Source organism: Phaenicophaeus curvirostris, chromosome 8 (genome assembly GCF_032191515.1).
Source record: "Phaenicophaeus curvirostris isolate KB17595 chromosome 8, BPBGC_Pcur_1.0, whole genome shotgun sequence".
NCBI classification, from domain to species: Eukaryota; Metazoa; Chordata; class Aves; order Cuculiformes; family Cuculidae; genus Phaenicophaeus; species Phaenicophaeus curvirostris.
Window position 1 is genome coordinate 20,771,686 of NC_091399.1, and position 70,862 is coordinate 20,842,547.

Below are 70,862 nucleotides of genomic sequence, written 5' to 3' on the forward strand. Positions count from 1 at the left end.
AGGGAGGCTGAAACACAGCCTCCAGGTCAACCTTAGAGGTAGGAGCTGCTTTCATTATGCTCAAAAACAGATGTGTCATTTTTATTTTTAAAGAATGTGCTAACTGCATTCATTTAGAAGCACTGTTGATGGGGTAAAATGTGTAAACCTCATTTAGGATGCTAGAACAGTTATATTAATTCAATTCCTTAAAAATGTGCAGAGTAAAATAAAATAGACCTCTTTTTTTTCTGGCTTGCTTCTCCTTGGAGAAGTTCCTGAAAAGCTCTTCCTTGGATCGGTGATCACACACCTTCTTACAGCCAAAAAAAGCTCTTGGCAGAAAGGTAACGCAAATGTGACCTCAAACATCAGAAGGCAACAAAGTACTTGAATGCCGATGTGCTTTTCCCAGTTGCTTCTGACAAATTAATTTCCAGGACAGACACAATAGCCGATCTGTCTTGAACAAAGGTTTTCCTTTCCACAGCCACGTGCAGTAGTGAAACCAGCAATTTGCAGTGATATTTTCTGCCCAAGAGTAGATCTGTTGCAGACTTCACATCCCTTCACTTATGGTATCTCAGACTCCAAACTGGACAGCTTGATTCCCTCTAAAATCATGCCCTAAAATCATGCGTTCGTGCCGTAAGTATCTTAGGCTGGAATTTCTCACCGTCAGCCATAGAGGGAGCCTTGAATAGTGACTCACATTTCTAAGGGACTTCAGCACAATTGGAATTGCCCAGTTTATAGAGAAGTTGAGTAGCCAGAGCTGCAGAGAGAGCTGTACTGATCTACTCCTTAGGGTTTCTGGCCAGCCATGTCCTGGGGTGAATGATTGCGACCTGAGTGAATAAAGGATGCTTTGTACTGTGGTCAAATTCAGATACCTCGGGGAAGGGACCCGGGAATGAAGTAAGTCTGTTTGCTTTGAAATAGACAGTCCTTAAAAAGGGAAAAAAAGATAAAATAAAACAGAAATATTGAGTCAACCTAGGACATGGTGTTTGATCTGAAACACAATGTTCCATTTTGCAGTTTAATTTCATTTTTTTTCTAAAGTGAAGTTTTTCAATAAAACCTCCAAAAGGCTCATTTCAGAAACACCTACATGAAGTCAACCTCTTTGCTTTGAAAACACTTTGGAATGAAATGTTTTGAAGTTTCAAAAAGAGCCTCCTGTATTAGGCTTGTTGGTTTTGTTTGTTTTTTTGGCAAAAGATTCTTGTCAAATTCAGCCCAACTTTGTGAATGGTTTACGTCCCTCCAAAATTAAACTCTGGTCAAAATTACTGTTCACTGCACAAACTCGCCCGCTGTATCTGTGAATCCGCCGAGGGCAAAATGGTGTCTGTGATTCAACCCGGAGCTGCTCCACCTCTTTGGGATCAGTGAGGAGAACCCTGGGTGTTTTCATAAATGAAGCAATTCAGCTCTTGGTAACCAAAACCCAGGTCCTGCTTCCTTTCCAAGGGCGTCTGGAGTCCCCTTGTTGCATGTAGCCAAAATTCCCATTGTCTCCATAAGGAGTTCAAGCACATCCTGCCACCAAATGAGGAAAATAGAAGAACATGGGAAGAAATGGCCCAAACCCCCTTATTTGTCTGCTTCCAAGAAAAAAATATGAGCACGAGACATGAGGTTTCTTTTCAGGCACTTTCTAATGACTCAGACGATCCCATGAAACAAATGAGAACAGCCAGGAGAGCACTCTGCTCCAAAAGGGCAGCGAAATATTTGCCAATGCAGCAGCTCTGCAAATGTGTGAGGCTGTTAAGCTCCTAATCCCATGTCTTATTTTTATGAATTTTCACACTAGTGGGATATAATGAATGCTGAGCCCAAAGACATTAATTACTCAGGTCCTTTTTTTGAGAGGAATTTCGATGGAGTGTAACGTTTTAAATTACAAGGTGTGAAATAAACTCTACAAAACTTACAGCTTTAGTGGAGGAACTCCAAAATCAAATAAAAAAGCAAAACCGCTGATGAAGTCCAATTTACTGTAAAATGCCCTGGATCATGGTGTTCCAGTAATTTTTTTTTCCCTACATACTTTGGTTAAAATAATTTATATCCGCTGCAGTGTTTATGTACCTTAAGCTTTATTTATTAAAGGATATGTATATTTCAAGCCTGGTTTTAATGAGACATGTTGAAATCTGTAAGGTACAGTGCAACTTTTGTTCTAATCAGCACTAAATCTCTTCTCTTTACTTTTTCTGTGTTGAAAACATTCATGTTGGGCGGAAAGAGCCGTGTGTGTATGTGTGTGTATATAAATTTCAGATATGCATAAATATATATGTAAAGTAATAAGCAAAATTTACTTCTCTTTTTCTGTCATCAGGGCAAATACTCCTTCATTGTTCTGTCTTAAAATCATGTATGGATTTTATCCTTATTCTTAGAATGGGACAATTACTTCTTTTTTTAGGCAAATTATTTGCCAAAGATTGTGCTTTAGGTTGGCTGAAAAAGTGAATTCACATCAGCTTGACGAACTGTTCTGGCAATGGAAGAAAAAGAAATCCAAGCATTTTGGCTTTGTTCTCAATGAAACGTTTTGAGATTTCATTTTGAAACTATACCCTTAAACTAAAGTTAAAATCAACTAAAAAATACATTGTACACTTAGAAACTTCTTAAAATTGTGACTTAAATGGAGCTTTAGGGATGTTCTTTGGGGAAGTTGCTTTGACACTTTCTTCCTGTGTTTTCATTCTTGCAAAGAAATAGAAAATATTTTTGCTTAAGTAGATGAATACGACAGCTATAATGTTTATGGCCATTGCACTGTAGCATTAGGAGTAAGTTCTAAAAATTCTATTAGATTTTAGGAACTTAACCAAGCGTAAGCAGTATTTTCAAGGCATTGTAGAAAGCCTGGCTTTCATTGACTCCTCAGGACAAGATAAAAATGTATTTATAACTGCGTAACTTTTACTGATAGTGCAGGAACATAGATATGAAGCTGGTCATGCAAATATCCCTTGCAGTGCCTAAACCACTACTGAAAATGGTACGGAGGTTCCTAAATCCCGTTAAATGTAGGACATAGCACAGATATCATAGGCGGGAGAGTGACTCTTTCCCTACAAAGCAGTTTTTGATAAAAATGAAAAAGTCCACTTCTGCCAATTTTTGTTTCAACCTAATGAAAGAAGGAAATAAAAAAATCTTTAGTTCGAACATGTCTGTCACAAAGAGGGCAAAACAAAATCCCTTCTGGCTTTAGAGAAGTGGAAAATGGGAAATTTCTGGTAAAAAAACAGCTTTGCTAGGCTTTGCCCATATATCTGTATTTCAGAGGCTATCTTTGAAGTAGAGAGAGTTTTGGATCTGGTTGGCTTGATTTCCTCCCTGTGCTTTACTCTGCATATAAAGCCACTTATTTTTCTGATGAAGTTAAAGACACAGGTTGCCAACAGAGTGAAGTGAAGTTTAGGGGCAGAGGGAGGGGGCTTTTCTCTGTTTCATGGAAAATGTTTGCTTTAGAAGTGAATGCATTTCTCGAAAGTCAACCCTGAAGCCCAGAAATGGCCGACCAAGGAATTTAAAGGGAGAAACATGCGGAGTCAGGGAGCAGAGTAATAAAGTACAGGTTTGTCCTGTAACAAATTCCAGTGCTTGCAAGACTTTTTTAGACATATGGAAGTCTATTTAGGAGGAAAATTGGTTGCAGCCGCTGATTCAGAACCTATTGGAATCAGTGGAAACATTTCCATTGTCTTCTGTCCTGAAGAAATGCTGTTTCAGTCCTTCCTTCCATCCCCAGCCTGCGCTCACTCTCTGGGCCATATGGATTTCATCTCCCTCAAAGACATGTAAGAGAAGAGGGTTGGGCTGTTTAACGGCATGATGTAGCTATGTGGACAGGAATGGTCGATTTCTACTTGACTGGCTGCAAGTCAGGTAACCAATGCCTCGGTTTCAAGCAGTTGGTTTTGGAGGAGTTATCTGGGTGCATCTGGCTTTCCTATCACAGAGCTGAACATGGCTTTAATCACATCAGCGCACTAATTGTGCCCCTCAAGAAGAGCTGGGAGGAATGAGGGTCTGTGTTTTGACAACCGTCAGATTTCTTTATTGCTGACCATAATTGCTGGGCTGTCCTTGGGAAAGCGCACTGGGTAATTACTTATCCGGATAGTACCCCCCTTCAGCTATTTCAGCTCAGAGACTTTTCTAGCATTAAACCTGGAGCCAGGCTGCCTGCAGAGAGTGGGCAAACCAAACCCACCAAGAACTGATTTTAAAGGATTGACCCCTTTTTCTCCCAAAAATGGGGGCATAGAAGGGGATGGATGTTCTCAGAGTGGATCACCTCCACATGCACTTGTGGTCCCCACCACTAAGGCCAGGACAAGTCCCCACAGAAGGGCTGACAGCCTGCAGAGCAAGAAACTTAGAAGCATTTCAGCCTCTAGAAGAAAACATTGATATTTTCGGACTGGACCTAGGTTTGAGAGAGAGCATGAGATCAGATGTGAGATGCAGGACAGAAATGGTTTTCTGCCTTCAAACGACACCCATTTTACTGGAACTGATCCGAATGAGGCTTCTACCAGGCATGCAGAACGTGTCAGCGAGCAGCTGAGCAGGGCTCCTGGAGTGGGGCTGACACATGGACGCGACAGACTCCTTGCTGGCAGCAGAGGCGAAAATCTGGGGTTTGCATTTTCTGGAGGAAATCATGACAAATCCGTAAGCGCACACAGCAGGCTGAGAACAGAGAGCTGGAGCTCAGCTCCCTCTGCCACCTCAGACCTGCTGCACAACCCAGACAAGTCCTTTCCTTCCACTGTCCCTTTCTCCTTTTTGTTCTTGTCTGCCTTCTCCCTCAGATGCTTCATGTTCTCTGGTGTAAGAACTGCCTTACGCAGAGGTGCCCATCTCCACCTCCTGTTTGTAATGACAACACCCAGTGCTACTGTCTTCATCATCTCTAGTGTAAGCAGTGTAAGCAGATGCACCAACACGGAACTCTTCCCTGAAGCTGAGATTCTGGCTATCAGCTGGCTCTGTTCCCCTCCTCTCTCCACTGAACTGCAAGTTTCGTGGCAATCTCCTCTGGGTATTCTGGACAATGAATGTGTTTCTTGCCATGTAATCAAATTATCCACTTTAGAAAGAAAAAGATGTGGTTTTGTTCCCATTACAAAAACAAACAAACAAGGACTGATATTTGTTACAGGCCAAGGCTACTCAACAAGTGTTTTCTGGAACTCTAATAAATTGCTGAAGAAAGTTTACAGCTGAGCCCTAAAGATGGTTTAGTTTTCCAAGTGACTGGGATGTATTTATTTCCCATTTTCTTAACCCACAGCATGGTGAACAGCTTAGCGTGCTCTTTCCAGGGTTCAGATGGTGTCAACTCCTACCCATGCTCTTCACCCCGAAACAGTTAACCACCTTTTAATTAAAACCATGCCAATTATTCATTTTCAAGTTTTGCATTTATTTTTCCCCATTTGTGCAGCTTGATTTTGCTTCCACTTCACTGAAATTACTTCTGGAAAAAAAACCAATAAAAACAACTCTAAAGTAGACTTTCCAGTAAACGGTGTTTTGGGTGTCAAGGGCACATCTGTGAAGCTAAGGGCCAGGCAGGTTAGTGATGATCATTCTTCGTGGCATCTGCAGAAGGCCTTGTCCTTTGTATAGTGGTCAAGAAGAAGAGGTGGGCTTGACTGGTAGAAAGAAAGAAGCAATGCAGGATGCCCTGAGGGCATCAGTCTTAAGACCGAAGACGGAGAAGGACGACCGGTGACCATCAGCAAGCAGGTGAGGGCACCCCCGTGCAGCCGCTGTGGGGTCTCCACCGTGTTGTGTTGCCCATGCGAGGAGCGCATAGTTCAACAGCTCCGCAGCCTGGCCCAGCGACTCTCATTCTGCAACAGTTTAAACATGCCCCTCACTTTGAGCACATCATTTGTGCATGAAGATGAGCATGGACTAATGTCCCCATGGGAGCAAGGCACTTAAATACAAGTTGGTTGTTACGTACACACTTAAGTGTTTGGCTGGATTAGCAAGCTGGTATTGAAATGTTTGCTTTTTGAGAAAGCCCCTAAAACATTAGAAAGTTGACTATTTTTCAGTTCATTACTGGGCCTGCCAATGACATCATTCGTTTGCAAGATGAGAAAAAGTGTTTAAATGAGATTAAAAAAAAAATTAAACAAGACGCAGTTTTAATGACCACTTACAAAGGAGATTTATGGACGTGCATAAAGCTGCTTTCCAATGGGAGAGGGACTGAGCTTTTAACAGTTACCTTCCTTTGGATTTTTTTCCCTCTTGCAATATAATACCCACAAATATTTGTGAGTTGTGACTGTGTTCCAAAGGGTTAGTCCTCTTCCAGAAAGGGGGGGGGTGGAGGGAGAAAAGACGAAAACAGTGGTGCCAATTTGTCTGCCCAGACTCTGATTATGGGAGGGTTTTTTTTTTCCTTTCCTGCAGGGGAGAGAAGCTGGTGGGACGCTTTCTCTCTCCGGGGTTAGGGATATCTGATATCCAGCCCAAGAGCAGTCCAGCAGACTGAACTTTCATCTCCAGCAGTGAGGGATTTAGAAAAATAAAAAAACAACCAACCCTTGTGGATAAACTTCTCTACTAAATCTGCAGACGATCTTGGAGTTTCTGCTGGAGAAATTAGGGTCATTTGAACATCTGATTGTAAAGAGCAGAATCTTTATAATGTGCATGGAGAAGGGGAAAGAGAGGGGAGGTGACTTGGAGGAGCGGAGGTGGTTCCAGTGAGTCTATTTATTTATTTGTGCGCCCTGGGTCCTGCCCTCCTCCTGCCCAGCCTGCTATCCAGTGACCCTCGGTGCTGATTAAAGTTCCCAGGTGACCTCTGAGTGCTTTTGTTACCCCGCCTGGTAATAAAACCCTGGTTAAATGGTTGGCTTATCCAAACCCGCGTCTCCTTATGCAGCCAGCTTTGGAGCCAGCTCAAGCCTGAGCCCTTGGGAACAGGCGGCTTATCCCTGGTTTAGCTTGGCTAGCTCTGTTAGGCTAGGGACATTCCTTGCGGCCATCTCAGTGTCCCCCAGGTAGCCATCGTAGGTGAGTTGGCAACCTGAAAGGGTGACAGCGTGGTCCTGGATCCTGAGGCAGGTAACCCCATTGAAATCTTTGAAGTGAATGGAGCGGGCTTAGTGCGATGGAGACAAGCACTATCCACCTGCAGGACTGTGCCCAGGCACCCCGTGCTCACACAGCTCCAGGCCACTGGAGCAAAGCCGTGGTGGGCAGATGTTTATGCTGATAGTGCTGTGGTTTCCTGGTGAGAGCTATGAACCCCTGTCTACTGTTGTCTTGAGAGGCCGCACTGTTTGTCAGCTTCTTCCTCCACCTCAGACAGGGTGATGATCTTTGGGACCATCTCAGGGCAGTGCTGACACACACCTCCTGCAGAGGCAGCCGCTGGGGCCACAGGCATTGCTAGCAAGAGCACATCCATGGAAGTGAAGAGCTAAACTCCAGATCTGCAGACCATCATAGCCCCTCTCCCACTCTACAGAAAGCTGTTAGAAAAAGAGAATAGGAAACTAGTTCTTGCCATTGACAGCTGGTGGATGTGCTTGTCATCTCTGTTGAAAGCTAGGTGGCAACTATTGAAATTCAGTTTGTCTTGAATTCTAAAAAATTCTTGAATTCTTGGGACTCGTACAGACAAACTGATGAACAAATTTCCACTCTCTCAGCCCGTTCCTCCACTTGTGTTTTACAAATGACGAGGCAAAGGAAGGTCTCCAGCCCCACATGGATGGTGGCAGGTCTGGCAGGGCAGATTTGGAACAGTAAGAGCCTTGCTAGTGAAAACGCCAACCCATACAGCTCGCAGCCCCTACCCTGAAAATCAAACCTCCGAGACTTGAGGATACTTCCAAGGGCCAGACGGTTATGACCTGGCACAAATACCATTCAGGAGGAGATTTTCCTGATGGCGTTTGGACCAGGAGCCCTTCCCCGACCCTTAGCTGAGCACACCACTGAGCCTGCTACATGGTGCCAGTTGCCGTGATGGTTCTGTTGCTGTGAGGTGGCTTCTCCGGCATTGGGTACTTTCCCATCCTTCATCACCTCCACCCACACGTGGCCAGAGGAGACAGCAAAGAGAGGTCACCTTAGCTGGTATCCTGGGGCCACCCCCCTTATTACAAGTGGTACCCAGAATAAAAACTGTAAGTGGATGGCCTTGCCCCACCACCCATGCAGGGCTGGAGCCCCGTGCACTGTGCATGCGTGCAAGTGCTCTCCTGCCTCAGGTTCTAAATCTTTTCCAGTGTCAATGCTGCAATATTCCTAAATAAGTTCCCAAAGCCTAGTATTTATCACCCCTGTGAACCAGTAACAAGCCACCTCACTGACTGCAGATGTGATAGCACTTCCAGGAATGATTGTGTGTGATGTGAACTCAGCCCCTGGTTCAAAATATTGTGCAGAGGAATAATAAATCTCAGTTTTAAATTGCTGCCCCATTTAAGCTTTGATTAGACTCTGATGGTCTGTTCACCCTGGAGCTGCTGGTATTAATCTGCATGCTAAAACCTAATTATAAACTGCTCGTGGCATTTCCAGATGATGTCAAGATGTTTGGGATTAAAAGAAACCCTGATGTTGAGTTTACAGCTTGAAATGACCGTAGACTACCTGATCCCCACGGATCTAATAACACACTTCTGTGCGGGGAACAAAGGGAGAAAAAAGAGAGATTTGGCCCAAGCGTGTAGCAGGAGTTTGTGGGGGAGAGGTCTGGCTCTAGGCTGAGTGTGTGCCTCCGTACCCCAGTGCTCGCACGCGGGGGTAAGGTGATACTCCTAGACGCACACACGTGTTCCCGCACGTGCTCTCTGTCTCCAGCTCAGGGCAGTTCTCACGCAGCCCTGGGCGAGGCAAGTGCAAACGGGCTTGAGACCAGACATTTCAGTGAACCAGCATGACAGGGGGTTGGGAGGAACATGTCTTGGGGCAAAAGAAGTTCTAGTTTGTCTGCCCAGTGCCTGGGCATCAGCAACAGAGTCCAGCAACGGGGATATCGCTGGGCAAGGGCCGGGACAGTGTAGATGGAGCCGAAGAAGTGGCCAGCAGCAGAGCGATGCTCTGGTTTGATGCCTCCTGGCAGCTTGCCCTGAAGGAGCTGTGGCTAATGTCTCGGGGTGCAAAGGGGTGGAGCGCTCTATCTCAGAGCACTCCCTCCTCGAAGCAGCTGCCACTATGGGCCTGGGAGAGGAACCAGCATCACCTGTGCCCTCCCATCCTCTGAACCAGCTGTCTGACTGCTCGCACCGAGTCGAGGTCCTCAGGAGAGCAGTGCAGGAGGGTTCTCTGTCTTAGAACAGCTGAGCAGCTTGCACAGTTAAGGCCAAGGAGTACAGAGCAGTAATAAACTGTGTGTGCATTTTGGTCGGATTTCCTGAAAGCACACGCTTGTGTACTGGCTCTTAGCTCCTCCTTTGCCCTCCTGCAATATTATTTTTAAACTGCTAGGATGAAACAAACTTGGCAGATCGAAAAAGACCTCTAAGACGTTGCATGCTGCTAAGTTTCAGGAAAATAAGGTAAAGGGGAGAGATACAGACTGCTTTCCTTCACTGAGCAAAATGCTTCACCTGAGCAAAATGCTTCACCTGAGCGTAATAGTATTTTTAGCTTTTGGCTTCTTCAGTGCTCTGGGCCTTCCCAGATCCCACTGATGCCAGCTACAAGGCGTGTGAGCTGCCCTGGGGATGTTACTGGTGCCCAGCTGCTCCGAGTATTTCTTGTTGGCTGCAAGACCCTTGGGAAGGCTGACAGCTCCTGTTTGTTGTACCCGAAAACTGCCACCAAGACTGTGATCGTATGTGCTAGGAAGCTCCCTGTTTGGAAGGATGAGAAGGTGAGGGGAATATTTCTGAGGGCCTACAGCATTCTTTGGTAGCACACGTACTGGAGCTGGGAACTGCAGAAACTTCCAAGTGCGGAATTTCCTGGAGAATTGCAAGAACTGGGACAAATACTCAAGTTGGAGATTTTCTGACTGACACTGCAGATGGAGCCTGTAAATTTCTGTGAGAGGAGAAAGCAGAAGCAAATGTGCTGGTTGTCTTCCCATCTTGACGTGTAACTGGGGGAGGGAGAATGGCAAAGTCTGTGGTTTCTGCCTCACCTTCTCTGAGCATCAGATGTGGTCACAGCGTAGGAGATTGATAGGTTTTGAGGCAGGGCTCCAGCTGGTGAGTCTCATTGATGTCCTTCAAAATGATAACCACTTTTGGTAGCAGAAAGGGCCAAACTGGTGTCTAGCTGCTGTCTAGCAGAGGCTCAGAGGTCCCTGTCTTGCTTGAAGTGTGAGCAGGAGGCAGTCACTCTGTGGACAGCCTGGGAAGGCAGAGGAATGGGACTGTGAGCAGCTGCCAGGCAGACACACATTGGAGATGAAAGATGGGATGGGACAACGCTGGGGAATGGGAGCTATCTGTTCGACTTGACACCAAGATAGCAATGCGGTGGGAATAGATGTCTAACTAACTACGTGATGACCTGTGGGATGTAGAAATTGTATGTGCATTTGCTGTCATGGGCTGTCTGTCGTATGGGAGTCCTTTCCAGTGTCAGGATCATGAGAACTGGGGTTTCCTGTCACCTCTGCTTTGGGGTTGATGCTGAGGACAAGCTGCCTTTGCATCAGTTTCCCAGCATGAGACAGGGTTAAGCGTGTTGAGACCTTTGCAGCAGACCATGGTGTGGCTCATACCACAGTCCTATGACTATTTATCCTGCAGAAACTCCTGGGGACCGTGGAGTGAGTGTGTGGGGTAGTTATTGGACACTCACACAGGAAGCAACTGATGCATCTGTGATGGGTGGCAAATGCCCCACCCTCTTCTACCTTCACTGCTGGGGACTGGCAGGAGAGAATATGAACACTCGGAGGCGATAATACCCCTGGCATTCAGGCAAGGGGATAATATCTGCCTGTACTCTAACCTGATGTTTTCTAAGACTTTGAATCACGTTAAAGGAAACAGCTAATGAAGGCAATTTTCATGGTTGCCCTGTAAGATGGTGCTCCTTCTCCTTCAGCGGCAGACTGAGGTCTGCAGCTATGTATGGCCCTGGGACCCCTTGGCTTGCTCACCCAGGAGCTCTGAGAGCATGACCTTCCACCCCTCCTTCTTCTCAGCTTTCTGATTGTTTCTCTTCTGTCTTTCTTTTCCTCATGATCTATGTGGGCCACTTTGGTCCATCGCTTACTTCTCATGTGACTTATTTCCTGCATGTCACAAGGTCCTTCTGCCCATCCCACCCACTCCCTCAAGCTTGGGCTGATCCCCAGTACAATAGGAAATCCTGCTACAAAGAGCACATTCCCCTGCTTTCTCATGGTGGGATTTTTCCCTGCCACAGTAGCTGGGTCTTGGAGATGGACCTCTTAATTGCCTTGCAGGAGAGACTCTTTCTTTGTAGCAGATGCACACCTGTTGATGTGGTCACTAACATGCTTTCACCCTCCATCTTTCCAGGGCATCTGCTGGTATTGGGCTGCATTTCCACACCTCAGAGCTGGGAAGAAGCTGAAGGAAGTCCTTAGACACGAGGAGATCAAAGAAGAAATATGTACCAGGGACATCAGTGAGGATATTGGTGAAGGTGGCGCAGAGAGCTCTTGCTCTGGTTTCTGTGGCTTCTGCTGTCACCACCATGGGAGAGGTTGCTTGGGGCTGAGAGCGGACCCTACAGCCAGGGGAATGGGATGTTTCTGGCTGGGACTCTGCAGCACCCACTCAGAAAAGCCAGGTCAGTTATAACACCCATTTGAAGGAGAACAAGGAGAAAGAGGGCAAAACCCAGCTCACCAAGAAAGAAGGCAGTCAGGTTTCTGGGAAAAGCAGAAGCAGAGAAAAGAGGTTTCGATGCACTGGATAGCCCGCAGGGGTGCATACTAATAACTCTTCTCCAGAGCATGGAAATGCGCACGCCCACCCACCCTGCTGTGCCTAATCGTGGAGACCCTGGGAGCCAGGGTACAAGACGCCAGCGTTCAAAAGCCAGCGAGATGCAGCCCCACGCACCCGTGTGAAGACACAGCTCCTTCTGCATCCGACACGTGAGCACGTACCACAGGGCATCACACTCCAACACTCCCTCACGTGCGGAAAAAGTGCTGCACCAGTATGCAATGAGGCACAGACTGCAGGGTACACGGATGCACGCACAGCGTTTTGGATGTATATACACCCACGCATCTCTGTGTCTACATGCGACCTTGCCCCAGCGCTTGTCCTGGCTTTTCCAGCCTGCACCCACCGGCTTTGCCTGCCTGCAGGCTGAGGACAGCAGAGCCCACAGCCCTGCCACACTCCTTTGGGTCTTTGAGACTGCAAAGGGTAAACTGGGACCAGAGGGAAGGGGCCTGAAAGCAAACTAATGATGAAAATGTCTCCTCCATGCCTGTGCCTTAATTAAATGCATGGAGAGGCTCGGGGAAGCACATCTGTTTTCAATCTGGAGCCCTTTGATGGCATCAAATGTTCTTTCCCCAGATCAGGGGGGATGGAAATTCTGGGCTGGCTGTGGCAGCTCCAGCCCAGGCTCCAGCCACCGGGACACAGCGGCTTTTCCTGGGGATCCCGGCCCTTCTGCGGAGAGCGGGGGGCTCAGGGGTCCCTGCCCTTCTACCTGTCCTTGGCCACGGGGACCAGGTGTGACCTGCAGGCGCCTCTTTGCTCGCTGGCCTGGGAGCTCCAAGGGTGCCCTCGTGGCTCTTTTTCTTTGCCGTTTCTCTTTTTGTCTCTCCACACACACACACACACACACAAACACTTTCTCTTCTGCTCTTTTGCTTTCGCTCTATTTCTGGTCCGTTTGAGAACTTTGTAGCTCTTCTTTGCGCTTTTTTTTTTTCTTTTTCTCCCTCTTTCACTATTTTTCCTCTTCCTTCCCACTCTGCCCGTTCACGCTTTCCTCCTCCACCTCTCTCTGTCACCTTGGCAGCTGCATTTCTCACTCCCGCTGCCTCTCCCCGGGGCCGCGCCCGCCCTCCCCTCCAGGTGACGAGCAGCGCGGGGCGGGGGGGCTCGAACCGGGGTCCCCCTAAGCGGGACCCGAGGGGCGCGGGGCCCGGGGCCGCCCCCGCCGTTTGAAGCGCGGGGCGGGGGGAGGAGCGGAGGGCGGGGGGGGCCGCGCCGGCGGAGGAGGCGGAGGGACGGGGCGCACCCGCCCCGGCGGCCCCACAGCCACCCAGCGCCTCCCGGCCGGCGGCAGCTCCCGGCGCCCCGAGCCGGCCCCGTTCTCCCCTCCGGCATGTTTTAAGCCCCGTTCCCCTTCGGGCGTCCTGTCCCGTCCCGCCGCCGGGTCCCGTTTTTTTTTCCCCCCCGCTCCCCGTTTCCCGGTCCTCGAAGCGGCTGGGGGGGGGGGGGAGCGGGGCCGGTGGGCGCCCGCGGGGGGCGAGGCCAGGAGAGCCCCCGGCCGCCGCCATGGCCTCCGGCTATGCCCACGCCATGGAGAGGCAGGCGCTGCTGCCCGCCCGCCTCGACGGCCCCGCCGGGCTGGACAATTTACAAGCCAAGAAGAACTTCTCGGTGAGTCACCTGCTGGACCTGGAGGAGGCGGGCGACATGGTGGCGGCGCAGGCGGAGGAGGCCGGCGGGGAGCCCGGCCGCAGCCTGCTCGAGTCCCCCGGGCTGACCAGCGGCAGCGACACCCCGCAGCAGGACAGTAAGTGCTCCCCGTGCCCTCGGCGCCACTAACCCGCTCCTCTTCCCCCTTAACGCCTTGGCCGTCGGGTCCCGGCGCCGCGCTGCTCCCGGTCCCTGCAGGAGAACCGGGGCGGGATCGGGCCGAGCCCCCTCGTGCATCGCGGCCGCTCTGTCCGTCCGTCCAACCGTCCATCCAACGATCCTGATGGTCTTGGAGGACTTTCCCACCCCTGGCGATGCTGAGCTGTGATCCTAGCTATGATCTGCCCGTCCATCCATCCCTCCAACGATCTTGATGATCTTCGGGGTCTTCTCTAACCCTCACGATGCTCTGCTATGATTCTATGATCTGCCCATCCCTCTGTCCGTCCGTCCATCTCTCTACCCGCCTGATCTTGATGATCTTAGGGTACTTCTCCAAACCTAATGATGCTATGCTGCAATTCTACGATTTGTCCGTCTGTCCATCCATCCATCTGATGGTCTTGATGATCTTAGAGGTCTTTTCCAAACCTAACGGTGCTGTGCTGTGATTCTACGATTTGTCCGTCTGTCCATCCATCCATCCGATGATCTTAGAGGTCTTTTCCAAACCTAACGGTGCTGTGATTCTACGATATGCCCGTCCGTCCGTCCGTCCATCCATCCATCCATCCATCCATCCATCTGATGATCTTGATGATCTTATGATCTGTCTGTCCCTCCATCTCTCCATTTGATGATCTTAGAGGACTTTTCCAAACCTAATGGTGCTGTGCTGTGATTCTACGATCTGCCTGTCCCTCCATCCATCCCTCCATCCATCCCTCCATCCATCCATATGATTATCTTGATGATCTTATGATCTGTCCGTCCCTCTGTCCGTCCCTCCGTCTCTCCATCTGATGCTCTTAGGGGTCTTTTCCGAGTCTACAGATGCGATGCTGGGAGCGCCGCCGCGGGGTCTGGCTGGGGAGCGGAGCCGCCGGTCCCCGAGCGCCGCTTCTCCTGGGGGTCCCGGCTCGGAGGGGAGGGCAGGGTGCAGACCTGCCCCCCGGCTCCCCGTCCCTGACGGCTTCGGGCTGGGAGCAGCCCCGGCGGGTGCAGCGGGAGGCGTTTTCCAAAGCGAGAAGGAGTTTCGGGCGGGGGGGGCTGCCCGGCGGCGAGAAAAAGCGAAAAGCGAGCGGCAATTGCAATGGAAAAAGCGAAAAGCGAACGAAAATTGCAATTGCAATTTTCGTTCGCTTTTCGCTTTTTCTTGCCGCCTCCGACCCTCTTTTCCCCGCGGATTCGACGTGGCTTTCTCGGTTTCCCGAAGGAAACCGGGCTGGGGAAGGGAACAGCCTCCCAAAAAGCAGCTTCTCCTTCCAGCACCGAGCTGGGAGGTTCCTTTAAAAATATCCCTTCCCAGGACCCGCAAAAAACTCAATTTCTGACCCGACGGGTGGATATTTCAGCGGGGAAGACAAGGATCGTTGATCCCCCTTTTTCATCCCCGTGTTCTGCTCCCCAAGATGCTAGCCGATAAATTACATAGACAACTCTTTATTTCCCTTCTGTTTCTCCTCGATTTCGTTAATCGTATTTTGTTTGGACCCGGTTTATTCCTGATGCTGCCCCTTTCCAGCTGCTGAGCTCTCCGGAGCCTCCTCCGTCAGCCTGGAAAAAAAAGGGGCTGCGTTTCCCCGATGCCCACCCTGCTCTTGGAGCATGAGACAGACCAAAAATCCCACTCCGAGGGTGTATTTCCCAGCCAGCGTTGCCTAGTGGGGACCAGACTACAGCTCCGTGTAATTTAGAAGTTCTCTGAATGATGTAAATTTTTTAAAGCCGTTGCGGCGAGTTAGGAAGTTTTAAAAGTATTCCAAAGTAAGCAAAAAAAAAATTAATAATAATACCAGAGATGCGTTCTGCCTGGTTTATTGAGCAGAGCTGTCACCTGGGCTTTCTGGCTCTTCACATGAGGCTTTTAGCAGATTCCATGAAGTGTCCGTGCCTCAGTTTCCCCACCTATTGCGTGTGTTTTGTGAAGCGTTTTGCTATCCACGCGGGGAAGGGGCTGTGCTGGAGCTGGGCAGCGCGACAGGGGTAGGAGCATTGCTCGGTGAAAACTGAGAGCTGGTTCAGTGGAACAGCTAACACGGGGCTCAGTTATTCTCCATGTAACTAAGGGAAAGAAGATAAAAGCTGTTTGGAGAAATTATGGAATATCTTAAGAATACTAAAAATGTCCTTCCAACCTGGGGGAAATTCAGCTCGGCTGTCACTGAGTTCTGTCCCAAACTGAAGTGAGAAGTCCGGTCATCGGGGCTCTCGCTGTAACACAAAATTAAGGGGAAAAGTTTCACATAGAAATGACAAGAGGTTATATTTGGACATTTGAGATTGAAGGAGCGATTTTACCACTAGTTCATTTGAAACGGGTTCAGGTGAAAAAGTTTCTCCTATGAAAAAGACAAAACCCAGCATCCCTGGGGGTAATTGTGATTGTAACATGTACGGGAAGAACTGTCAGGGTATTAAGGAGCTGATTTTTCAGTGGTGCTGCAAAGCTGTCGCTCTGATTGACTTTGGTTCAGCTTGTAGCTCTGAAAACCGTACCCTGAAAGCTGATAGCGTTCACAGCAAACCTCTCTGCCGCTGCCGCGCAGCCAGGAAGAGTTTGCAGTTGTTCCGTTGCAAAACCACCTGTTGAGATAAAACTGACTCTTGCTTTGGTAGCAGGGCTTTTGCTAATTCCAGCTAAAACTGGGATGAAAATGTGGATCCCAGCTCAGGGACCCCTTGAGCTTCCCGGCAAAGGCAAGTGGCTTCTATTGCTCCCGTGCCCGTTGGAGACGGCAGAAAAACCTGATGGTGGCCTGTGGGTTCCCAGAGCTCGTGGTGCTGAGCAAGGTTAATTCTCCAAATCCAGAGCTGGTAAGCTGTTAGTTTGAGGGGTCTGGGGATTTTTTTTTTAGGATGCATTTTTGACCTCTGCTTTTTCTTGGTTGGTTTGTTTGAGTCTCGCTGTTGATGGCTCGTAAAATGATGCAGGGAAAGAATAAGCAGCAAAAGAAAAATTGTTATGCTCATATTTCTTTTGTGAGGAATGAATAAGCCCTGCTTTCGTCCAGTATGCACATGAGTTCTGCTTATTAGAGTTATTATTGTCCTTTAATTACTCTTCCGTATAGAAGCGATGGCAGTTTTGAAGCTGCACTTCTCTCCCGGGCTGGCAGGTTACATCGGGCTGTCGGGGCTGGTTTGTGATTAAAGCTGGGGCAGCTCCTCACAGCTTCTTCTGTCTCGGCGGGCATTGTGACCCCTTGGCACTGCTGCTCCTTCCCAAGGAAGCAGAAACTGCACTGGGGAGGCTGGGAGGAGGTGAGTTTCTTTGCTGGGTCAAGCAGAGCGTCTGTCCTGGCTTCAGCCCCCCCTTCAGCGGGCTGAGAGCACAAGGAAGGGCTTTTTCAGCTGGCACCTTTTTTTTTGGTGATGGATCTTATTGCTGCAGGATTTTACAGAGGTCAGAAATAGAAAAGACTTCAAGAAAGGACAAGACAAATTCCAGGAGGACTGAGGATGGCTCTTCACTGCAGCAGGGTTTGAAGGCAGAGACCAGAGCTGCGAGTCTCGGAGACTGGGAGGGTGAGCTGGGGAGAGACTGCTCCTTTGCAGCCTAGGCTCATACCCTCTGCCTCTGCTCTTACGGGAAGTCTGAGACAGGATCCTGAGCTGGAGGACCTTTGGTCTGCTCTGGCATGGCTGTTCTTTATACTCTAATTGCCTCTTTTCAGTCGGAACAAGTGAAGTTGCTGCAAGAGTCAAAGAGTTTGTGTAAATATTGAATTGTTTTTTGGTTTTTTTTTCCTTGGTCCTGAGGTTGTCTGCGGTCCTCACCCGTCACCAAAAAAAAAACCAACCAAAAAAAAACCACATATGCCTTCATAAAGAGAGATGGGAAGGCTCTGCCACTGCTTTGAAATGTGAAAAGTGTTTCTGGGCTGCCGAGGCCCATGGAGAGGAAGCGCCAGGGACAACTGCAGGGTTTACTTTGCAAACCTCTGCTTTATCTTGAGGTACCAAGTGGCACTTTTGTGAGTAAAACACAGCCCTTGTGCCCAGAAGACGCTGAGACTGTCGACCAGGGATGTACAAAAGACTAGAAAGGAGGAGGGGGGTGGGAATGCAAGGCACATTGATTAAACCTAGCAGCTATTTTCTTCCTCTCTTGTCCTACAAAGGTGCTGGGCAAAGGGGGAGTCTGCTGCTGATGCCCCCAGTGAGACAGGGTGAGCGAGGGGACCCTCCGCCGCCTTCAGCCCGCAGGCTGCACTGAGCATCCTTGCAAGGTGCTGCCCAGAAAGACGTTCCAGAACCGGTCCTCCTCTTCCTGGTGTGGAAAAATAGAAGATCAGATCAATATTATTTTTAAGGCACTTGGTGTTTGTGTTATCTGCATGAAAGCTATAACAGCTTGCTTTTTCTTGTGGGAGTGACCTTCACACATGCCTGTCGTACTGTGCGTATCCTAGAGGCTTCTTGCAGGAAGAGTAAACGGAGTTCACCGGAGTAACAGCTGAATAACAAAATCAGAGCAGTTGTTGGAAGGTTAATTTCTTTCTATTTATGTTCTTTGGGCATATCTATTTAATTTCACTCTCAGACTGGCTGGTGCGTGGTTATTCTGTCAAGTATCTCGCAGTGCTGACTCTTTTTCTTACATCCCCGAATTCTGCAGTTTTGAGTAGAAAATATTTTGTGTTTTTCACATAAATTTCTAGAGCTTCTGGGTGCAGACAAAAGATGGAAACGTAACTCCGTCATAAACCTGAAGGCTTAAAAAAATACAAATAAAGGCATCAAAAACCAAACAAAAATGGACAGCATACTGTTATTAGCAAAGGAAAAAGAACCATACTAATTTGAAGGGGGGAGCTGATTCGGTTCGTGAACGTGGGCCATGCCACCCGCCTTTTGACAGGTGAAGCCAGACTTTTATTTGTTTGTGAATTTCACTTTTTTTTGATCATAATCAGTTTTGCTTCCTGGTTCTCATGGTCTCATAATTTGCTGATGGTGTTTGTGTTTTCAATCCATCCACACAAGCTTCCAACTTTTTAATTTGAAAAAGATTTTGCTGAAAGTTTTTGCTTTTTTTTTTTCCCTCCTCTCTTAATGCAGTGAAAATGTTTCCATGAAAATTAGATTTTGAAATCTCTTGTAAAAAATCGAAGGTTTGATCTAAACTGCTAGAACTCTTCTAATGAACATCAGCTTTCTGTCATCTGCACCGAGTTTCCACTACTAGCCAGTCTATTTTCCATCTTTTTGATGATGTAGAAAGCAGTGATTGCATGGGAAAATATTATCTCAGGGTTAATTTGTGCAATCCTTACTCGCTCGAGTCATTGCATGCAATTCAATGGACCGCTTATATTTATGCCAGTCAATGAAAATTAGTGTTTAAAAACCTGACCAGCAGTCTTGAGTCACGCAAACCCCAATTTTTTGGGGCCGTTGGAATATTTCTGCACGGGCATGGAACACTTTTGCTGTCTGCATTCAGGGACACGATCCTTTTGCCTTTTGGCAGAGGTAGAACGTGCATTAAAATATGTGACATTAGAAAGCCTGGGAAGAAGAGCAAGAACACAGACAGAGCACAAGCAGCTGGGGCTGTGAGAGTCAAGCGCTTGACAAGGCAGACACAGAATTACAGGGTCATAATTCCTTTGAGGTTGTCTTCTTTTTTTTCCCCTGGTAAATGAATTTGCTTCTATGGTTTTTGGCATCACCGGAATGGCTTGATGGGATTATAGGTGTTTATTCCTGGTTGCAAGTTGTTTATGATATATTTAATCATTTTTGAAATCCATATTAAGTAGCCCTGAGGGAGCTGTGCTCCTGCTGGGCCTCCGTTGCATAATGAAGTACATCACGAGTATTTACTAAGTGTCACAATATTCCAGACTTGAGCCTCTGTTTCTGGGGAGGATGAATCACTGCGTTGCTGGTTCCCCACCCTACTCGCCTTTCCTAAAGGAGGCTTGGATTTCGGGGTGGATTACAGAAATGTGAAGTGAGACTCATCACAGCCTTGGCTGGAAGAGCTGTTGTCCAGGGCTCTGATCTGTCTTTCCATTTGAACTGTCCTCGCGGCTTTACGCACAGGGCACAGAAAGGTTTCAACTTGTGCACAGGCGGTGCAGGACAGAGCATACGCTTTCAGTCCGGTTCCCACAAGAAAGAACAGTTGTGTGCTTGGGTGTGGGAAATATCTGCTGAACCCACTGGCTGCTCTGGTCGGAGAGCAGACAGCTCGAAGCAGTGTGAAATCCCAGCGGGTTTCCTGGCAGTCCCATGGGGTGTGCAGAAGGATGCTAGCAGTGCCTCTCCCTGAGGTGGAGATGCAGCATAAATGCAACTTCTTTCTGGCCACTGAAGAGTCTCTACGGGGGACTCTACTTTATAGACCACGTCAGTGGAAGCTCACACGTGCATAGATGCAGATGCCACCAGCCCCACAGAATGGGCGTGTAGGGAGTTGTGATTTGTCACCCTGTGTTGCGATTGCAGCGCTCTTACAGCGAGGGACCCCAGGGGCCCTGCTCACGTTTATCATTCCTGCGTTGATTTGTAAACGTGTGGTATGTACCAAACTTGCACTTTCTTTTTCCTTTCCTGCACTTTTTCCCCTGGACCCGGCTGGTCTCTATCGTGCAGCCCTGGAAGATGCCGTGAGGGTGGGAGCTTGGCAGATAGAGGCATAGTTTTGAGAGAAATTTCTTTCAAGTGAGAACATCTGGAGGGTGCTGGTTGGGAAAGGAAGGGAGCAGTGGTGCCAAAGCTGTGGGCCGCCTCCTGCGATGGAAAGCCTGGCATCTGCGAGGATGAATCTATGGAGGCCAAAGCTGGAAAGAGAGGCCTGATGACCAAGACAGTGAGCATCTATTTCAGCTCACATAGCTTTCTGGGCTCCTCTCTCACTTCCAGAGGCCGAGAAAAGGTTATGCCAGTGTTTAAAGCACTGTCTCAGACAGTCCGGATTTGTTGTACCTGCATAAAATGAACGTTTGCCTTGGAGTGGCAGTCCAGGACCTCCTAGTGCCTTGTGTTCCTGGAAGGGGAGAGTAGAAGAGAGGTGAAGGGGGCCAGCTGTGCTGTTAACGAGTCACTACATCCTATTGCAGCATCCAGTTCATATTCCACCCAATTTTTTCCCCCCATTTCTGGCTAGAGAAATTTTCCTACAGGAGAAACTCCAACCAGTCCGCGAGACTGCTGGGCAGGGCAAACATCCAAGGGGCCGCTCAGTATCTGGCTAGGACCATCTCCACGTCTTGATGAGCTGCTCAGGCAGCAAAACTGCTTTTGCATCAAGAGCTGGAATTCGTCAGGAGCTTGGGGATGTTGCTTCCTGCTCTAAGCCCACCAGCAGATGTGGCCTCCTCGTCCAAAGTAAAACCAAAGTTATCTGTGGCCCTGTGCATCTGGGGACAAGAAAAAATTGCTGCTGCTGGCAAAACAGCTGCCAAGCGGGCAAAACCGGAGAAGGAAAATGGCATCCAGCTCTGAAGGGGACCAGCAGTCCCAGGAACTCTGGGAAGAAAGCAGGGTACCTGAGGGTGATCGAGCACGGTCGGTGGCTACAGAAGGCAGCATCCAAGTACCTTCCGGCCTTTTCTTGTAGCCAACATAGATGCTGGACCAGTCAAGGTTGGGTAGATTTTGAACCCATGGGCACCTCTAGTAGACTGCTGCTTGCTGTTGGGTTTGTGGTGTCTGTGGCTGCTAAATGAGTGCCAGGTGAGTTGGGCTGAGCCGCAACCATTGAAGCCATGAAGACCTGCTCAGTGCTGTAGATATTGTCATCTGGTTTGGAAGTGTCACTAGTATGATCCATATTTGGAAAAAAGATCATGCTGGCAGCTTTCAACAAGCCGTCGTTTTTCTGTGTCAGCTCAGTGAAGCTGGGGCTCTGTGGGGGTGGATTGGACTTTACTTAATAGGGAAAAGTGCCTGAGCTGTAACAGTGAAAACAGAGTGTTAATGCTCTGGGTCTGGTGCTGCAGAAAGGGCTGCCCTTGCCGGTGGCTCTGCAGGCAGCTCCTGTTCCCATGAAGTCTGGGCTGGTTTCCTGTAAAGCTTTACTGCGTTTTCCCTACCCCATGGCTGGAAATGCTGGTAACGCTGGTAACGCTTCAAACCTTTCTGCATCCTGCGCAGCATCGCATTTTCCCCTAGACGGAAGGTGTGGAGTAGGGGTTCGTGAACTGAGCACCAAGGTGTTCCTTAGGATGGACGAGTCTGATGATGAATCTGTGTCTCTTTCCTGCTCCCATTTGACACTGGGAAGTCTGTCTCTAGTCACGAGCTGGTAGCACAGCTTTGATCGATCTTGAGTACTTGAGGTTGCCAGACCAAATGTGTTGTTGATTTTGCAGTTTTCGAGATGAGTCCAGAGCAAATTTCTGCATCCCGTTGCCTTCACTCTGAATGTTGATAGGAGTCTGTACCTCTGTGTGGATCAGGGATGGGGAGCCAAGGTGGTGGTGGAAACATAGGTCTAGATTTCATGCACACACACAAGGCAGCCTGCTGGGGAGGGCGTTTGCTCCCTGTATTTCCCAGGCAGTGTAGGGGCACTCCGCTTGCAGGTACCGCAAAGCAGTGGGTTTGGGGCATGGCATTTGCTGGTGATGGGAGCAGCCTACCCAGAAAAGGCCTGCACCAGAAATCTGAATTGAAACAGTGGGTCTTTTCTTCCAAATGTCAGTCAAGATGGCCCAGTAGGATGACCCAGCATCTCTTTTATTGTTCCAAAATTCTTCAGTGCCTTGGTCGCAGAGTCCTGAAGTCTTTTTTTCGGTATGCTTGCTGCCATAACTCAGCCAAGTTCTCTTCACCGTGCCTTAGTTTTACCACCCATATAACTTGGTACAGTCCTGGCCCTTAATTAGGGGCTTTGGAATCTGCTGGATGTGTTTTATATAACAATTTGTCTTTAAGAGCGCCTTCCTCTTCATTGCCCCCAACAAATTGCTATTTCATCTACCTCTGTCTGTGGAATCGACCACCTTCTGTGTTAATTAACTGAGTAGCATTGAGGAGATCTCCTTCCATGAACTGGAGCAACTTCCAGCAAGTTTGTTCCTGCAAGGAACCCCCCTTCTGCTCAGGTGCACCTGAGTGCACCTCCTGCCCTTGGGGCAAGTTGCGTTTGCTGTGTGAATCCATCCGTGGGGTGAAGCGGCTTTCAGTGGCAGATCTTTGCATATGGTCTACGATCTCCTGAACTTCTTGAGATTCTTGGGCTTTCCACAAACCCGAAGGATGCAGAGAGCAGCACGTGCTGGTCAGCTGGAAGGTCCCTTGAGCATTTGGCGGCAGGCATTGAAATTCCCAGCAGTTGGTTGTGATAGTCACGCTCTTTTTCTTGGCTGTTGCCTGGTCGTGAAGGTTTGGCCAAAAAGATCTTTACTTACAGTTTGTTTCATTTGGACAACTGCTGATATGTCTCATGGAAACTAGGGGAACTGCTCAGGAATAAGTGCTCCAGACACATTGCTTGTTTGTGATTTGTTTTTCATTGTTTCTCCTTTAAAAAAAAATCAGCTAATCAGTAAAAAGAAACAATCACCTGTGATTTAGGAGAGGGCTCTCTCATTGTAAATAATAAATTAGTGTCAGGAGACCAGGCAGACAGAATGGTTGATGAATATCCTGCAGGCTGAAAGTTGTTTATCAAGCCTGTTTGAAGACTTATGACTAACAAGCTCATTTACAGAGTTTGGAGTCTGTTCATGAACCATTCTCCAGCTGGGAGGATGTGGGAATCATCAGAAAATGTATTCACAAGTTACTCGATCATTTAAAAACATGATCAAACAAACAAAGACTGGTTTTTGGAAGGGAGCTGTAAATTCTTCCTCCCCCCACTGAGTTTTCTGAGGCATTCCCCTTAGGAAAATGAGGGGACTGGAGAAGAATGAAGAGCCCCATGTTGCCTGGTAATAACCTATTTTGGTGCTAACCCTTCCTCTGAATGCCCCACCACCAGCCAAGCCCTCCAGCTGCGTGAGGGCTGGTCCTCCACGGGGTGTGCTCTGCAAGGTCCTGTCACGAGCGCCCGATGGGACGGATCCGTCTTGTCTCCACCAGTGATTCCCAGTGGCGAAATTGGGCTTGCTGTCACTCCTCTGATGAGCTTGCAGAGCTGATCTCTCCCACATCAAAGCCCAGAGTGTTTCTGCATGGTGTCCTGTAAAGGGTGGCAGCATGGGAGCCACTGGTGTCAACCTGCTATCAAACAGGGATGAGTTTGGTGTAAGAAGCCTGTGCTGGAGCACTGTGGCTCCATGCCTGTTGCAAATCTGCTTGCCTGGCCTTGAACCAACTCTCCTGCTTGATGCAAAATTCTGCATCTTTATGAGCAGAGACAGATGTTTCCCACCCCCAGCGTCTCCTGTAGTTTTGCCTCGTTTGTGGAGCATCCTCTCATTGTGCTCAGCCATGCAGAGGGCTCCAGGTGGGCTCTGCTTGGGCATGTTGCATGTCAAGGAAGATGTGAACCAGGTCAAAAAAAGCCCAGAGAAGACTAGCAGTAAGGAGAGCTCCAACATCCAGTTTAGGAGGAAAGAAGAGGTGCTTAAGCTTAAGAAGAGGAGGGTATAAACTGATCTCCCAGCCCACAGACTTGTGTTGCAACAAGACGGTTGGACTCGATGATCCGGTGGGTCTCTTCCAACCTGGTTATTCTGTGATTCTGTGAAGAGAGATGTAAGTGGGGCAGCAGGGAAACCCTGGAAGAGGTGATATGAGAATACTGTGGAGACCCCAAGCACAGATGGAGACAAACATGTGAAGGAATAAACAGTGTAGAGCTGGTAATGCCTTGGGAAGGGAGTAAGAGTGGTCTCATAGACATCCTTTACCCAAGTTTCAGTGACTGTGTGAGTTCAGCGGGAATGCACTTGTGTGCTTAACCCCGTGTTGCATCTGTCCTGGCCAGCAGAGTGATGCTGTCTTAAATTTTCCCTGAATTTACAAGCAGGCTGCTGTGCTTTGCTCAACTGGGGTGCCTGTGAGGCAAGAGGGACCCAGCCAGCTGAGGGAGAGCATGTGGATGGGGAAAGGACACGGTCACTGGGAGTGACCCACTGCTGGGAAACCAGGCAACAGATTTCCTAGATGTGCCTGGACATTGTGGGTTGGAAGTAGCTGGTGTGATTGAAAAGACAAACTACCCTGTGATTAGCAAGAAAACCACCCCAAAAAGTTGTCCTTCATCAATCAGGGCAGGCTCTTGTCTGCCTTTGTGAATGCTGCATGCTCCTCCAACCAGAGATAGTCTGTGTCTGCAGGAGGTTCCAGCACACAGGCAAAGAGGGTTCTCAGAGGGTTGGAGCACTCTGCACAAAGCCGGGTGCCACGTCCTGATTTTCTCTTTAGCGGTGGTGCTGGGCTCCCCATTCTCCCAGCCCCTCTTGCTACACCCAGGCTTCCTCAGAAGGGCTTTGCTCGCTGTTGTGCTTCCCTGGTCTTTGCTCCGAGTGGGAGCTGTTTTGCTGACGTATTGCTATCCCTCACGGGGCATGCAAAACCGTGAGTCATTCCAGACGCTTGTGTTGATAGATTTGAGTCCCTGTTTCTGTGACTCTCTAGGAAGAGGTCTTATTTTTTTTCTTCCTTTTTAATCTATCAGACAAAGGTAGAGCAAGAGCCAGTGGCTGAGAGCAAAAGCCAGATGTGAATCCAAAGGAGGTAGAAAACGCATTATTTAACTGTGAAATGCTATGTAATCATGAGAAACAACTCTGAAGGAGAGCATTGGCAGAGTTCTTCATCCATGGATGTCTAGAAGCCCATTTGGAAGAGCTGCTTTTGTCACTCATGAATTATTGGTCTCGCTAGCTGAGATAACTGGGTGAAATGCAATGGCTGGGTCTCACACAGAAACCGGCAAACTGAAGAGCTGGGCTTTGGCCACGGGACGGATGGACACACTGCAGCATTCCTGCGCAATTTGATGTCAGGGATAGTCCTGCCAGGAAATTGGATCACACGACCAGATGGAGAATGCAGACCTACTCGGTGCGAGTCTGTTTACAGGTTTTAACCAAAACATAATGAGAAATAAAAAAGAAAAGTGATGGCCTCATCTCTGATCACAATTCAGACCCTTATGTGAACCAGCTGCCACACTCATTCATAGGACAATCTCCTCTCTGAAATCCCACTGTTAAGAATAACAGACATAGGAAAACCTCTGCCCTGCTACGAAGGGTGAACATCAGGGAGAGAAGTAGCCCAACTTGCTCTAGTATTTTGGGACCTCTTCTGGGTTTACGGCGGCTCTGAAGAAAACAGGCTATTGCATGATATTTCTGGTATTTCTAGCCAGGTTGGAGAGTCTGTGTGAATGGAGTCTCTTGTAATCACAGTACTGTTGGCTTCGGGTAAGATGAGGAAAACAGGGAGAGCTGCAAATCTAATCATTGGTGGGAGGGGGTTAACATGCTTAGCATCCTCGTGAGACAGAGGGCCTCCAAATCGATAGGTTGGCCATGATGGTCAAAGCCATCTTTTGCCTCCAGTGTCTGCAATCCATTTTGTGCTCACTTCTTGCCAGCTGGGCAGGAGCTGCTGTAACCAGGCACGGCCAAAAAGCCACAGAAAGGTCGCTCCCCCAGGAGCATTCATAGCACAAAGCCCTCGTGGCTGGCTCTCTGCTCCACTGCTGAGCCCATGGGGACAGAAGCCTTCCTCCACCCCACCAGGGTAGGCATCTCCCAGCACCAGTGCTCAATGCTCCTGGCCTTGTACTCATGCGCACACTGTTGGCCAAGGAGGATGGAGATGCAGAGGTTTCCAAGTGTACTCCAGTCCTAGAAGGGCTGTTCAGTACAAAAACATGCAGAGAAATTGTTTGGCAAATGGTTTGATTTGGAGGAATTATCTTTTGCTTTGCTATGGTTAATAATGGGGAATGGGGGGAAAGACCAAAATAGTCAAACTCCTCTTAAAACTTCGCTGGGCTGACCCACGTTCAAAACTCAGTCCAGGTGCGAAAAGTCAGAAGGTCTCTGAATTTGTCCCAGATTGACTCCAGAGAGCGTTCAAGCTTCTGAAAAAAATCCCGGTGCCACAGTGAACGCGTTGAACCTCCCCCGGGCAGAGATGTGGCCGTGGCTCTGGGGTGTTTGGCATCCCTGCACAGTGCTGGGGTACACCCCGTCACACTTCGCAGACAAGCCGGCGAGTCACAGAGTCCTGTCTGCACTGCAGAGAGTGTCCCTGGAGACCAGCATCGTCTTCACCCAGGTCCTTCTTCGGAAAACTAGTGCCGCGAGCAGGAGGTACCACAAGGCGCGAGTGTGAGTAGGGTCATCTGAAACTGGCTGAGGTGTGGCTGGATTTTGCTCCAGCTGTGTCCTGGCTGTTAATTCTGCTTTAGGGCAGCTTCTCTGTGGAGAAAAAAAATCTTGCATGCCCAGTATGCAAGAGAGAGGCAGGTACCTCCGGGGGGAAGTGTCCACCCTGACCCAAGCTCATCCCGTTGCTTGTTTTGAGAGAGTTAAGAGGGCGTTCAGCCCACTAGGGTCAAGGATGCTGTCATTAGCTGATAGCAGAAGCTGCTTGGGAAAAAGTACTAGACTTCCTTCTAAGAATGTTGACAGTCACAATGTCCAAAGAGAAGGGCTCCTTCCTACCTAAAACTGTAGCCAGGCGCTTCGTGGGTGAACTGCGCCTGCACCGAGAAATGTGCGTTCTGTTCAGCTACAGCAGGAAGGTTTCTGTTGGTTCCAGCTGGACGGGGTGAAACCTCCTGCAAATTAAAGCAATTATGGGGAATGCATATGCTCTGAGTAAATATGTTGATTCTGTTTTTTATTTTAAAGCAGCGTCTATATTGCAGAGGAACAAAATATTTAAGAAGCAAAATGGAAAGTTAACCACCCTGGCATTTTTTTCCCCCCCTCTAATGAATTTGTTTGCTAAAACTGTCACGAGTCCTGTTACAGGTCACCTCGAAACAGGCGTTTAAAGCAGAGAGCCCGAAGCCGCGGGCTGCCCCCGGTGCCCCCGGGGAGGTGCGGGGGGCAGAACTGGAGGGGCTTTTCTGTTATTGTGGTGCCATCTACTGGTCCGAGCCCAGGGAAACGGCAGAGACACCTGCTGTAATGGTTGGCAAAGTCATACTGGGGACCCGTCCCGCCCAGTCTGAGCACTGGGCTTCTCCAGCTCTAGGAAAAGAGGTCATCCAGGCTGGGATGTCCACGGAGCAATCAAGGCTGAGCTCCGAAGGGCTCCCCTTCGCCGTATCAGAGCAGTGGTGAGCTCTGGTCTGGATTCTCGAGGGTCTTCTGAGAACTTGGGCTCACCCATCTGCTTGGTCTCTCGCTGCCAGCATTCATAATGCCTCTTTTCTTTTACCGAGCCACTGGGATTTCAAGAAAATGGGAGCAGCTGAGTTATCTTCGCAGTTCCCCTCGAATTTGTTAAATTGTGTTCAAAATCGGCCAATGACTTTAAAACCGCTGGGGGGTCAGAGGCAAAGAACGTGTCATGTTGTAAGCAATTATTCCAGAAACACAGTTGAAAGCAGCTGGGGAAGCTGGGCTGCCCTTTTGGAAGGCACTTCTGAGAGATTCAGTGCCCAAAGGAGCTCATCTGTGGAAACTCTCCTCGGCGGGTGCCCAGCTCCCACAGGAGACTGGTGCAAGCTCTGCCCTGCAGCTTCTCCTCCGTCACTGCCTCTTCCCTGCCATATGTTGGATGGTGGCTTTGCTGTCGTGGTGGCTGGGCCAGCCCTGCACAGGTCCCTGGGGAGAGGATGTCCTCTCTGCCGTGGCCACTTCTAAGTGCCAAGGCTCATCTTCGGCTCGCTTTGCTCCAACGTGGCATGCTACCGCTCTGAGACACAGCCTGGCAAAGGAAGCACGGAGGAGGGAAAGCAAAGAGAGGAGAAAAGATTTTCAATAGGGTTTTCTGAAAACCTTTTCAACTTTTTTTTATTTTACAGTTTTATTTTACAGTTTTACAGCAGGAGACCTGATAGCTCCGGAGCAGCATGCAAAGGTACTCTCTGCTCTAGCAAACACGGGAGCTGTTATGTTACCCCTTTGGTTACTATCGGTAGCAACGTTTTTAAGTGCTTGGATTTCAACCCCTGAACTTTCCCGGGCTCGTTTTCACGGGCATGAGAGAAGTTAAAGCCCTTTCTGTGTGTCTTTGGCAACAGGCTGTACCGGAAAGCTGGAAAGGCTGACACTCAGGTACCAGGGACTGCCAGGTGGGAGAGGATACACCAGAGCTGGTGAGGCAGTTACAGGGTCCAGCACTGTTTTGGAGCAGCCTGATGTTTTTCAGCCGGTGCTGGTGGAGCTAATGGTGGAGCTACAGGACAGACGTGTGTCTGGGGTGGATGTGGGCTTCTGTCTCTCTGGACGTGGCTCCAAGGAAGTGCAGCAGAAAGTCTCCCAAGGCAGAGAGTAAGGATGGGACTCTTTGGCCATAGACTGGCAGGTGACCAGAGAAAGATGTAGCCTGTGCCTAGGGGTGAGGAGTATTTTATTGCCCCTGTGCTCGGGTGATGGATCCAATAAAACTAACAGAGCAACTGCAAAACCAGTGCCTGAGCAACAGAAGAGGTTTGTGGGAGAAACCTGCATGTTGCATCACAGCCCAGGCCCACTAAGCAAGAGGACTCGAAGTCACCTGTGTGTAAATGATAATCATTGGAAGCATTTTCATCTCCCTTGTTCATGTAAGGCAAGGTCAGAGTGCTGTTAGGCAGAAAGAAATAATTGGTTTAGGAACCCATCAGCAATGAGGGGTTGAATTCTCCAGCTTAAAAGGAGCTTTTTTGTCTCCAGCTCTTGCAAACCTTCTAACGCTGGGAACAGATTTGGTTGAGATACTATTTGGGATTAGTTTATTTTAAGACTTGGGGCTTTCTTCCTCTTGCGTTTGATTCAGGAAAGCGTCTCTTCACCAAGGGCACTTAAGCTATCTGTGAAGTAAAAGCAGCATTTAAGCTAGCAGTGGTCTGAGTCCACTGTGAATTCAGCATCACTTGCTCAGGAATAAGCCCGTGGCAGCAGGTGATGCGTGGTTTGATACACTCCTTCCCATCACATGTTGGGAAATAAAAGATGACTCCAACACAATTGTTTGACAACGTTGACTTGGTCTCCCTCTGAGTCTTTCTGCAAGGAGAGTAAATTTAAAAGGCCTCTTTTTCCCTGAAAAAAGCTAGGAGAGAACTCCAGGATCTACCCTGTCAGAAACGCTGGCTGACTTCTGGAGAGGGAAATGGCCAAGATTTTCCAGTGCAGTTGCCTCAAGTTGAGCACTTCAGCCTATAGTTAAGTGCCTAACTGCAAGTGGCTTGAGCATCAAAGGGCTTTGCGGATGGGTTTAGCTGTCACTCTTCAGCCTTTAAAACTGGGCCAACTGGCTAACGATAGACCATCGCTACCAGGATGCCAGCTTTTGCCTGGCTTCCTAGCAGAGTGACCCAAGTCTGTTGCTTACTGCATGAATGTGCTGTGCCAGTATAGCGGAACCTAAGTCCAGTCTCAGCATTGCTGTGGCTCCTTGAAGGATTCTGGCTCTTAATTCTTTTAAACTTACGGATTCTTAAGCTCTAGAATCTGGGGTCAACTGAAAACCTGGAGTTAAAAAAAGTACATCTCTGTCAGTGTGTGTAAGTTGGAGGGATGAGACTCCGACAGCTTTGAAGTTAAAGAAGAGCAGAGGGTGCACCAAAAGAAGGCATAATCTGTCTGGCGCCTGTCTCTGTGCTGATCTCCTACAGAGGCAATTGCAGATTCTGGGAGGGTCCATGAACACTTAGGTTGATCCTGTTTTGGCTGTTCCTGCTGTGTACAAACAATGCTGGGTGACATAGCCAAGATAAAGCCATCCGCTCTCCACCAGCCCAGTGAAAACTCACAGGCACACTTAATTTCAAGCCAAGTAACAATTCCTAGGCTTGCAGGAGCAGGGGCTAACTCAAAGGCTGCAGGCATCTGGGTTTTACAAATGTGGAGCAGAGCTTGCTTTCAGGGGCAGGCTGCGTGCTGCAGGCTCCAGCTATGTGCAGTCTCCTTTTCCCCTTTTCATGTTTGTTGCTGCACAAGTCCTGTGAATGATTAAATATGTTATAGGGCAAGGTAGGCGAAGGGGCTTTGCCCCATAAACGCGGGTCTTTGTAGGTCTGCTGTAGCTGTGTGCCTCTGGCTCAGGCTGGGGAAGGAAATGGTAAAGTTCTTGCAGAGCACGAAGATGGGACCATTTTACAGCTCGCTAACTGGGCTCTGGGTTTGCAGCAGGAAAACCTAGCTCAGGCTGACATTTCTGGAGCCCACTGTGAAAGACAAGGCAGAGATTGTTTCCGGACCAAGAATCTCTGTTGCTTTTTCAAGGTTAAAAGGCAGTGCTGGCCTAGCACAGGCGGCTGGATGAGGATCTTCCGCTTCCCCACGCATACACTCTCTCTGCAGTACACCCTTGCATGGACATGGTGCTCATCATGAGCAAACACTGCTCTGAGGTTTCCTTTCCTGGAGCGCTCGGCAAGCCAGAGAGGAAAGAAATTTGAAGGCCTGGCAAGTTCGCTGGCAGAGCTCTTTCCTCTTCTCAGGGATGTAGAAATGATCCTGTGGGACAGGGGCAGCACAGCTGTCCCCCATCCTGGGATGTAGTTGAGCTGATCAAGAGGGGATGGAGCTCCCAAGTCACTGCTTTGGGCACACAGCCAGGTAACCTACACATCTGTCCATACCCTCATGACCCACCCGTGCTGTTGACTTCAGGCTGTTCCAGCTGGATGTCCAGCCCAGAGGAACGAGGCACTTCCCTCCTTATCCCTAAGGAGCTGTGGGGCTAACAGGCTTGGGGTATTTTGCTCCAAATGCAACAAGCTCCTGCTGCGTGGCTGGGAGGTTCTTCCAGCCTGCCTAAAGGCAGCGCAAGCCAGGCTCTGCCGGCCGCCCTTGACTCTGCAAGGTCCGTGCAGAAATCAGCTTGCTGCGTCCTGAGCCCCGTGGCTGAGCTTGGCAGGCACATGAGCTGGAGGGCTGGGGACAATGGTGTCACAAGTCCTAAACCAGGCAGCAGCCTCCCAAGAAGGGGCAGGAAGCACCGAGTCTCCAATCTCTCCTGCTGAACTGGCAGCTCGTGCCGAGCATTGTAGCTGAGTATGTTTGCAGCATTTTATGGGCATAATCTGTTGTCATCGAAGCCGATGGCAAATTCCGTACTTTCTGCAGCTGATGCTAAATAGGTCTTTTGAAGGTTGTAATTTCTTGTTTAACCGATGCCAGTTGCAAATACTTTGTGCTGAGGAATAACCCCTTAGTGCCAAATAAAATACAGTGGAAGTCTGTGGCATGTTTTTCAGCGTATTGTTAGTTACAGCCCTCCTGACAGAGCACATTCTATGCTGAAGATAAATGCTTGGGAGTTTCTTGCCAATTTATGTCCGAAAGGGCTTTTCTTGGATGTCCTTTTCTCTGTGGAAAGTGCTTTTCTGTTTTTCCAGCAAACATTTAATGAGCTGTGCTTAAAAGAAAAAGAGGATCTATTTCAGGACCAGACCATCCTGCTTTAGTTCCCTCTGAGATGGTTTGGAGCTCTTTGCATGCTCTGATCTTTGTTGTGTTGCATGGCAATGGTCTTTGCATAGCAATTGAGTGTTCCAGGACCTGCATGGGGGATGTTTCGGTCAATGCAGCACCACTCTCTCCCTTGTGCCTGGGATTGAAGGGTATTCCCAGCTGATCCAGCTCAGAAAATCCAGGCTCCACCCAGGCTGCAGGTACAATTGTTGGCATATGAGGACACTGGATTCCTGCACTGGGATCTCAGTCTTTCCACTGAATTAAATTTCTGTGACCTAGGGGGAACCTGAGGAGCTGGTGTGAGCAGGCTGGGATGTGGGGCCAGTTGGAGGATGTGCCCGCAGGTTTGCAGGCTAGCCTTGCCCATGGCCAGGTGTTGCGTGTTTGGCTGCTCAGGGTTGCTCACTGGTCCCAGCTGCCAACACTTCCAGAATGTGATTGGGACCTGGAGCTGTCAGGAGAGAGTGTTCATCCTGAGCCGTGGTGTTCACTCCTGGTGCCCCTTTCTGGGACATGTATGGAGAGCTGCTTGAGGAGGAGGAGAGAAGAAGCCACCTCTGATGGGGAGTCACCTGCATACTCGCTCTGTGACCAGAGAGGTTGGTGGAAATTTCCTAAGTGAAGTGCAAGGTTCTCAAGGTTTCTCTGAGCAGTCAGAAGCAGCTGAATTTTCTTGCTTAGGGCTGAGGTGATTCCAGAGGTCCCCTCAAAGGATGCCGTTCATGGAGCGGAGTGGAAAGTCCATCCCATGGCCACTTCTATGTGAATTGACTTTAACATTCAGGCCCTGGGATGATGGTTTGGTAGGTTGATGAGGCTGTGGGAGCTGCTCCACTGCAGCAGTGGGGTGATCTGGGGCCCCGTGCAGGCAATGCTTTGTGCTCACCTGCCATCACCCAGCAATGACTGTGGCTGATAGAGATCAAACTGAGCCTGAATCTCCCAGGGACATGGTGGTGACCATCAACTGCTGGGATGCCATTAAACCTTCCTGTGGAGCCCTGCTAACTTGAAATATGTCCTCTGCCATCATTTATGAATCAAAACTGACAGGTTTTCTTGCAGAGGGTTGAAAGCAGAGCCAATATTGATGTGGAGGCTTACTGTTAGCGCTGATGATGGCAAGGAAATACAGTCTGCAATACTCACAAATGCACCAGCTGGCATTTGCATATGAAACTGAAAGGAAATATGTACTGTGTACCTTTACACCATAGACTGAAACTATTTTAATTGCTTGCTGTTAATTTGTTATCTGTGCTGTGAAACTCAATGGCACGAATTGTAATGTGAATGCAACGTGCTTCTGGTTGGTTTTGAAGTGATTTCCTTTTTGTCTGCACCCTGTAAGTGCAGGACTACTGGGTGTGTTGTGAACAAAGAGAGTAGCACAACATGTCCTCTAAGAGTGGGACGTCTAAACAAATAGGCAAGATGAAGCAAGGAGGGAAAAGGCACAGGGGACTTTCCCTCACTGCCAAATCCCACTCTGCTGCTCTATCTGGTCTACTCAGCTTTGCTTTCATGCAGGTTTTGTTTCCATCTCTGAAAGCTCTTCCCCCAAATACAACTTCACTGAGATCTGAAGGCATGGGAGTCCGGCAGAGAACTGATGAACTGGTGTCATCAGTCCACCTTTCCCCCAAGGCAAGATTGAACTCGTACATGCTGTTGAACCTGTGCCAGTCCTGACACGCGTTCTTCTAGCTCATTTTAGGGAACTCTGATGATGGAGAATAATAATAATGATGGTGAATAGTGTAATATTCAGTAATGATCCCCATGAATTTGGATTTGGTGGAAGATCATTTACTGATTTCAGAAGGGCTTTGATATGGAACAAAAACCCTTGTTCTGTGGTTCATCTGGAGAGGGACTCAAAAGGGATAGTGTTAAACCTACACTTACTGTGTTGAACGTGGCCCTGAGACCAGGCATGCTGCTTCTAAATATCTTCAAATAACATTGTTCTAGTGATAAACATCACTTGGCTCCCATAGGTTTTGTTTAATAGTTTTTCATTGTTTGATCAAAAGAGTCTTTCCGCAGGTTTTCTGTTGCAATTCATATTCAAATATTAGTGTACTTTGTACTCAAGTTATTTTATTTTTACTTTACTTATTAGTGAAAATGGACATAATGGTATAACTAACAAGTGATTTTGCCAAAAGCTTGATGAAAAAAAAATCATAGGTTGTTTTCTCTGGGAAATAAAAAAAAGTTGTTTAAATATTTCGCGTTTAACATAATTGGCATTTCTGGAGATGACTGACGTTAGGAAGTCTGAAAAAAATGCCTATGTTAACAGGCTAGGGGACAGGAATTTTCTGTATTTGACAGGCTGTATAGGAGAAGGATGCAGCACAGCAAACTCGGCAGCACGGCTTTGCCAATGTGTCTAGACAGCCCATCTCCATGGGGGAGAGAAAGGCTTATTTCTTGGACCTGCTCCATCTGTGGCTGCTCCGATGAGACCAGACCACTTAATGGTCTCCTTTATCGATGGAGACTTCGCAGCCAAGCGCTGGGGTTGTGCTGAGCTTGCCCAGCCCTTGTTGCGTGGTGACCAGTCATCTGCATGAACTGATTTGGGCTCCCGCAGCTGGCAGGACGCAGCAGTTGGAGCAGGGGGACGGGATGCAGCACGGGCACGTAGTTGTGTTTCTCCAACCGTGCTACCTTGGGGGAGCCATCAAATCTTCTGAGATATTCCTCTGTGAGGTAAGGATGTGCCTAGCCCGGCAGTGGATGTGATTCATTAGCGAGGGCCTTTAAAAAGGCTTGAATTCTGTTAACTTGTGCTAGAACAGCAGCATTCATTGGCTAGCGCTGCAGCAGACCAAAATCAGTGCTTTGTGGCCGAGGTATCCTGTGTCTTTGCACAGGTCGCCTAAGCTGTCTGATCCTCCAGGTTTGAGTATCTGACATTTCAGCCAGATTAAGGGCAGCAATAAGCAGATGTCATCTAATATATTCATCACCTGGAGGCAAAGATTATTACTCCGTATTAGGGATTGTCATTTCCAACATATCCCTCATTTGCCCCAATTCACAGGAGCTCTGACAATAATTATTCTGCCTCTTCTGCTGGGAGTTGTGCTTTTCAAACTGCAGTGAACTTTGTGGAAACAAGGAGGTTTCCATTTTTCAGCCTTTTGATTTAAAATCTCTAGATGATTGTTCAGCTCTGGCAGGGAACCATTCAAAATACATTCCAAAATATTCATCATTCCAGCAGGCTAAGGAACATAAGATGTAGCAATTTATTAGCTAATGTGAAATGCATTCACCATCCAGAAAAGGCTAAGGATGGAGGTGGGTCTGAGCCTTCGCATCCTACAGAACTGGGGCACAAAGCACGCTGGAGCCTGTGGTCCATCCCATCCACTCTCCTGTTTTGCTGAATGTCCCTGAATCCAGCAAAATACCCCCACAGCACAGCAGCAGCCTTGTCCTTCCTCCCTGTCCTATACCATTAGAAGAGCAGGTTTTCACTGGGAAGGATAAAGAGTTGTTTTGAAATGGCCCTAAGTGTTTTAATCCCTTTTCCTCCCGCAGTGATGCAGGATGTGAAGATCCTTTATCCCCCACTTGAGGAACGTGTTCTCAGTCGGGATGCTTAACCCTTGGAGGAGGCAGGTGGGCTGGATGCTGTCAGCAGGGCTCAGGTTCTGTTATTTCTGGATCTCATGCGCCATCGTTTTTCCAGTCATCATCAAGAGGGACCCATAAAATGCATTAGTGGTCTAAGTGAAGCTCTGCAACAGCTCCAGTCTAATTTGCTTGGTAGGCGTGATGGCAGTGGTGGTCTGATTTGGTCAAAATACATTTATTCTTGGATGCTAATGAAAGGGGAGAAGAGCCTTTGGAGAGCTGGTTTTGATGTTCTCGCTGTTGTTTGCACTTCCCCTTCTCCCGACCCGTGGCGCCCCGTAGTCCCGTCACGGTCGTTCTGTGCCACGCAGTTTGCGTTTCATCAATGATAAACAGATGAAATATCCATTGAGAACAGCATTTCTGCCTACCGGTGGGGCCAGCTGGCGTGTGCATCCCACTGGTCATTGTCTGTCTGCTTGTGCGGGTCCTGCGTACCAAAAAACACACATCCAAGTGAATTTCCAGATATTTGGGATGCGGCTGTTTAATAATGGCACTTCTCAGCAGCGCAGTCGGCCTCCGCGGGGACCTGAACAAGCAGAGACATTCATGAAGTCGGTCAGCTTGAGTCAGTCTTTCCTGGTGCGGGTGGGTGATTTTTGGGTAACATTTGCAGACTCTTGTGGCTGCCACAGCGTTTGGAAATAAGCCATTTGAAAAGCCTGAAATGCCAAGTGGTTCGTCTGCAACGTATATACAGTCTGAAAAAAAACACCCAAAAAGCAGCCCTTTTCTGTCTTGGAAAAACATTTTTTCCTTCTTTTTTTTTTTTTTTTAATATTTATCTGATTCTTGCAAAAATATCTCTAATTTTCCCCAATAGAAGCTGAAGGATTTTTTTGCCACTTTTCTTAAATACAAGAGAAAATTTAGCAAAAACGGTGTTGCCCAGGGTTCAAGTGGGTGTGCAGCGGGAAGGGGATTGCAAGGTCCCCACTTCATGGCTTCTGGCTGATGCATCCTTCTATGTGAGTACTCGCAGAAAGGCTCAGCCGTCTGAATCTGTGGCCATCAGAAGAAGGTGGGAGTGTTTTCTCTCTATTTTGGACTCGGAGACTACTCTGAGGGCTGGAGAGAACTTGAAAAGACTGGGGCGTACCAACCCGAAGGGCTGGAGCTACTGTCAGCCTCGTGCTCCTGGCTCCAGCACACCCCATCAGCCCCTGGCCCGAGCAGCAGCAGCACTACATCAGTTTTGCTTTCTCCCAGGGGCTCCTTCTTGTGGAAGGAATCAAAATCCACCCCACGCTTGGTCCCTGCCACGAGGGAACCTCCCTGACGCATTCTGCATTATGTTGTTAAAGTCTTGTCCCCCCAGCTTGGCATCAAAGGGCGAGCTGGTCTCTGAAACATGGAGCATTGGTGACACCTGTTTGTGACTTACTTCCAGCTATGAGCCTGTGGGTCACCTCTGTTTATAAAGAGGGAGGAGACACCAGGTAAATCCAACAGGAAAGCAGGAGGAAATTACACCGCGATCTTTTTGTACAACGTGTGACCCTATGGAGCTCACCACAGGGGAATACGAGCGTGGAAAATAGATTACTAACCTGTCCTTGCCTAGTTGTCATGAAGGCTCGTTGCCACTGCCTTAGGGAAGCTGGTGTATCCAGGTGGACGTGGATACTGGCCTTGCTGGTGCACCAGTCAGCTGCTGCGTGGGAAATCCTCATGACAAGGTCAAGCTGAGAGCACTGGTGAATCTTAAGAACAACAGCGTTGTGCCGGTTTAGATATACGCCTCGTGCCCATTAAGGTTAAAAGGTTACATAACTCAGCTTTTCAAATCTTTGCAGAAAGGACAAGAAAGGGTGCTGGAGAGGAGAAGGATGTTATCTGGAATGAACTAGGGCAGGGAGGGGGCCAAGAGTGCAGAGAGGCGTCTTTGGAAATGAAAAAATACCAACGGAGCAGGGCGGAGGTTGGGAAGTTTGATCTTGGCTGCATGAATGCCGTTGCTAAGATGAAAGATTAGGACATACGGCATGGGAAGGGGAGCTGATGGGAAGAGGATGTGGGTGTTGGAAGTCATACCCCTGACCTTGCAAAGCTCTGATTCTACACGTGTTCTGTGCTGCCAAGCACACTGATGCCAGGTCTTACCCAAGAACAAGGAAGGGGCTGTGAAGGCTGAGGAGGTGCTCTGGCTCTCCAGGGAAGCTCTGATGGTCATACTAGCACCAGCGACTAGACGTCATTGCGGAGGAGTGCTGCGCTGGGAAGCATGGGCTTGGTTTTAGTGACAATACCTTTGGGTATGGCAGCGGGGGTTGGCTGGTGGAGCTGTGCGATTGCGTCTCTGCTCCGCTGTCATGGGCACAATGCTTTTGCGGCATCAGGCTACCCTAACAAGGGACTTGAGGGGACCACAGCCCCCTTAGATCCTGTCCCCTCCCAAGCCTGGTAAATCCACCCGACTGGATCACCGCCACAGTCTAGTGGTTTGGTCTCTTTGTCAGTTACAAAATGCAGTCTCACAGAACATGATTTGCCGCTGGCAGGCTTTTAAAATATGTGTTTGCTTTTGATTATGTTTTTTTAAATTAATTTTCCAAGGATCAATGTGGTAATGCATATAAAAATTACAATATGTAAAACAAAGTATAAAAGCATACAAGGAATTCCAAACACATAACATACTGTGCCTTGGAGCTTATGAGATCCATACAGCGCTTATTGTATTATGGGAACACTCTGACCCCAAGACCCGGCAGAAAGGCTTGTTAAAAGAGCAGGACTAAGCCACGTGCCTTGTGAGCTATAGGATGCCCAGAAAGAAAACCCTAGCGAATATAGAAGCAGAGCTGTTATAGCAGAACTCAGACTGGTCTGTGGGATCGACGGGGACTTTCGATGGCTGTGTACCAGTTTCTGAAGAAGGATGTATACTTTCACCCCCGCAAATATTGTTCTCCCAGTAATTAACACCTTTCCAGGGAGACTCTCTGGATTTCCACTGGATCATGATTACTTTTATTTTTTCAAACATCATTTTTTCTGTCATCTCCAGCGAGCAGGAACATTGACATGCTTGGGGAGGACACACATCTTAGCTGTTCTCACCGCCCATGTGCTCTGCAGATGAGTGGCACAGCACCAGAGCTGAAAACACGCTGAGAAGGAGTTCTGTCTTACATTTGAGGTAGGACAGGATTCTTAGCTGCTCGGGAAGAGCTCATGCTGCCCTGTCCGTAAGTGAGAAGCAGAGCAAGTAGGGTGACAGTGGGACTTGATCCCCAGTTCTGCAGACCCACAAAAAAGCAGAGCAGGACACAAAGGATGCCTCTGCACTCAGTTCCCTGCAGCACCTGGTAAGTCTGGGTGGAGACTGCGTGCTAGAGACTAGTCTTTAGGAGCTCAGAGGTGTCTACAGGCTCTCTACCAGGAAGATGAGAACCCTAAGACCTTGTTCCTGGTGGGCAAGAATCACCAGTGGGTGCTGTGCCACGAAACCCACCCAGAAATGTCCCTTTTGACCATGGTGCAGGCAGGAGGCCCCTCTGCTCAAGCACCTGCCCTGGTGGAGGTCGATGAGGGTTTCATCATCGGTGCTGGTGAAGCCGTGGTTTATGGGATCTCAGTGAATTCCCCTAGTCTGGCAGGCAGAGCCGAGTGCAACAGGAGACTGTAGGCATGCGATCCCTGCAAAAGCTATTCACAGCTCTGTAATGATATGTAATTGTTTGTATGCGGTCAGCTAAAAATTATCCTGATAGGTTCCACATTGCAGACACTTCAGAGGGGAACTGCCATGGTCCTGCGGGCAATGCTGAAAATACACTTTTCCATTTAATATTAAAACTCAGGTTTTGTAAGAAAAATGCAGCCCCACTTTCTGTGCATAAAATAACTTTTTTTTTTTTTTGCGTGGAAAAATTGCATCTGGTTAGTTTATGAGATAGTGGAGTCTTTTAAAAGAAACAGTACATCTGTTTCTTTGTTTTCTTCTTTTTTTCTGTGTTCTTGGTGTTCTTAACAAGAGTGGAACTCCAGATACTTGAATCTTCTGTATAATTGAAATAATTTGAGATCTTGTGCGCAGATGATGCAGGAAAAAAACCGAACGGCAAAGCTTAGAAAAAAGCTCAGACAGTGTCGTGTAACGGGAGGAAAATGATCGTTCAAAAATCTCTGTAGTCTGACTTGTAATCACAAATACAAACCTGCTGTTACTGCAGTTGTGCATCCGGGCTTCGTATTGCTGCTCATCAGTGTGTGTGTTAATAGATATCTCCTACCTGAACATATTTCGTTTTCTTTCAAGTGTCGTCTTCGTTCCATATCGCCTACATTTGTGATGTCTGGTGTAGGGTAATGATAACTTTTCCATGTAGCACTTGTGAACCCTGAAGTTAAACATTATTTCCATTAGAAAATACTTCTCATGCATGAGAATACACATAAGCAGGAGTTTATTCTCTACTGGGAGCTTTTAGAAATATACCTCAGGCAGCTCTGAGCACAACATCTTACCCGTGTGGGTTCTCTTGCCCCTGTTCTGTTGCTGCTCATGTCTGGATGCTGCTGGGAGATGGGTTCTGCTGCCCGGAGGAGGATGCTCTTTCTGGGCGGTTCTTAGGAAGGGAAGCTGCAAAACTAGCGATGGACCTGGCCATCTGGCCTGGTCAAAGACAAGGAAAACAAGCTGAGAGAAAAAGAGATTTGAGGCTTTTCCCTGTTTTATGCCAAGGTGATGTTTTCGGGCTCAAAAGTGGCTTTTCATGTTGCAGTCACCTTATTTAGGGTGAGCCCTGCTCTGGGGAGGCTCGGTGCTGAGCGACGTTGGTGTCTGATGGCTGTTTTTTGATGGAGTGTGATCCAATCTTTACAGGAACGATGGAGATGAGACCCCCCCTGCCCACAGGCAGCCCTGCTCTGCGGCAACGTCTCATCTCCAGCGTCCCATATGGGTGGAAGATCGCTTCTGTGATCCATCTCAAATCAGTTGGGACAGGGCTTTGACATCAGGTGGATTTTCAATGTCCCCATCCCTGCTTCTTGCTTTCCTCCCTGGTGCCTTGTTTTAGTTTTGATTAAACCTTTCTGGGCTTGGGGTTTGTTTTCCTTTTTTTTTTTTTTGTTTTGGTTTTTTGTAAGATGACAAAGCTGCCCTGCACCCAAAGATTTGCAGTATTTTGGAGTGATATAATGAACCGAAAGCAAAGCAGAGCACGAATAAAACTGGAACGTGAGCCTGCAAAGTGCGGTAGCTGTCTGGACGGCTGATGTTAGGGAGAGGAGTCTGCCCAGAGGCAGGGGAGACCCACAGAAACATTTCTACTCAAGCTTCTTAAAAGTTAAATGAAAAAAAAATAATTCTCCAGACAAAACTTTCTGCGTTTTGTTTGTTTTTTTTTTTTTTGCTTGCAGGCCTTTTTATTTCATTTGAAAGTGGGTTTAGTTGCTATCTGTCTAGTCTCTAGATCTTTTTTTCCCTGTGAAATATTTATTTTGTTTCTTTAATTAGTGCTTAAACTTTAGCAGTAACTTCGTATTTCAAAGGCCATTATTATAGTATGATTCCTTATTCTCTTCCTGGAATTCGTTCTCAGTTTACAGTTTATATAACTGAAGTGAGAAATCTTTCCTGCCTTACCACGCATGATATTGTGGTTAAATGTCTCTGTCCCTCACGTAATTATATTCAGTTATTTACTTTCAGTTTGGATCCAATTAATGTAGCATAAGAGCTGGTTCTGGACTTAATAGAACTGGTCAAAGCTTTTCAAAGCTGCCCACACAATGTAAATCACATCTGGAAATTAGGGGGTTTTATGACCTGGAATAAAAACAAGTATGTACAAGCATTCCTGCAAACTGGAAATCCAAAATATGTTGTGGTTGCAAGAACTGGTGGAAAAAAATCTGATCTTGTAATTTATATGTAGGCACTTAGTTCTTAGCTGTGTTTTACTCTACAATGTACTGTATTTTCAATGTGGCATCCCAACAGGAGCCATCTGATGGTACTTCAGTGATAGTCACAGACACTAGGACAGCCACTGTGCGATAAGGAGAATAGATCAGAGTGTCTTCAAGCGTGGGTCTGCCTCACATGATGAGCAACGGAAAAAAGAATAGGACATTTCATACTGTATGATCTAGGCGCAATAAAAAAATGCTCTGGTTGCATCCTAGAAATGTAGTTGTGTATGATACCAGGATTTGCATGTTATGGGTGAATGCAGAAATAGCAGGAAAACACAAACAGGAAACAAAATCCCTCGGCCCAACATGAAAGGCTGGGATTTTGAAATGAAATTCCCAGATTTTCCAGCATCAGGTTCCTGAGTGGAGAACGTGCATTTTTGTCTCTCAGGGGGGATGCGTTTGAAAGCAACTCAGCTTTTGGGAATGCTGCTTGTAATAAAATATTTCTGATTAAAAGAATGTTGATTAGAGACTTCTGAACCATCTAAAATGCTTTAGAGCTGTTTTCCTCTTCTGTCCATTTCTGCTGACTCCAGTCACTAGTGCTGTCAACACTATTTAGGAATTCCATTTCTCAGCGTTCAGCATTGTTTCCTGATAAAGAAATAATGGCAGAAAAAAAATACCTGCTGACATGTTAAAGGCAGCTGGTGACCACTGTGAGCAAGGTGTCATTTGCAGATACGTGGGGTTTAGGTGTCTGCAATCCCTCGTTAGCAGTTTTTAATCAACATATGGCATGTCTGCGTGGCAAAAATGCAAGGAGAGACCAACCCTGCAGTGCTCTAGGCTAACACGACTATTAACCATTGGGTTTTTTTCCTGCTACTCAAGTAACTCCTGCAGGCACTTGGATCTAGCTGTGTTGTGCTGTTCCAGAGGGGCAGTGAAACCAGATCTCAAAATCCCAACCCCCTGTCACAGGTTGTGCCACCTCCATCCAGCTCCATCCTGGAAAAAGGAGGTGACTCACGTCCCTGCTCCATGCCAGCCAATGCTGGAGGTACGTTGGCCAACGTTGACCCGGCCGTGAGTCACTGCAGCGCGGCCGCTGCCTGCGACTTTCCGTTGTTTGGCCCTGCTATTTTTGGGTCCAGTAATTACGAGGTGAGCTGTGAATCACCAGTGTCTCACTTTACGCCAGGAGGAAACCAGGCAAATTGCATTAACGTGCTTGGCAGGAGAGATTCTTGTTCTCCAGTGTTTTATGGGCTTTGGCCCTTCTTACTCCCCAGAGTGATGTGCTCACCCTTCTTCATGTGTAGCTGTCACGCAGGATCTGAGCAATGGCCAGACAGCCTTTGGCTCGTGCTCCCTCCAGACGGCTGTGGTCTTCTGCGCAGGAACTGATGCTTCAAAGACCTGGAGGATGCTTCCAAGGGGTCCAAACAGCTTTTATTGATTTGTTCATCCAGTCCACATAGGTAGGGTTTAGATTAGGAAATAGCATCATATGGATAACTGGGAAGCCGGACACCCATGTTGATGCTGGTCTCTGCGGCAGCTGGTCATGCAGTGTTTCTGCCATTTAGAGGGACGATAGTGCCCTGAAGGTTGTTGTTCACTCTTTGCTGTGTTGCGTGGGGCACAGCAGCACAGCTACGTCAGAGCTCGCCACTAGAGCCAGGGGGAAATCGCTGACCCTTTTTGTAAAGGATTTGATGATGAGTCAAGAGATGAACCTGCAGGATTCCTCTGCTTCTTGATAAGGAACAGACCTTATGACAGCACTAACACACACCCCCCCACAGCAGGTAGAAATGCCTGCATGGTGTTCAGCCCAAGGAGCAGTTAAATCTTATCCTACTGCTTTGCTTCCCACCACCTGAGCAGAATAGATTCACCTGTAGCCTGGATTTAATGCCCCAGATTCCTACGTGTGTTTGTTTTCCTTGCACATTCCTACCTCTGCCAGTCTCTTCCCTGTTCAGCTTTATGATTCGACATTCATGTTAAAAACTGCTCTCCAAATGCCTCCTCTCAGATACAAGGAAACCAAGGGCATATTTTTGCACCCAGGAATTTTCAGGCTGCAAAGGAGTCTGCTGGGGATCGACAGGCTGTTGGAGAGGGGTTGGGAGTGGAGGAGCTGTAAACCTGCAGGAATTTGAAAAACCCACTTTAATTTAAGAGGAATGTCCTTTTGTTCCCAAATGGATGGGCCTTGCTCCAAAAGCATTCAGGTGCAGTAACTGCTACCAGATGGGCTGTGAAAAGCAACACAAACAGGTGGTGAGGACAACAACTGTAGACTTTAATTTCCTTGTCAGCTTCTCCTTGTACCTCACATACCCCCTAGAGAGTGGGAGGATGAGGAGAGCTGTCATATTTGCATGACATATACAGCAAAAGGAATGGCTGTCGAGGGGATATTCTGTGGCTGCATATGGCACATCAAGCCCTGGGACTCTGAGTGGTGAGACTGTCACCTGGGCCAAGGTGTGCAGTGATTCACTTAAAATAGAATTCACTAGCACGTGCAGTTTTATAGATACAATGATCAATATGTTTTAGTGCACGGTTACATGTGCATTGATTCAGATCCTCCCAGGTGTAACTACTGTTCTTCCACGTAAGGCACTGGGACCACGCTGACACTGCCCACCTGAGGCTGTGCCTGGTGCACGTGGGACCACTGAAGGCTGGAGCTGCAGGAACATGAGAAGCCTTGGTGGTTTCGGTAGGACCCCACGCATACTGGAGCACTTGAAGAGGGATGAGTGCAAGGTGAGGACATACCAGTCCTGCAGCCTGGATGGGGCTGTTTTACGGTGGCAGCAGTGGCCTTGTGCTCCTGCAGGCTGGTGCCTTGCTCTCTGCCTTCTTCAGTGAGGTTTCCCACAGTAATCGAAGTGTTTGCTATGCTGTGACTGGTGTGATGAGTGAACAAACTTTGGTACAGGTAGGGTAGAAGCAAAACCAGTGTTATAGCCTTAATAAAGAATGTCACTCACTGCTTGCCAGTACCTGCAAGTGCTGGTGCATTGCGAACTCCATCCCTGCTGCTACATCGGCGTGTGCCACAGCACTGGGAAAAGAGAGACAGTGCAGAGCAGATATTTGCTAAGAAAAGCCATTTCGTAAGTATCTCAGCACTGGTGTTGCTCCAGTGGCCATAGGCACAGGCAGTAGTGATACGTGTGATGCCGTATGTACGGATGTACTGATTTGTTGCTGAAGTAAATACAATCCAGGCACGAAGCAATATGTGCTCTTACAGGACACATGGTTTGTTGTTCCCACTTTGGTGGCCTGGGCAAGGCAAGGAGGATGTTGGACAGTGCACAACTGTTCTTCAGTCGACAGTATCCAATGTGCTTATGCTCAGTCTCTCTCTTACTGGATTTTTGCTTCCCAATTGCAGTGCTATCTGTGTCTGTCTGACTGTATTTCCACATGTTCGCCTTGCAGGCATACGAGCAAAACTGGCTTTTGTTATTCTCTCTTGTTCAGACCCGTATCGGTCACACTTCATTGCCACTGTCTGACACCTCTTTGTTCACGGCTCCCTATCTCTGCCCTAACTGATGCCTCTTGGTCTGGATGTGGGGAGGATAAGAGAATGCAGTCCTCATTTAAGACAAATGGAGCTGCCTACAGAAAATGGCATTACCTTGGCTACACTCAAGCCCAGAGTAACAGCCATTTCCTTGCACTTCCCTTACTCAAAGATGGACACACCTTCTCACCATCAATAAGTGCCAGTGCAGGACTCCTGCTTGCCCCAGCGGGCTACATTATATATGCCCTTACAGGGGTAAGGGCAGTCCTGGGAAACTGGAAGATGAGGGAACAGAAGTTCATGATTCTTTATGGTTGGAAAAGATTTCTAGGATTATCAGGAATGGAGAGATGTATTTTAGACTTTTGTTTCTCTTTAGAGATAAGGAAGCTGAGGCTTGGGATGGCTTTAGAGAGCTGGTACAAGCCTTGCAGGGTTGAGCTGGGAAATAAATGCTTGGGGTCAATGCATTTTCCACCTCCTTTTTACATGGGGACTAACACAGCGTGGTTAAGGTGCGGCGTTGAAATTGCACAAACCCCTTCCTAAGCCCTTTCCATCTTGAAATCATTTAGGTTATTCACCTTGTTGCTGTGGGCTCTTAGCTTTCTAGCTTTTTACATCTCCAATTGTCTCTCCTAGATGATCAGCTGAACTCAGAAGAGAAGAAGAAAAGAAAGCAGAGGAGGAACAGGACGACCTTCAACAGCAGCCAGCTCCAGGCATTAGAGAGGGTCTTTGAGAGGACACATTACCCCGATGCCTTTGTACGGGAAGACCTTGCACGCAGAGTCAACCTCACTGAAGCAAGAGTTCAGGTAGAATCACCACAGCTTGTACCCAGATACACCTCATCTCGCAGGGGTCACCAGGCCACTCCAGTATGGCAGTAGAAATTCTCTAGGGTCACCAAGCTTCTGGGTCATGCTGTACTGCAGTCCAAAGTGTGCCATGCCTTGAGGAGGACTGCCAGGCCTCATCTGCCACCATACTTGCCACTTGCCCCTTGCCCAGTCAGATGTCTTCACACAGTTCCTCCAAGGCCAAGATATTGGATGTCGTATGCTCATGGTGCTCACATTATCTTAAGCTGCTCAGCTCTTAGCTTGCAAACCTGCACCTTCTGAAGGTCAAAACCAGCCATGGAACATGGCACTCCCAGGCCTTGCTGCCTATAGCACAGGACAGACGTGATCCCACAGGGACCTCGATGAGACGGTTTCTTGCGTGAGCGCTTTATCGGGCCAGACATAAGGATTGTTTCTAATGCCACACGTACCAAAGCAGCCTGCTTTTACTGAGTCCTGCCTTGCTCATCATGGCAGACGTGATGAAGAGAAAGGGTGTTTGTCACAGCAGAGCTGGTTGTGATGCTTGGTGTGCTTCCTACCCCAGGTGTGGTTCCAGAACCGGAGAGCCAAGTTTCGCCGGAATGAGAGGGCCATGCTGGCCAGCAAGAACGCCTCCCTGCTCAAATCGTACTCAGGGGATGTGACCGCTGTGGAGCAGCCCATAGTCCCTCGCCCAGCTCCGAGACCCACCGATTATCTCTCCTGGGGTACTGCCTCGCCTTACAGGTGAGTAAATAACTCCTCTCGGGTTCGCCGGTTTCTGGCATAATACAGAGCAGCCCAAGAGTGGCCGTTGGACAGCTCTATTGGGCTGTTTATGTTTGCACGGGACATCTGGAGGATACAGCACTTTGACCAGCCCACTGGTTTTCCTTTCATCTCACCCCATCACACGTCCAGGCTTGCGAAGTGGGCTTGTTTCAGCATCATCATGGCTCTCTGGAAGTTCTGGAAGGTCCATGAGAGGTTGCAGGTTTTTTTGGTGGTTTCTTGCTGCAATTCAGGAAGTTTCGCAAGTGGATCAGGTAGAAGTACATGAAAACAGTAGGGGTTGCGCTTGCTACCCTAGTGCATCCAGTTTAAAGCAAGGAGAAAACCTTTTCATGGAATACAGACCCTGCTGAGGTGGTAGCAGAGCACTTGGATGGGCTCAGGCACCGCACATTGTCCAGCAGAGGGAGTTCTGTGGCTGTCCCACTGGTTGGGATGCAAGGAAGGACTGGGAACACTCTCTACTCATGTTGCTCCTAACCCTCCCCTCAGTTGTCAGCACTTAATTGGTGAGAGATTTCTTTCTAGCTGGTAGAGCAGAAACGTGTGTGTGAACAAACTGTTGTGCAGCGCTGTGGTTTGCCCGCAGTGAGGACCTGTCTCTGGGTGGGAGACTGGTGTTCAATGTCCATCTCCTCTGGTCAGTGCTGCTTAAGGGGCGGCAGGGAAGAAGTGCAGATGTGGTAGCACCGGTCTGCTTAACAGATTTGGGATGTCGTTTCCCTTCATGGTCCTCCCTGTCCTGCTCCACGCCATCCCCAGCCCAGCAGGATCTGGGTGTTGTCACAAGATCCACAGGATGTGTTAGTTTGTGGGGAACCAGCTGGCTTGTAAGCAGTTAAAAATGAGGTTGTTGCATGTTTTTTAGCACCGTGGCTTCATTATTGGTTAGGAACTTGGAGATTTTGGCTGGATTTCTTCCTGTTCATGTGGCTTGGTTGCAGCCAGCTCCCCACTGGCTTCTAGGAGTCACACCGGGCCCAGGACCTCTCTCCCTCAGTCACTTTGACCCCCTTCTCACACCCCAAAACTTACTTGCACAGTTATGTCTACAAAAACGTGGCTTCCCTGATGGTTTGCTGCTTCAGCACCACGAGGTCCTCCTCATCCACCCTGTAGCTCCAGAAGAACGAGTTATATGTTCACCCACTCCAGATGCTGAATAGGATGCTTTTGGTGGCCACTGGTTTGGAATTAGAGATGGCCCCTATCCTTTGGATTTTATATGAGTTTAGGGATGAGAAATACAAGTCGTTCCGGACCCCACTGAAATTGTTCTGGTCACAGTACCAGGTGCATGCTTGACCTCCCATGGTTTATTTCTCACCCTTTTAAAAACAGATCATCCCTCCCAAGATGTTGTTTAAATGAGGGGCTTCATAATGGCCTCTAGGAGAAGACGCTGCAAAGGCAACTTCCAGGAGAACAATAGGAAGGGCTTGTGGGGGTCACTGGGCAACGGGAAGGCCAAGGCATCTGGGACACGCAAACAAGGAAAGAAAGGGAGATGGGCTAGCCTTAAGGATATCGTTATGTCTCTGAGATACAGACTGGGCTGTGCCTTTCCATAGTGGGAAGACACATCCTCACTATCTTGATGTCTTCCCCTTATCTTAAGCCAAGATATTTCAGCAAAGACATTTGCAGCTTACAGATGTCACTTTAGCTGACAACCTAACGCAGGTGCCCAGTAAGATGGATGCAATTGCTAAGACATAACCAGTAGGATTAGAAAGTCTTGGGAGCATAAATTTTTTGAGAGTCTTGACCACTCCACACTGTGTTAACCATCTGCTCTGCTCCTCTGTCAGTGCCTCCTCTTCCTCTGCAGGGCAATGGGAAGGTGACCGCCTGTTCTGATTTGACTTGTCAGAAGTCAAAGGCTGTTAGAGTGGGAAGTGTGGGCTGACAGTGCGACTGCCAGTCTTGTTTTCTTAGGAACCTATGCTAAAAAATGTCTAAGCAAAACATTTCAACAAAATATCGTTATGACTTCACGGGCCATTGAAAAACATATTTGAAAGGATTTTAGATCTCAGAAACATGTTCCTCTATGTTTTGTGAAATCAGACAGCTGAATAGAGGAAGGAGACTTTTTGTTCCTGAATGGGGCAGAGGGAGGGGGCAGCAGGGTGACTTCAACCCTTATTAGATTCTAGACAGTCTCTGAACCAGCTCTTCAAGTCATGCTGACGTTTGGAGACAGCCACCTTGGGTGCTGGTTCTTGTGGAATAACTTGCTAAAAGAGCACTTTTCTGTAGATTTTAGGTTTAGCAGAGACTTCACTGGGCAACAGGAATTTTCCCCACACCTCAAAGGAGCAGAGAGCAGGAGCTCCCTGGAATTTTAGACCAGTTAGAGATGAGTTTTGAGTGGGGACAGTTTACACCCGAGTCTGAAAATTCCTATTTTATCTAAGCTAGAGTATTCTTGAGGCTCTTCTTACTTTTTCAAGCACAAAATCATGGGGGAGATGCACCTTGTAGTAGCTGTTAGATACTCTCAAAGTGCCCTGAATGTACGCTTTTCTGGGGAGAGTTTTTGATGCTTTTCCCTGGATGAGTGTGAGCAGCTGTGGTGTGTAAGCTGTTTTATTTCCACTGGTCCTGATGCAAAAGTGACAGGTTGTCCCTGAAGAAGTTCTTTTCCCTGATTTTAAAATGAGAAATAGGAGTTGTTTGGCCTGGGATGGAACCTCCTAGTGTTACCTGGTCTGGATCTCCTGGAAGTTGAGGATTCAGACAGCACTGGATTGCATTTAAACTCCTGCAGGTGAGCTCTGCCCTATGAAGTCAGAGATACCACCAGCGTGAGCATGCACGCCCATAGCCTGGATCTGTTTGCACAGCAAATGCCGGCTTCCCTCAAGGAAGATTTGCTGTTGCAAAGTCTCTTCCAATCATGGAGGTCAGTGCTGGAAGAATTTTTTTTTTAAAAAACAGAGAGAGAAAGGAAAAGGAAAAAGAGAAAAATGTCTTTCTTGGGCTGTAGGTGGGAGAGACATTTCCCAGAGCCTCAGACGTGAGCCATGCAGGCAGGTAGGTGGAAAGGGTCAGCCCCAGGCCTGAGATTGCCTTCAGAACATTTGTGTTTTCCTCCTGAACATGCTGCCTATGTTAAATGGGCATCTAGTTCACTCGGTGTTTTTTTAGCTGGTTTTGAGCTGTAGACCCATTTACAGGAAGTGCAACACATCAGAAAGATGCGCTGAGGGAGGTTTAGGTTGGATATTAGGAAAAGGTTCTTCACCCAAAGGGTGAGAGAGCACTGCAACAGCTCCCCAGGGAAGCAGTCACGGCACCAAACCTGTCAATATTCCAGAATTTTTTGGACAACACCCTCAGACGCATGGTGTGAATGTTGGGGTTGTCCTGTGCAGGGGTAGGAGTTGGACTCGATGATCCTTGTGGGTACCTTCCAACTCACGGCATTCTATGATTCTATGTCAGACACTTTGCTGGATTTTGGGATGGGGAGTTCTTTTTTCACAAACCTGGGACACGTGCATTAAACAAATTGTCTAGTGGTCTGGAAAGCAGAGTTAAAACTTCTGGTAGGATAAGAAAGGACTCAGGGTTTGTTCAGCCTCCACTGCCAAAAGTAATGTTTTTCATTAGTAAAGTCTTGATTTGAAGGGAGGAAAAATGCTTTGGGGTTTTTTTTCACACTTCAGTCTTTAAGTCATGCTCTTTAGGATCAGATGAAGTTTTGAGGGAAAAGATGTGGAAATTTTTATTCCCAAATGCTGAAACCAGAATGCATCACAATTGTTGAAATGGGGTTTTCCCAGCATGTTTCTTTAATGTACCATGTGTTTCAGCAGTGACGTGATTTCACAAGCAATAAAACCAGCAATTACCCTCATCAAAAAGACATTGAATCCAGTGGGAATACTTTTAAGGACAATAGTCTAACTGGCAGGCTGGGCACCCTGACCTCATTGTAAACATTTTGGGTTAGGAAACAGGAAATGGAAATTTTCCTATTGACTTTAACTAACTTTGCTGCCTATCCCTGGGTAAGTGAACTGCTCTGGAGAGATTTATAGGGGTGTAGAATAAAAAGTACTGATAATTCCCTGCTTACATAAGAAAGACATCCCACTGGTATGGAAACCTCAGAGTTTAACTTTGCTGCAATGTGTGTCTGCTCTCTGCGTGGGGTGAAGACCACGACTGACATGATGTTTCTCTCTTTCCACCCCACAGTGCCATGGCCACCTACTCCGCCACATGTACCAACACCAGCCCGGCGCAGGGCATGAATATGGCCAACAGTATTGCCAACCTGAGACTGAAGGCAAAGGAATATAGTTTACAGAGGAATCAAGTGCCCACAGTCAATTAACGACTGGAGGCAGTTGCCTTGCAGAAGGAGAAAATACAACAGCACCCGTCCTGCTTCGCAACTTGTTTGTGCTGAAAGAAAAAAAAAACAACAAAAATACTCCTCAAAAAAAAACAAAAAAAAGAAAAAAAAAGAATTAAAAAAGCCAACCCTAACCTAGAACTGAATGCAGGGACCAAACTGGGAGCAAACGAACGCTCGTGAGTGACAAGGTTCCTCCTTCCTTTTGGGATAATGCCACCATATTTTTTTTCTTCTTATTGTCAGGTTTATTGCTTCTGCTCAATATACTATGAGCTTCTTCACTAAAGGACAGTCTCACCCTTGTTGGTTTCCATTTTTATATGGGACTGCAAAAAGAAACCTCTGCCGATCTCAGCTCGTGGACATGTCCCACCCACCATCCTGCTGAGATACAAAGCCTGCTCCTCTCCTCCCTGCCCCAGCTCACCCTAGAAGAAGTTGTTTTGGCTGCCGCTTTCTGTTGTATCCACCTGATCCTTCATCCCCCCAGTCCCTTGTGCTGCAGAGGCAGCATCGATACCATTAGTCTGCAAGCAGCTTGTTAGTGCAACGAGATGGGGTTTTCCTGCCCAGGTTGCCTGCACCAGTCTGAGATGTAAGGAAGACTTCCTTGGGCTTCGCAGTGCTTCATTGCTTTCTTCAGTATTTCTGGCCGGCACTGCTGCCTCAAAAAGCCAAAGAAGAGAGAAAAGCCAATATGGGTGTGTGAGCCGGGGGGCTATAGTGGGGGGAGTGCTCTGTAGTGCCAAGAATAGGACTGTTAGGACGCTCCTTTCTATGCCTTACAGTTTGCGCCACAAGGAAAGGTGTTGTCCAGATGCATTTGTTTTATATATACTGTATATATTTATATATATAAGATATACATGCAAGCTTGGTTGGTGTTTTTTATTAAACAAAATAAAATCCATTGAAAATATTTAGGATGTTTGTGCTGCATCCAGGTTCCTGGAGCTGTGCATTGAAATTCCAGCCACAACCTCTTTCACCCTTGTCCGAGCTCTTCCCAGTAGCCTTGGGCAGCACTTGAAATGGCCAGCTCGCATCTTCCCGTGAGAAACCCCAAAGAAGTGATGCTTGGAAGGAGCCACACTCCCTCCTAGCTTTTCCCTATGGGCATTTGCAGCTTCATAGAATAAGATTATGATCTTTTCTCCAGTCAGACAGATTCGTGTGGCTCTAGGGGACACGCAAGGACATACTCATGTCTCAAGTCTCTGCCAGCCCCTCTAAGGACAGGTAATGTCTCAGCAAGCAGCATCCCACATGAAGTTCCCATAACGCTGCCCAATGAGACTTGTCCTGTAGCCTTAACCACTCTTTGCTTTCCCTGCCTGCTGTCCTCCCTCTCGAGTCTTGAGAGCTAATTAGAACTTCATTTCCTTTTGTCCATGAAGAGCAGAGGAGATGCAACCCAAAAGGTGTTTCTTCCATGCAAGCATCCTGAGGAAATGAGGCTCGCTGTTGTTGCTGGTGATGCCTGCCTCTTTCAAATCTTGGAGGAGAAAGGGGCTTATTTAGGGCAAACAGTGCTTATGCAGGAGACCTGCCTGAACTGAGTAGGACTTTGCAATGAAATCATCCCACTGATGGTAGCAGAGCTACACCATGCTCCAAGCTGGACCATAAGGGAAGGAGAATGCAGATCAGTTGTGAGGGATACTTCTGGCAGAGTGGTTTAGGTCTCCATCTTTGTGTTCACTGCAGACACGCTGGGCATATGTACATGTCTGACAGTGGGCTTAGATAGTCTAAAACAGCATGTTGCAGGAAATGAGAAATAAATCTCTTTAAAGTGAAGGTGAAAATTAAACTGGCAGAGGGTGAATGGAAATCCAGCCAAAGTATTTGAGCCAACACTGGGAAAAAAGCCCCAAATCCAAACTGGTGTAAGTTATGTTCATGATTGTGTGTGTTGCTGCTGAAATTTTTTTCTCCCTGTATAGATATTTTTGAGGGAAAAAAAAAAAGAAATCTAATTGTGATCAGGACAAAAAGCTAAAAGTTGCAGATTGCACTTGCAGAAAACAGCAGCCAAGGTAGTGAAACTGGACAAACATTCCTTTAAGAAATCCCTTTTTTTTTGGCCTTTCCTTCTGTAGTCTGGAGAAGCTAACATCTCTAAATTGAAATATTTCTATCGTGAGTAGTGTGGTTCCAGCTCCTAGAGCCAAGTGATCATGTTGGACATCTCAGCCTTCACTTAGAAGCTCACTGTTGGTTCCTGTGCCTACACAAACACAGAAGCTATTGAAGAATGTGTCCTGCAAATCAGAATGAAAAAGGACCCAGTGCCTTGTAACATTACTCAGAGGGTGAAGCAGCCATTGAGTGCCTTAGCCTGGGGCTCTCCCTCCTCTCCTTTCCTGCTGCCCTTTGTGATCCACCAGCATCCCAGCAGTGACAACAGCCTGAACATACTCCCCTGTGGTGGCCTGAGGCTGCCCAAGTGTTTGCTTTGGAGGTTTCAGGTGCTTCCTCCAGCATCTTGGTGGCCTGTGGCTTTCCCCATGTCTTTGCTCACCTTTTTTTGCAGTAGAAAAATCACCTTGAGCAGCTTTCTTTGGTGTCTGTGTATGGGCACCCATTACTGGAGTTAGCAAGGAGACAGTTTAGAGAGCTTGAAGCTTCTGGTACCCTGTTATCCATCTGTGGATGGAGATATCCATCTCTACACCCACACCATGATGTTTACTGAGTGGCCTCACATAAATGCCTATGCAAACTCTTGTTCATCCTCCTCACTTTTTTCATGCAAGGAATTGTGTCTTTAGCCCGGAGAAGAGGAAGCTGAGGGGAGACCTTACTGCTCTCTACAACTACCTAAAAGGAGTTTGCATTGAGGTGGCTGTTGGTCTCTTCTCCCAGGTGACAGGTGATAGGACAAGAGGGAATGGCCTCAAGCTGCACCAGAGGAAGTTTAGATTGGACATTAGGAAAAATTTCTTCTCAGAAAATGTTCTCAAGCACTGGCAGAGGCTGCCCAGGGAAGTGGTTGAGTCACCATCCCTTGAGGTGTTTAAAAGGCAGGTACATGAGGTGCTTGAGGACATGATTTAGTAGTAGACAGGTACAGTTGGAGTTGATGATCTCAAAGGTCTTTTCCAATCTGACGATTCTATGATTCTAAACTCTTGCACTTCCAGTTTTGGTTGGGTCTTGCCTTAGGTTGGGGTGCTTGGTTGGGGATGACATCGCAGCTGCCTGGGCTGTTACCAGTCCAAATCAGACCTTGACATCACCTTTGAGCTTAGCAACACTGAGACGTAAACCAGAGCATCCAAGACAATATTGCTTTATTTACATGGATTTGCTAAACAGAGTCCAGCTGGATGAAAGGACAGATTTTGCTGTTTGTGTTTTAATTACTGATGACCTCAGCCAACAGGCAGTGTCTAGTCTTATCAAGCCAAAGTGAAATTTTATGATTGTGCATGTTTAATCTATATTTCATTGAACCATGTAAATTTATGTGCAAATTAAGGGCCTTATTCTGAAAGTATGGGTTTTTCCAGGGTTTAGTAGACTTTCTGTCGCAGCTCTGGGAGGTTTCCATGGTTACCCTGGTTAACACTAAGTTTGGGTGCCATTCAGGGGGGAAAATGGTCACGAGGCACATTCCTCTCACCTGCTCAATGCCAACACTGTTCTCTCAGGCCCCCCCTTTCTCAACACAGAAATAGGTGGCTGATACCCCCTAGGTGGGGGGTTTGGAGCGTGACAGGGGTGGGTGATTGATGAGGCTGGGGGAGCTGTATGTGTGAAGCCACAGGAGGGATTCTCAGATGGAAATGTATCCTGTAAATTATCTCTTGCTTTGTGATGTAAAATGTACAGTGTTTGCACTAGAATAGAAATGATCGTTTTCAATAAAAGAGGGAAAAGACTTCCCAATCCTTTCTATAAGCTGCCACCTGTGTCCGTGTTGCTGCCCTGAGGTGTCCTGCAGTGTCGGCGGGGGCTGGGGACACGGCCTGGGGGTGCTGAGCGGCCAGCGGGGGGACACAGAGGGCTGAAAGGGACACAGAGGGCTGAAAGGGACACAGAGGGCTGAAAGTGGAGCAGAAGCAGTGCACAGTTCCCCTCCCCACAAGAAGGATGTTGAGGCTCTGGAACGAGTCCAGAGAAGAGCAACGAAGCTGGTGAGGGGGCTGGAGAACAGGCCTTATGAGGAACGGCTGAGAGAGCTGGGGGTGTTTAGCCTGGAGAAGAGAAGGCTGAGGGGAGACCTCATTGCTCTCTACAACTACCTGAAAGGAGGTTGTGGAGAGGAGGGAGCTGGGCTCTTCTCCCAAGGGACAGGGGACAGGACAAGAGGGAATGGCCTCAAGCTCCACCAGGGGAGGGTCAGGCTGGACATTAGGAAAAAATTCTTTACAGAAAGGGTCATTGGGCACTGGCAGAGGCTGCCCAGGGAGGGGGTTGAGTCACCTTCCCTGGAGGGGTTTAAGGGACCGGTGGACGAGGTGCTAAGGGACATGGGTTAGTGTTTGATGGGAATGGTTGGACTCGATGATCTGGTGGGTCTCTTCCAACCTGGTGATTCTATGATTCTATGATTCTATGACAGGGGTCTCCCTTCAGTGAAGAGAGAGAAGGGAGGACTGGGCATCCGTCCGTGGGCGCTGGGGGTTTGACACATCCTGCCCCCCCCCCCGCCCCCCCAGCTGCTGAAGAGGCCGCTGCTCTTCTGAGCCCCGGGGTGGGCCAGGCGGAGGGCAGGTGGCCCCTCCAGCCACTGGCCGTAACAAACCCCCCCTGTGCAGCAGGATAATTAGGGGAGAATGGGCCATTATGTCTCTGCCAGTCGTTTGCCTCTCAGGGTGACCAAACTGGCCCCTGGTCACACCCCCTCGTCCCACGTACCGAGCAGGTGGAAGCGCCAAACAAAAACAAAGACTCAGAGGTGGCCCTCAAAACAATCAAAAGTACTAGTAAGATTTGTATGAGTTTTTGTGACGGAAGCGTCCTGACATACGACCCGGGAGTTCCCGGTATTCCTACCCCGGGCTGGAGGTCGCACTACAATCCATCGTGTGTCCCCCCCATCATCGGAACCACCGACAAAAGGTAAAGGAGAGTGGCCCGACTGGCACCGCAGCTGTTATCACTCCCGAGCGGACTATAAATAACGAGAGGAGCGAGCACAAATCGAGCGTTTGCAGAAGCTTTGTCCGCAGCAGCTCCGAGGAAGCATCTAAGGACTCCAGCACCGAGCTCCGTACAGGTCGTACAGTCTTTTTCAACCCTAATATTGGCCTAAACGTAAGCGTGTATTCTTGACTTAGAATTATAACATTACAGTTAATAAACTAAATGTTTAAATACAATTCTGGGTCCTACTTTGTCTATGTTGGTGTGTGACAGGGTTGGTGACCAGCAAGGAGCGGTGGGAGGAGGGAAACTCACAAATGAGGGGAGGATAAGGGTTGAGTGTAGGAGACAAAAAGAGATGGGTTCAAGAAGGAGAATGCTCTGCTGCTCGGCAAGGGAGATGGTCAGGAGGAGCACAGAGGCTAATGAGGGCTAATTAGAGCAATCTATTAAAGTAAGGGTGGGGAAGGTGCCATGGGAATACCCCAGCCCAGGCTAGGCTGGAGTCGGTGAGCTGTGCTGGTGAGCTGTTGCAGGAGCCGGGGAGCTACTGGGGGTCTGAGGCTGCTGGTTTTCCTACGACTTCCCTTCTTGGTCTCCAAATGATTCATTCAGATTCCAGATCAATGTTGGGAATCCTGAGCGTGTCTGTGTGGGCCTCCTGTTTCTCTGCTGATCTGGCTTTTGACCCTCCGTGGACAGTGCACGTTAGGATTGTTGAAGGGGCAGATGATGTTCAGCATCCCAGCCCGTGGAGAGACCCTGTTAAGGGAAGCAGAGTACCTCTGCAAAGCTGTCAGCAGTCAGCCAAGCTTGCATTCCTTGCAAAGCTGATTATTCAACTCTCTGAAGCTGAAACAATAATATCAGCTTCTTACTTATTACTTTCTAGTTGCCAAAAGAAGTAGATTGCAAATAGTATAGCTTCCAAGTTGATTTGGAGACTGGAGTAGTTTGGACTAAGTTGAAACAAGCCTTGGGTATCCGTCCAGACCTGCAGCTGGCTCATCTGAGCTCCCTTTGGATAAACGTCCATCTCTCCACCGGGCATTGCTGTATTCTGGCTCTTCAGCTGATGGCTGCCAGTCACCAAGGCACTAGGAGTTAGCACCCCATGGAGCTCCAGCTCCCAGTTTGGCCTGGATTTTTCAGCAGGACCAATAAAATCTATGGCAGAAGCTGTGTGGCTTCAGCAGAATACAGGGAGTGGGGAAAACACCAGCTTCTTTCACAAGCCTGGAGCACCTGTGTTTCCTACCAGAAGGTGGTTAAAGGATGTGGTGTGCACCTGAGGTCATTTTTGGTCTACAAAAAAAAGTCTCTGGGAAGGAAAAAAGGCAGGCCATCCCTCACTTTTGGGGGCTGGCAAGGATCCTATACTGTGCCAAAACCTTCTTCCACACCCCTTGTACCTGCTATGGGGCAGGAACATACTTATGGGGCTGCTGGGACCAGAGTGCCCTGAGGCGGGGGAAGCTTGGTGGGACTGTTGCATCATCTAAGAGCCAAGTGTGAATCTTTTTAAATGAAGTTGAAAAGTAAGGGATTGTCCCCTATCAGAAATGGCGTGACCAGCAGGTCCAGGGAGGTTCTTCTCCCTCTGTACTCAGCACTGGTGAGACCGCTCCTCGAATCCTGTGTTCAGTTCTGGCCCCTCACCTCAAGAAGGATGTTGAGGCTCTGGAGCGAGTCCAGAGAAGAGCAACAAAGCTGGTGAGGGGGCTGGAGAACAGGCCTTATGAGGAACGGCTGAGAGAGCTGGGGGTGTTTAGCCTGGAGAAGAGGAGGCTGAGGGGAGACCTCATTGCTCTCTCCAACTACCTGAAAGGAGGTTGTGGAGAGGAGGGAGCTGGGCTCTTCTCCCAAGTGACAGGGGGCAGGATGAGAGGGAATGGCCTCAGGCTCTGCCAGGGCAGATTTAGGCTGGACATTAGGAAAAAAATTTTCACTGAAACGGTCATTGGTCCCTGGCAGAGGCTGCCCAGGGAGGGGGTTGAGTCACCTTCCCTGGAGGTGTTTAAGGCATGGGTGGACGAGGTTCTGAGGGACATGGTTTAGTGTTTGATGGGAATGGTTGGACTCGATGATCCGGTGGGTCTCTTCCAACCTGGTTATTCTATGATTCTATCAAGGTGAGGCCAGAACATGGTAGGACCTTGCCTCCCAGCCCATGTACTGGAGTCCTGGGGGCAGTGCTGGGTTGGGGCCAGGAGATCTCTGGCTGTGAAGATTAAACTCAAATTACTTTGGCTGGACTGGGAGATTAACATCACCATGTCATGACAAGTAGAGGTGTGGTGGGAGTTAACATCAGGCTGAAAGATTGCGAATGGTGACTGGCATCTTCTACCTCATCCTTTTTTTTAATAACTTTTTTAAGATTAGAGTTACTCTTTCCAGTGTCTTGGCCAAATTCTGCTCTCTGTCTAGCTGGAGTCCCTTGGCAGCCTTTTTTCCTTTGCTTCCTGCCTCTGCCTGTCCAAGCAGTGCCAGATGTTGTCTCACAGCTGCTGTTTTCCAGCCCAGAGATGGTTTCAGCACGGGGCTGGGTGGAGCCCTCCTTGCAAATGGGAGGTGCTAAAATTAGCCACTCTATAAACACATTGTGGGACATCAGAAAGCACCCTGTTTTGGTGGCCAGGCTGCCCTGGGGATGGATGGCAAGACTCATCCCATCTGCTTAAAAACCAGCCACATGTGAAGGAGATGAACGTTCCTCCATGGCCAACCCCAGTGAGCAGAGGAGGGGGAGAGCTTTCCCAGAGGTCAGTATGGGATGTGTGGGTTTCTCACTACTCCATCCTCCCCTCACAGGGCTGACATAGTGGGTGCTCTCGGCAAAGCCCGTTCATGGAGAGGAAGGGTCACAACGGGCTTCTGAGGTGGGTCATCATAACATTGCTGAGCTAATGCAGTCGCTCTCCCTCTAGCAAGTGTGTGAATTTGGGGCAGGCCTGGGAACACATGTTGACTGGGGTCAAACTAGAGACAAAGGCAGGATTTATCTAATGGGATGTAGCTCTGTGAAAGGCCTTTGTGGTTAGTGGAAAAAAAAATGTAGCTCCAGAGTGTACTTCATCCCCTGGTATGAAGGGTGTGAAGACAGCTCCTTCTCCTCTGCAGGAGAGTGAACTCAAGTCAAGAGCCATCCTGCCTGGCAAGCAGTGCTCAGCGTGGACCACAAAGGCATGTGTTTGACCAGGAGGACAAACTAGTTCCATGCCACAGCAGGAGGAGTTGCTGAAGAGGGGAGTCACATGGCAAGTGCTTTGCCTGTGGGACTGCACCCCACAAAACCACACTGGCTGTTGTAGTGGTGCAGGCAGAAACAGTTTCTGGAGGAGCTACTCTGGAGGGTCTTCAGTGGATATGCAGGTTGATGTGGCTGAGCTGAGGCTGGTCCTTCTGTACAGCAGGGAACAGAGCTCCTTCCAAGCCAGCTCTGTGATTTCTTCCCCTGCCACAGCAACAAGATGCGAGTCTTGTAGATATAGGACCCTTGGGGAACAGGGCTGGCTTGGAGGAGAGCTGATGAAGCACAGGGAGGTAGCTGAGCTGTGTGTTGCTCTGGCTGAGGGACAAGGACAAGGAGCCAGGGAGTTCTGCCACGTGCCCTTTCCTGCTGTCACCTCCCATCAGAGAAGCAGCCTCTTGTGCTAAGCTTCAGCCCATCCACAGAGAGCTGGGACAGCAGCACCTCCCTGGGCTGGCAGGGGGACAAAGACTTTCTAGACCAAGTAGAGCCCTTATCTGGGAGGCAAATGTAGCTTTGCAGGCTGGCAGAAAACATCACCACTGCTGAAGGCTGTATCTAAAGCCGCTTGAAAAATTGAGTTTCTTTTCCTGTGTCAGCTTCCAAGATTTTGCATATTTGACTTCATCCCAAATCAGACTAGGGAGTGGAAATCTCTAAAAATACTGTAAGGAAAATGCAAATGTGTACAAGCATGGCAGGAGCACTTACACGATAGATTTTCCAGCCTCACTGAAGTGGAACAAGTTGAGCTTTTGGAAAACAAACTCCAAGAAAACTGTTGCATTTCTGCAATGCCTGTCTTTATGGCCCAAGTGAAATGTCTGAGTGGGAAACTTCAGTCCTGAGCTTGAAAAACGTAAGATGCTGCCTCTAGAATCTCTGCTGTGGGCTGGTTCTAGGTGTCACCTCCAACTGTGTAGTGAGCCCTGTGATCAGCTTGAGTGGCTGGAGCTTGCCTGTCATCTCTACAATAATTGCACACAAACAATGTAGACACTGCCTTGCAGCTTCAGAGGACAGCCTGGGTGTCTGCTTCTTCCCCATCAGCCATGAGGACCATACAGTGCCATCCAGGTTGAAACACAGAGGGGGAAGAGCAGAAACCCAGAAAAATAGAATGCTTAAGACCATGGGGACTAGGAGTTATGGTGATGCACTTATTGGTTATTTTGGCAATGCCTGATACTTGATTCTTTTCCCTTTGCAAGTTGTTTGTTAAGGTGAGGTTTCACTGATGGAATGTAAATATTCAAGAAGGTTTTCCAAGATAAATAGAGGAAATTCTTCCAATACAGTTACTTGCCTGTTGCTTGAGAAGAGAGTTGAAGGTCCTAGAGGTGTTGAGCATGTGCAGCAGTAACACATCCTTTACACTGCAGGGTGACTTCTCCCACATTGGCCAGCATCTGCTGTAGCCACCCTCACTTTACCAAGGCGAGCTTGCTGGCCAAACATGGCAGTTTTGAATAATAAATAATAACAATCTGTCTTTAATTTCCCCTCCCTCTTTCTGTTGATGAATGTCCCCCATCGCAGTGAGTGGAGTAGAAGCAGCTGTTGACGGAGAGCAGGGTGGTTTCTCCAGGGTTTATTGTTTTAATCATGGCCTGAGTGAAAGCGACAGCCTGAAGATGAAATATCTGCTGAAAGGAAATCATAACTCTTGGTGACTCCACTTAGCTCCACAACTATTAAGAACGTATTTTTGTTGGACATGAAGGAATGTGATTTCAATCGACTGTGTGCTTAAACACTGCTTCTGTCTGCCTTAATGCCTTGGGGTTTGCAGTGTCTTGAGTGCCCTGTTAGGGAGCTGTTAGACATACCTGGAGCATCATGTTGGAGCCTCTCTACCTTCAGCAGCTCTGTTTCTTTGGTGAAACTGTGCTGCACTAAGGAATGGAAGCCATGACACTGAAGAAGGCTTTAGAATTAGGAAAGTCAGAAAGAATTCTCCCTGCTCAAGGGAAAGGATTGTCCCTTGAGTCCTTTCCCCTGGTGGGGACTGACAGATGCCGAGAAAGGGGAGTGCATTGGGTAACACCTGCGGAACTTGCACTCCCCTGGCGACCATCCTCGCTGGCCACCTCTTGTTCTGCTCAGGCTCTCACATCCCTCTTTGGATGGCTTGCAGTGCTTGGCACAACCAGTTCTCACCCCACTGCTGGCCCAGAGCCAGCACCAAAAGGTGCATTTTTGGGGCTAGGTGTCTGTGCAGAGTGTGTCATGTTGTGTCCTGATGACTCTAGTCTCAATGTTGGGTGCTGTAAAGCTGTAGATGGATGGACAGTGAAGAAACCAGCCTACAAGGAGCATGGTCATCCCACTGCCTAGCCACCAGACTACAACTTCTGCACACCCCTCTCCTTGGTATGGATGGAGTTCAGTGGTACATATTGCTGAAATGTGTTTAAACTGGCTCATCTTTCCTCAAAGCACCATAAATATGGAGGAGAACAGTTAAAAATAACATCTTCCATGTTCCTGAAAAAATTTTCTCATGTGCTCTGCTGGCTGTAGCCACTGTTATGAAACAAAATACTTCCCATCAACGGTCCTTAGCCTCCGAGTCTGGGCTACAATGCTGTTTATTACAATAAGCCGTTACCAAGAATGAAACAGGATTAGTATAGAAAAGTCACCAAAGTTATTATTTTCCTAATTAAAAAAACCACATCATAGACCACTAATGGTGCCAGGATGTTTGCTCTCCTTCCACTGGATGGAAGCCCTGGCAGTACCTTCATTGCTGTGGACAATCTTCAGCCCCTGCCCTTCCAGCACAGGGGGCTGAGGTGGCACAGGGAGGGTATAACCATGACTGCAGCCATGCAGCTGCATGCACATGTGTGTCTACCCCCCAAGCCCTGTGTACAGCTCAAGGAAGCTGTGCATGCAAAGCTGGGTCCCATTCAGCAAATTTTATTTGAGGAGATGGCATTGCTGCATGTGTGTAACCTCAAGCTAATTGTAGCATGCATTGGCTTTATTGAAACCATCAAGGAGATGCATACGCTGAATAGCAATGGGCAGGTGTTTCTGCCCAAAAATATGTATTTGGAGAATGTGTTGCATACGCTGTACATACGCAATGAATGTTTGCACATGCTGCACTAATGCCTGCAGATATTTTCTTGAGTTATGGTTGTGGGTGCAAGAGTCAGGACAGCAGTGGTGAGATCCCATTTGTTTGGTTTGGTTTTCACATCCCTTCTCCTCCACACCCTTGTCCTGCCTGGAGGAGCACCAGTGGGACCTCAGAATCATAGAATCACCAGGTTGGAAAAGACCCACTGGATCATCAAGTCCAACCATTCCCATCAAACACTAAACCATGCCCCATAGCACCTCACCCACCCGTCCCTTAAACCCCTCCAGGGAAGGTGACTCAACCCCCTCCCTGGGCAGCCTGTTCCAGTGCCCAATGACCCTTTCTGGGAAAAATTTTTCCTAATGTCCAGCCTGAACCTCCCCTGGTGGAGCTTGAGGCCATTCCCTCTCGTCCTGTCCCTTGGGAGAAGGGCCCAGCTCCCTCCTCTCCACAACCTCCTTTCAGGTAGTTGGAGAGAGCAATGAGGTCTCCCCTCAGCCTCCTCTTCTCCAGGCTAAACACCTCCAGCTCTCTCAGCCTCTCCTCTTGTTCTCCAGCCCCCTCCCCAGCTTCGTTGCTCTTCTCTGGACTCGCTCCAGAGCCTCAACATCCTTCTTGTAGCAAGGGGCTCAGAACTGACCCCTGGATTCAAGGAGCGGTCTCACCAGTGCCGAGTCCAGAGGGAGAATAACCTCCCTGGACCTGCTGGCCACGCTGTTTCTGATACAAGCCAAGATGCCATTGGCCTTCTGGGCCACCTGGGCTACTGCTGGCTCCTGTTCAACCAACACCCCCAGGTCCTTCTCCTCCAGGCAGGTCTCCAGCCAGATTTCTCCTAGTCTATAGCACTGCACAGGGTTGTTGTGCCCCAAGTGAAGGACCCAGCATTTGGCCTTGTTAAACCTCTAAGGAGAGCAGCTGGTGTGGGCTTCCCTCAGGGTATATTTACAGCAGAGCATAGGCATGACACACTCCTCCTGTTGCTGCATGGGGGACTGTTTGCACATGGACCCGCAACGCAGCTGTGATGTTGCCTCCAGCTCAAACCTCATGGCAACCTGTGGTTGCCCTCTGAGGGCCTAGGCTCTGCCTTCCCATCTGGCCATGCTTCATGCCCTTTTCTTTGCCCAATGCTGCATTGGGGCAGCAAGAGGAAGAAGGAAAAGAAAGGGATAGGGAGGAGGTAGGTCCCGAAGAGGGATGGACAGAGCCTGGAGCAAGGGTCTGTTGTGTATTGAGGCTGGGACCATGAAAGTTACGGAGGACTCCTCTGGAGACAGTTGGGATGTGCCCTTCTGTCCCTGCACCTGGCTGGTGCAATGGGGGCTTTTTTCCAAATGGTCACTTCCTGGACGGGTGAATTTGTGTTAGTGTGGCTGGAAAGCTGCTTTCTCTCTGATTTTTTTTGGTTTGTGTTTTTGTTTGTTTGGTTTTGGTTTTTTTTAAATACCCTAGGAAAGAGTTGGAGGGACTTGCTTAAAAGGAAAATAAAAATGTTTTTCCTGGCCAAAAAATATACTGAACAAATAAATCCAAAATCTTTCAAGAGAACATTGACAATGTGAAAACCCCCCATCCAAAATTCTTATGTACTTGAACATCACTGTTAATGAAATCTAACATTCATGGTTTATTTGATATTGGGTGACTCTGCCTGTTTTTGTTTTTCCTGGGATACCTTCAAGGTATGGGTCATTAACCAAACACTGCTTGGAGAAGCTGGCTTGCTGCCTGGGATGGCAGCTCAGTCATCCGTGTCTCATTACAAATGAGTAACAGAGACAGATATGCTTGGTGATTAATAGCAATTCCCTCATTAATGGCAAAAGTGATGAGCTGAGAGGAGCCGCGTTTCAGTGTGGTGTGCTGGCTTGCTAACCCAGGGAGTGCCAGCTTCTTCTTGTGCCAGGGCCTGCTCAGAGCAGTTCCTCAAAAAATGGCCTGTGAGGAAAGAGATTTTTTTTTAAATTTTTTTTTCCTATCCTTTCAATTCTTTTGGTCATTCCTAGGAGGTGTAAGTTGCTTTACTCCATTTCTCAGCATATCAGGATTGGATGCACCCATACTGTATCCAACCGTGCAACAGGTTTCTTTCCTCCATCCTGAGCTCTGGCAGCTCTGTGGAGGGTCTGGTTGAAGGATATCTGGACATTTGGACAATTCTGCAATTAGTAAGTTCTACACTCAAGCCAAAAGGGCTGCTGAATGGAGCAGCCAAAGCACATCCTGGTCTCCTCTTGATGAGGCTGAATAAGTCATGGTGCAGCCAGACACAGCTTCAGGACAGGAAATTCAGTGCCACTGTTTCAGAAGTAAAGACCAAAGTTCTCCTAATGACTGCCAGGAGTGAAACAACATCTGAACTTAGTTTAATTCTCATTAAACCTAACCTGTTTTATTCTGTCACCATGAGAGCTGGAAAGCCAAGATGATGGAGCTCCCAGCATTGTGGTCCTTCAGCTCAGCAGCTGTGTTCCAGAGCTTTGTTTCTCACTCTAGCACATGCTTCTTGAAAAATCAATCACTTTCTTACAGTTATTTCAATCATATGAATGTTGCTGATGATTTCTGTCTAGGCTAAGATCAAGGAGGGAACTATTTCCACTCAAAGAAATTTGTCTTGGGAAGTACATCAGCTGCTGGGACTCAAGGAAAAAAAAAGTGCTCCAGAGCTCATATCCTGGGGTGCAACTGAGCCTCTTGCTTGCCTGTCAAGCTTTGAGAAGCTTACAAAGGAAAATCTTTTTTTTTCCCCCCCTTATACTTTCAAGAAGTTCTTTGGCTTGATTTCTGGCAGGAAACCTCTGACAGGGAAATTGCAAAGACACTGATCAAACCTCTAGCAGTCAAAAAAAACCCCCAAAAACAGCCAAGGACTCTGTCCCAGTAAAGATCTCCTGATCTTTCTGGACATGAGGATTTGTTTGCTAGCCAGCATCTCCTGGGAAAGCCTGGACACAGGAGCTCTGTCTTACTGGGACTGCTCTGGAAAGCCATCTGCAACACTGAATGTATGATTGTTTGTAATGCAGCTTGTCCCTAACTCAAACAGTTTGTATTTAAATGGCAATGTTGTGAAATGGTTTGGAGAGCAATTAGGAAACATGGTCCTCCTCCATCTCTTTGAAATGGATGTCCCCGGTGTGCCTCCTGGGCTTCATCCCTGCTCCAGGCATCTTTCTGCTACCTCAAGGCTCTTGTCAATGGCTGGTTGTGACCCTTTGAGGGGCAGCTCCAAAGGACAACGTGGCAGCCATGTGGTCACCCCTAGCCTCTTTCCAGAGGGAACCTGGGGGACTGGGTGGTGCTGGGTTCCCTACCACCCTGTCACAGAGCAGGAAGAAAGGAAATGTATTACAAAATGCTTTCCATCACTAGGCAGTTCCCTTAACCCTCTTGTTTCATTTTATTAATGAAAAACATTACTGGGACAATATGTCAGCAGGCAACAACACTCCAGGACTTGGTCTGTCCAAGGAATCATCCTTGAGCAGTAAGACACAGGGCTCTCAGTGTCTCTCAGAGAGCACCTCTTGCAACCCTACCTCTGACAGGTCCCATAAATCCCTCTCAGATCGCTGATGGGACATAAATCACCCTGAAACCATGTTGTTTATGAAACATTATTGCATTATTGAGACATAAATCCCACACCAGCTCAGTGAGGTATCTGTGGCTATTGAGTTGAGCACATCAAGACAGCTATTTAACTATTCCCAAACTTTACCTTATTAAAATGCAGGCGAGGAGCAGCACAGAGGAAATGTTTTCTGAGCAGCCATTTATCAAGTTTGTACAACAAGTCATAAACAGGTCTATGTCTTTTGGCTGTGACTTGAATTTCCAAGAATGGCTTTATGGCTGGGAAGAGCTGATATGGGAGGGTCTGTTCAGATGCAGAGCAAGGAGTTGGGGCACCAACTCTAACTGCTGCAGGAAGGACAATTTTCTGCTGCAGCCTGATGGTGCTATGGCACTTGCAGCTTCCACTTCTCAGGAAAGAAAGGGGGGTTTCCCAGTAGCGGAGCAGAGATAAAGATGCACAGGGAGGGCTTTGAGAACCAGGCAACTCCACAAACCCACAGTGAGGTACAAAAATTAAATACTATGTACAGGCCTTATGAGGAGCCACTGAGTGAGCTGGGGTTGTTTAGTCTGGAGAAGAGGAGGCTGAGGGGAGACCTCACTGCTCTCTACAACTACCTGAAAGGAGGTTGTGGAGAGGAGGGAGCTGGGCTCTTCTCCCAAGTGACGGGCGACAGGACGAGAGGGAATGGCCTCAAGCTCCACCAGGGGAGGTTCAGGCTGGACATTAGGAAAAAAAATTTCCCAGAAAGGGTCATTGGGCACTGGAACAGGCTGCCCAGGGAGGGGGTTGAGTCACCTTCCCTGGAGGGGTTTAAGGGACGGGTGGGTGAGGTGCTGAGGGACATGGTTTACTGTTTGATGGGAATGGTTGGACTTGATGATCCGGTGGGTCTCTTCCAACCTGGTGATTCTATGATCATGGTATTGCCTTGGCTAATGGAGCTTTTTGACATCTTGGGTAAGAAAAAAAAATAAGGCTCCTTCTTGGGTTATGTTTTAGCATCTCAGGCTGCAAATGAATCCCCATCCCGAGATGGAGCACAGTCTATAACAGCAGCACCCAGGCAGGAAGCTGTGAGTACATTCACAATGCTGCAGCAGCTCTCTCCATAATGTGGAGGATTTACAGCACCTCATTCTCATTACTCTCTCCTTCAGCTGCTGCAGCAAGAGTGTCCTTCTCCCTCATCTTGGAAGTCTCCCTCACTTCTCGCACTTTGTTTTTCTCTGGAAGTGGAGAAGTATTTTCCCCCTGAAGTGCAGGTGAGACCATTATTCTGCATCAGCCTTTTGACCTACCATCCCCTGAGACTGTGTCCCAGGGGCTGGTGGGCACTGGCAGGCTGTGGTGGGTGCTCTCGGGAGCCAATCCTTCTGTGGGCACTAGAAACTGAGCCAGGACTGCGGCTGGAGAGATGTCCCCACAGGAAAATGAATCAAACCCATTGCCAACTGGGATATCCCAATTACGTTGTGTTTGCTTCAGGACAAGGGAAGATTTAAAACCCCTTCTCTCTAGGCTGTTCCAGGGACTGTTACAGTCCGTGACAGCGTGAAATGTCATCACAGTTGCTCTGTGTGGCCTGTTTGAACTGATGACGTAGAAGCATCACACGGGCGGGTGCCTGAGTCAGCACCCAGTGCTGGGATTCTGCCCAGCGTTGATGTAAACTCTGAGCTGTGTAGAGCTGCCCAGCTCAGCTATAAATCTCCCAGAAAGCAGCTCTCACAAGGCTGCTGGTCTTTCCAGGGTGACCTGGAGCTGGAAATTAGAGGGAGAGTAAACTTGCCTGCCCATTGGCAGTGAGTGGACCTGGATGGAGTGATCTCCTGGAGGATGTGCAAGAAGATGTTGTCTTTGGAGAGTCTCCAGAGCTGTGATCAGGACCAGTCCAAACACTCCGTCAGGATGCCTCAGGGTAGAAAGCGACATCCTATTAAGGGGCAACCTATCCCATCCTCAAAAGGCCATGACTTCAAAGTGAATACTCACACATGCAAGCCATCAAAACCAACAAATACATCTCTTTCATCTCCAGCAATGCTGTGCTCCTCTCAAAAATGCATTTGCAACATTATTGGAAGAGCTCAGGAGGTCAACCCAACAGTTAATCTGCTCAGTAGCATGTCCAAAACATGCAGGACCAGGTAATCGAAATATTTTGTGAGCTCTTTTGGTGCATGCAGTTACTCTAAATACTTGAAAATGAGCAAGGACGTTTTTTCCACCAAAAAAAGAAAACAAAAAACAAACAAAAAAAACCCCCACAAGGACTGCTGATAACTTCTTTCATTCATGGAGTCCCATCCATTGCCTCACATACCTTTTAAAGGCTCTTTAAATTTTTTAATATAAAAGCAAAGCACCTTGCAAGTGCCCCAAGAGATTTAGGAGACCATTTTCAAAAGGAATTTCCTCTTGGAAGACAAAGTCCCTTTGAGATAATGTGCTCAAAAATCAATTGTTTTGAAAGTGGAAGTTTGGCATCTGTGAAAGGCTGCCAAACAGCAGTCAGAAAACCACTCAGCAGTCCCCAAAATATGTTTTTAAAGGAGATTCACATCATACTACCACTGCTACCAGTCTCCTGGGCTGGACAGTATCATTAATGCCCAACCTGTTTGCATCCTAGGGGCAAGCAGCTCTTGTGCTTCATCAGTAAAATCCCCTGACAGCTGGGTGGTCTGTGCCCAAAATCTGTGTCACACACAGGCATGAGCTGCTCTGTGGTGTCGGCAATGAGGCATCACCATCCCCACCAAGTGGGAGCAAGCAAGTGGGTCCAGACCTGTAATCCCAAGTGGAGGAAAATCCCAGCCCAAGGGATGCCATTAAATTAACAAACCAAGCAGTTCCTCCTCCAAAAACCTCTCTGGCTTCTTCCCATCTATCTGGGTTTTCCTCTGTGGGCTTGACCCCTTTCCTCAGGACTGGAGTTCAAGTGACCTACGTCTAATTTCTCACCGCCTTCTGATGAGTGTTTTCATAACACTTTTCTCCTTCCCAGCCTTGGATACCTGCCAGAGCTCAGCTGAAGCTGAAATCCTTCTAATCTTTGACATCTAATTTTGCTCTCCATGGGATATTTCCTCGAGGGCTCCAAGGAATCTTTAAAGAAGCCACCCAGCCCGGTGGTGGGAGGAATCAGTGCTGATGGGGATCACGATGACGCTTTGTGGTCTTATAAATGCTTGGCAAGCACCAGGACTGACTCCAGCCCATGCCAAGGATAGTACAGAGCACACCCATCAGCTTGTCAGTGCCTGATAGTGATGGCATCTCCTGCCAGGCTATGTCCCCCCCTCCTCTGTCAGTGCGTGGTCTCCTGGGATTTGATGCAGGATCATGGATCTGGTGTGCTCAAGGCTGGTTCTGCAGCCCTGGCTCTGCCTTGCCTCAGGAGGGTTGGCAAATGTGGTATGGGGGTAGTGGAAATGGCTGGTGATGCATTGGAGAGCTGGGAGGAGAAAGGTCAAGCAATATTTGTTTGGAGAGGAGCTGAGGATGGAGGTGGGGACAGAGATGAGGACATGACACTGCATGGCAAGGGGAGCAGAAGTGGAAACCATGAAGGTGCCAGCTGAATCCTGATGCTGTGCTGGAAATCAGCAGTCAGGATGGACCCATGCTGGCACCCAGCAGGGTAGAAGGTGCAGGGGGAAAATGTATCTGGGAGGGTGCCGGCTGCCATCCCGCTTTGCACCCTTCTCTGAGATGTGCTGCCTGTCAGTGTGGGCAAAGGGCTGACCTGAAATCACTGGAAGTGGCATTGGGGGCTTCATGAGAAGATGCTTTATTATCTATAGAAGAACCAATTGCACTGATAATGAAATTAATTTCAATTTTACAGGGACTAGAATACTGCGTATAGAAAGGAGACATTTATTCATCCTTCCCCATCTTTGGAGACATACACCCTGCTCTCCCTGCTGTCTGGCTTCTGGGTGCTGGCAGAAGTTGCATCTCCTGGTCCCTGCTTCCTGGAGCTGGTGGCTTCCTCCAAGGTGTTTTTAGCCCAACATCTACTCAAGAGCTACTAATAGTGAGAAATCTCCATGGGTTTGGGCTTATTTGACCCAGTCTGATTTAGCGTGCTATTTTCTCTCTTCCACTAGTTCTTGCAGTGTGTTTGGAAGCTTTGTGGCTGAGATGGAGCCCTCTGAACCTCTCATGCTTCCTGAAGGCTGCAGCTCTGGAGATATGAAACACTTAGTGTTTCACTGGCACAGTAGGAAGCTCATCCCTTACAGCCGTTTCATTGCCCATTGGTTACTTTGTGGGACAGGGAAGCCCATGTATGCCCTGTACCCAGCAGCAATGCATTTGGAAATGCATCTTGCCCATGTGCATGGAGAGAAGGCATCTTTTGGTGCCTCTGCTCTTAGACATCTGTGCAGCTTCCCATGTACAAGAGTCTGAGCTGTTGCCAACAGCCCTGCACTTTGACATGGAAATGGCCACACTGTTTTTGGTGTCCTT

General features: G+C 48.3%; 1 protein-coding gene across 1 annotated transcript; it reads left to right on the forward strand.

The window, feature by feature from the left end:
- Nucleotides 1-13,172: 13,172 nt before the first annotated feature.
- PRRX1 (paired related homeobox 1) lies at nucleotides 13,173-52,272 on the forward strand. The gene is made up of 4 exons (XM_069862734.1): nucleotides 13,173-13,695; nucleotides 46,002-46,177; nucleotides 46,755-46,936; nucleotides 51,191-52,272. The coding sequence occupies exons 1-4, from the start codon at nucleotides 13,455-13,457 to the stop codon at nucleotides 51,327-51,329; spliced, it is 738 nt and encodes a 245-aa protein (XP_069718835.1). The 5' UTR covers nucleotides 13,173-13,454; the 3' UTR covers nucleotides 51,330-52,272.
- Nucleotides 52,273-70,862: the final 18,590 nt, after the last annotated feature.

Coding starts and splice junctions, on each gene's coding strand:
- PRRX1 (XM_069862734.1), top strand. CDS start 13,455: ATGGCCTCCGGCTATGCCCACGCCATGGAGAGGCAGGCGCTGCTGCCC. Junction 13,696..46,001: donor CGACACCCCGCAGCAGGACA/GTAAGTGCTCCC, acceptor TGTCTCTCCTAG/ATGATCAGCTGAACTCAGAA. Junction 46,178..46,754: donor TCACTGAAGCAAGAGTTCAG/GTAGAATCACCA, acceptor TTCCTACCCCAG/GTGTGGTTCCAGAACCGGAG.